Raw genomic sequence first — 72,089 nt, forward strand, 5'->3', positions numbered from 1 at the left:
AACCATCTCTACACAATGTAACAACAGGAATAAATTCCTTTCTGTCTGCCAGTGGGTGCCCCTTAATGAAATTTTGCCCAGCTGGTACCTTAGAGCGGCCCTGTTCTTACTTTCTCTATCTATGCCTGGCTAGTGCTTAGCTCTTATACCCCTTGTTTTTAGGTTACCTACCTGTTTTAACCTACCCAAGCCTACTCCTCTTCCCTATAATTTTGCTCCCAGTACTTGCCCACTCCCTAACTCACAAAGTTAATAACATGCTTCTTTTTCCAGCTATCCCTTTGCTTAACCCATCTAACTCCCTATCTCACACCCTCTGCCTTCTTTTCTACTAGATTGTGAGCTCTTTGCATTGCTCTCTGGCCTCATATCATGGTGTGTCTCCCTTGTTCCATTGTTTGAAGCTGGATTGTTTCTATTTGTAGTACTGTTTGTATTGTCAGTCCAAGGCTAGGGGCTCTCTGATATGTTGTTCCTTTATATAAAGGATAATAATGTTACCCAACTCTTCGCCCCACTTCCTAGTTTGCTTACGCAGTCATACCCCTCACCCTTCAGCTTTCATCCCACTGCTCACCCCTCTCTCTATGCCACCCTCTTTCAATTTCACTATGTGCTCAGTTCATTTTATTATTATTTCATTTTTTTTCTCATTAGAGCACAACAGATACTTTACATTTCTATCTTTTTTTTTAGTGCTCTCGGTCTTATTTAGCGCTCCTCCCTTTCTTTCATCATCTTCCTGTGGTTTCTGTCTCTCTCTCTCTCCCTCCCTGCCGTCTGGGCCTCTCTGCCTGTTTTGCTCTGTTTCTGTGTCCCCTCCCTGTTGGCTTGGAAGGAACTTGTTTTCCTAGCTGGGCGAGATTACCTAACACTCCCCACCCCCTTTGGACTTCACCCTTTGCGATGACCTCATAACTTCAGAGGAGGGAGGGGATTTGAGCATATATATATAAACATGGTGATCATAGAGCAGCACTATAAGGGATTTGCTGTGTGACAGAAGCTTCCCTGCTGGATCAGTATGTCCTCTATCCTGGATATTCACACTCTCTATCAGGTATGGTTCCTCCTGAAGCTTTCTCAACTTTAGTTTTCTGCTTGATCAGCTTTCCTTGCCTCTTTCAATACAACAGCCTACTAACAGGTGGTTTTATTTGGATGGTTTTTAAAAGAGAGCAGAAGTGATGATGCTGGGGAGTTCCACAAAATAGAAGGATGAATTGAAAGGGTTAACTGAGAAGATGTAAAAAGAAGATATATTTCAGGAACCCGACCTTGTGCTGAAATAAAAGTATAATTTTAGTTCAGGAGCCAAAAAGTTGAAGCAGAGGGTACTGCAGAATTTTATGTGATTTCATTCTCTTTATAACACTGGTATATTATCTAAGACTTTATGTATTGTGTCCCAGATGTACTTACAGATATGGTTTTACCAATTGTAGACACACAGATAAGAGAAAATGTACACATTGGGTTATTAAGCATTTTGTCAGGTAGTGATAGAGGTTAGCTTGTAGGACTTATGCCCAAGAGACCTATTCTTCGGGTGCTGGTTAGAGTGTAAATAGATAAAAAAAAATAGCAGCAGAGTGGTATTTTTATTGTATGTTTCCTTTCCAGTTTGGTTTTAGGGTAGCGGCAGCAGAAGTACAGGTGCTTCCTGTAATGCCGACTGACTGGCAATAAGCAGGCAATAAGCAGGCTTACATATTCAGCTTCACTTGTTAGGAAAATTGTTTCTGGGTGCTGCTTTACATCATCACAGTTGAAACTGCCTCTCCCTGCTAAACCGGATTATAACCATTCCCCCACCTCCGATCTGACGAAATGCTCAGCTTCTGTGGCATTAAGTCTTACACCCTTTTCTTGTCTTCCTGTTACATATTTACTCCCATTGCACAATGTAATGTAGAAACAAAGCAGAAAACAGTATCACTTCAGTCTGCTATTTACCTTTTATTGGTGAATATCATAACATGTTTTGGGAACTTTTTCAAAAAAGGGACAAGTTCTCAAATCATGTTGTGATATGCACCAATAAAAGGTGAATTTCAGACTGAAGTACTGCTGTTTTCTGCTTTGTTTCTACATTACGTTGTGCAATTGGATGGTGCGTATTTTGAAACAGAGGAAAAATTGGTATTCACTCTTATTCCTACTAGTGACATATTTACTCCCATCCCTGGCTCCAAAATCTATCTGACCTTCTTTCTCATGTCTGTTTTTCCCTTCTCTCCAAGCCTCTGTTATACACTTTTTTGTGTTCTTCTCTCTGTCTACCAGTCTGCCCTTCTGTCTCTTACGGTGCATGCTATTCCATGTTTTTCTTCTTAAGTTCTGTCTGTTCTTTAGATTGTTGTTGTTCTTTCATTCCATTAGCAAATTAGTATGTATACCTCTTCCTTTAGCTTCACCAACCTGTATTTATCTCATTATATTTCTCTGGCACTTTCTCTTTACTCCATACTTCCTATGGTCCTTGCTGCTTCTTCCTGGGCATCTCTGACTATCGTCCATATGCCTCTGTCAGACCTTTTCTGTGTACCTTTCTTGTTCTTTGCCTTTCTTTGTCAAACACAGTGGAGTAACTAGAAGCAAATATTGGACCTGCTATATATACCTCTATCCTTAAAGCAATTATTATGGAATCATGCTTGCCTATTTTTTAGGAACCTCGCCACCCCACCAGTTGGGGCAAAATGTTTAAAACTGTCCTTCCTTTGACTCAGATAGTAATTGTCTAGACCCTGCCATTTGTGGGTCGAGCAATCAAACATGCAGCAAAACTCTGGGAATCGCCCCTTGTGCCATTGCCCTTAAACATCAAAGATGACATTGGTTTTCATTACCACAAACCTTTTTCAGGTCCCAGGGCCCGTAGTAATCATAGCCTCTGTCCCTCTCCTAATTATGGCCCTTGTCACACAGCAGCTGTGTGTTTATCATGGTGCCTTGTTCATCTCATACTTATTTTCCTTTAGCTGTCAGTCCTTCACTCCATTTATAAATTTATATTTTATTTCCCAATTTACTTCTGTATTTCCACCCCCATCCTTTTCTCTTCTGCTTGTCTTTTAACTTTACTTATTTTTTAAGTACTGCTGAAAACCACCCTCTCTAGTATAGATGTCACCCAGCCCTTTTACCCCCTATATTTGCTTAACCATCATTCATTGTATTGTTTATTCATACAACTTTAAGTTTCTTTGTGTGATCATTACTGCCTATATTTAACCCTGTCCCCTGTCTGTGCTCCTATGTATCAGTGTTGTATCCCATACCTTTGCTACACCCTGCATACACCTTTAAACCAAAATAGCACTTCTATATAATGTGATATATCTGTTGGTTGCTTTATTGCTTCTGTCCACATACCAGATTTACCTCATATTTAAATCTTGTGCTTTCTGACCATTTAAACAGAACATTTTGTAAAAAGGTACTTTACTGACAAAGAAGCATGCAGACCCTTTGTTGCCATAAACCTTGACCCCTAGGTTTGTACCCTCTAACTTTGACCTAATGTTATCCCTCAGAATTTGCGCAACCTGGATCTTTCAGAAGATCTTGATTCTCCAAGAGAAGGGAAATTACTTAGTACTCAACGGAGACATTCCTGTACCCCTGACCTCGATGATCTGTACAGGCCCTCAATTGATTCTTGGAACTTTGACCTTCCACGAGCCCCATTCCGAAGTGACCGTTCGATAAGCCTGACAGAAGGACCACGGTTGACAATTCCTGCTCCTCCACCTGGATTTCCACCCCTCAAGACTGCTCTTCCTGCATTACCTGCCCCCTCTCCTCGCTACAAAACAGAACTGTGTCGCACATTCTCTGAAACAGGCATCTGTAAATATGGAGCTAAGTGCCAGTTTGCCCATGGCAAGATAGAACTTCGAGAGCCAAACCGTCACCCAAAGTATAAGACCGAGCTATGCCACAAGTTCTACTTGTATGGAGAGTGTCCCTATGGATCACGCTGCAATTTCATCCACCACCCCAGTGAGCAAGGAACTTCCCAGCACGTGTTGCGGCAAAGCCTCAGCTATTCTGGTGTGCCAAGCAAGAGGGGTTCCCCACCCCCACCTGGATTACCAGACCCTGCTGCCTTCTCCAGAGCACCTTCAGTTTCTCCTCCACCATCCTCTGAGCTGCTCTTTTCTCCAATCCCCACTGAAGCACGAAGCCATGTGTCTTCACTGAGATCAGCCGATTCTTACTCACATTGCTGCTCATGTCGTTGCTCCAGAGCAGGAACAATCACCCAGGATCTCCTGTCTACCCACATGCTCCTGCGCTCACCTTCATGCAGCTCACTGCCAGAGACTGAATGCTACAGCAGTGGGTCAGAATCTCCAGTTTTTGAGCAGTCTTATCATTCACCTCCTCCACCTACTAAGAGGCTACCAATCTTCAACAGGTTGTCGGTGTCAGATTGAAACAGGGAAATACCCTAGCCTAGCAGCAGTTGGGGGGATACAGTTTTCTTGTTAAATCGCACTAACACAATCATGTCCTTAGATAGCAACAAGGTACTCTGAGAGTTATTTCTCCAGCAGACAAGTTGGAGGCTTCAGGGATCTTCCCAGATTACCTTGAGATGTTCTCAGGATAAGAAAAACCAGCCTAGCACCTTCTTGCCAATTCTTCGGCAGAACTGAGTTCTGTCTCTGTAGTCAATGTGTTTTTGCATATGATTGAAGGAAAACTATAGCCAAAACACTAGCTGCTTCTATATGAATAAGTATTTTGCAACATACATTTGTGGAAGTGGCTCTTCACCTCCTACTACAATTTTATTGTAAAACACAGCCAGATATTAGTCTTAGAGATCATAAAGCAAAAGAAAACTGTTCCTGCTCAACATCTTAAAAAGTTCTTAAATAATATTTGCTATATTCTTCAAAGACACCTATATATATATATATATATATATATTTATATATATATATATATATATATATATATATATATATAATCATACTTTTTCACATAGGAGCATCATGTGCCTAAGCTATAGTTTTTCCTTAACTTTTTTTTCCATAATATGCATGAAACCTTTTCAGAGGATACATCCCTGTGTCTCAGAGCTGAAAGATATTTATTATAGTTATTATGAATATTGTTTAAGGGCCTTAGTCTCTCAAATGTGCAAGTGCCCTGAATTATGTAGCAGAACAAGGTACAATGTGCAGGCCTCCAGTTGCACCCTGTGTTTTGGCTGGTTCCAAACATACAGAAGTGTCACTTGGTCTGGACCTGTAGCTGTGCCCTGGAAACTCCACCCAACCCCAGAATTCCTATCCCATTGCAGAGGGAAGTACTATAATGTGTAGCTAGCCTAATTTACCTGAGCTTCTGCCCACAGCTCACAGCTTCATGTGCCTCTCTACATATAATATCCAAGCACTTGCTGTAGATAAACTCTCATCTAAACATAGCATGGACACACACTGATGTGAATAATAGTACAGATGCACTCTGCTCTTTGTGTAATAGAGACATAACCTTCTCTGTGCAAACTAAAGATACGTGGCTCCTTTAACATAGATACTGCTCTACATAAATATAGATATATATCTATATACATAAATATCGATGTACCCTGTCTTTGTATAATGCACATATTGGTCTGTGTAAAAGATATTTCTAGTGTTGTGTGTATAAGAAACTTCAGCACATGCTGCTTTGCTTATAATACAGCACCCAGCCCATCAGACAGACTGTAGACACACACAGATCATATTCAGTGCTTGCTAGTTTTTAAACTCCATTGCATTGGACTATGCTACTGTCTTTGATGATCCATGGTGCAGGGTTAGGCACGCATTGCAGTACTTCCTAGCAGCAAAGGGTCATTCCTAACAATGTGTGTCCTACCTCACAGTTACACTGACAGGTCCTTTCTGGCAATCAAGGAGTTAAAATCAGGCACAAACAAGAAATGTAGGGAGCAGAGAAACTTTATCAGCAAAACCTGATACTAATTCATACCTTGATCTTTAACCTTAAAGTGTGCTTCTTCTAACGTGTATTAATCTATTTATATCATATTTATTTTTAAAAATGAAAAATATATTTATCATTTTTTATTATTTTGTAAATAATATCTATTTGTCAGCATTTGCAATGAGTTTATAATCTGAAATAAAGAGATTTGCATACAAAGGTTATTGTGTTTAGATTAAAATGGGGTCTCTAATGCTCATTTGCTAGCAAGGCCATTTTATTCTAATGCCATAAAGCAGGCTTATGGCACATATGACACTTTCAGATGACCGTAAAATCACCTCAAAGCACCTCCTGACACATCCTACTGAAAACGGAAACAACTGACAGTGAGTTTACTTTAAAGCAGACCTGGCCACCTGAAGGTCTCCAGTATGGAGAATGGCCCTTCAATGTATTTTTACTACCCATTGCCTTCTTGTGGGCTCCAAATACAGGACATCATGCTGTTAATATAATCCAGTCTATATACATAGAGTATATCTGCTTACTGCCTCTCGACTTGGAAAGCGTTGAACAATGTTGCTCTAGTGCAATGCGAAAATGTGCTGCCATAATATTCTTCCAGGGCAGTTCTTTACAACATGTACACCATATTTGCTTTAGGTAAAGCCTATAGCTGAAGGTGAATTTTGGCAATAGTAGTTTTATGCGGATGCAACATTCTTAAAAGTTCTATTACATTTTCCTCTTTGCAAACCATGCAACACACACTATGGAGTTAGTGGGAGAGACTGGGAACCAACAACTCTATGTACTACAGTTCCACCCACTTGCTAGGGTCCTGCAGCAAATACACATACAGTACAAATATATACAAACATATTTTCTGTAAAAATATTGGAAGCATTCTTATTTTATTCCTACACCCCCTGAGATACCTAGTTAAAGGTATCTTTCAAAACACATAAGTTAATTGAGCTTCTCCAGCACAATCCTCCATTGAAATCTGTTTTTCAAAAACGCAAATTTTACAGAGAGTGTCCTGGCCCTTTAGCAGGCCCGGATTTGTGGCAAAGCCACAAAGGCCCTGGCCTAGGGTGGCACAAATTTAGGGACGGAGAAATGGGGACCTCTTCCCACAACTCCGTATGTGAGTTTAAATGACCGCGAATGCGCATGCTCGCGGTGGGGGGCAGGCGGCTACTAATGGGGGTGGCTTTGGGGAGTCCTGATAAGAAATCCAGCACTGCCCTTCAGTAGAATAAATCAAATTAGGGACTTTTTGGGTTTACAGTCTAAAATTTAGTCAGACCTTTCTTTTAGTTTATGTCTCAGATATATGAAAACAAGGCTGCAACTGTTCCTCTGTTTACAGGGAAATCTAATTAACCTAACCGGTCTTCAAGTTGGCTGGGCCCGCTGCTCCAGTGTTTTTTGGGCAACAATAAAGTCATTGACCTAGGTGCGTACGTGATATTGTCACAGATGGAGCTGTATGCCAAACTCTGCCTCTGAGCTCTGCATGTGGAGCCTCCTTACCTCTGGATCAGTTTTAAGCTATCTAATTATTAGGCCATGGCACACACAGCATTTTTATGACCACATATATTCTGTGTGCGCAGTGAAAGGAATGAATGTCAGTGCGCACACAGGGCAGATGGGAACAGGATCAGCCCAGATGTAGAAGACGCCATATATGCCATAGGCCTAGCATTTAACTTACCCCACCATTAGTTTGCTGCCAATCTTTTTAAAAAAGATTCATTAGCGGATGTAGTCCAACACCATCTACAGGGTTTAGGCAACCTTACTCAATTAATTTGATATAAACAATAATATATAGATAGATAGATAGATAGATAGATAGATAGATAGATAGATAGATAGAGGCATGCTTAGGATCTTTTGATTAACAAATATAAAACAGCCTGGAATGGATTATCTCTCTTCCATGATGAGAAAGCTGTGGCCCTGCAGGCAGGCTGGGCGGGAAGCTAGAAGGTACCTTTATGTGTGTCAGCAGTGAGTCAGAGTGAGTCTGACAAAGCAGAAAAACAACCTTATGGCATCACGTGCACCTCTCTCATCTGCTCGACTGGCTTTACAAAAATAAAGTTATTACTCACCGTGACAACGATGTACGTGGCCCCTGTCAGAAAGGGGAATCCTTTATAACACCCCAAGTAAGAAAAGAATGACACATTTGCACACACACAGGAATAAAGCACTATATGCCGCAATACAAGGAAATATTTCTGTTAATAATGTGAGTAAATATTATTGCAAACTGGAAAATGAAATGAATCAGACTATTTGATTCTTCTGTTTCTAATAATATAATATAATTTAAAATGAAGCCAACAAATATTTTCCAAACTTTGTGACTTCTGTTCTTGTAATAAAATAATATCCACAACAGATGACCTAAGGGTGGTGAGAAAATAAGCTTGTGGCCAGCATTAATCAGTGACCAGAATTATACCAGTGCCATTTCTGCCATTTAAGTTAAGAAACTTGCCTTGCCTTGGGAACTCTTTATCAACCGTTGGTAACTTTTAAACCTAAACCAAATATTTGGCTTTTTTAAGGTATAAAGAACTACTGTGAATTTTGCCCCCCATGTGGGCTGATTGGTGCACTGGAAGTGAGCGTGGGGGAAAAGGATTGGATTTGCTGCCTGAGGTGTCACTTGACCTAGATGTACCCCTGGCCAGTGTTAAGGTGGCCATACACGCACCGATATTATCGTACGAAACCTCGTTTCGTACGATAATCGGTGCGTGTATGGCATGTCGGCGAGTCGACCGATATCGCAGGAAGCTGCTGATATCGGACGACTCGCCGATCGGACCAGTTTGAAAATTTTGATCGGGCGCCATAGAAGGCGCCTGACCAAAATTCTCCCTTCAGAGCTGAATCGGCAGAAGGAGGTAGAAATCCTATTGTTTCTACCTCCTTACCTGCCGATTCAGCCCTGAATGGTGTGTGGCGGATCTTACGATGTTTCGTGCGACCGATGGTCGTACGAAACATCGTCAGATCGCCACGTGTATGGCCACCTTTAACCTGTTTTTGTGGATCGCATATAATAGTAATAGCTGTTCTGAAAGGTGATTTACATACGTTTGTAACTGTGGTTCTGTATGTTATACAGCATGTAAATATTGATAAACCATTGCACTAAACAGAACACACAATAATTTATTCGGTTTGGGACAAAAGACTTAAGTACAACAAATCCACCATTGATTCTATTTTTATAAGGTAAGGCAAGCACTTAATGTCCCCTTAAAAGTAGTAAGCTTGATTTTAAGGGCCAGTGTTCGGAATAAATCCACAGATGCCAACTTGGTCTGTGTGTATACAGCTCCACAGGAAGCACGCCATATTGAATACTGATGGAACACATAGGCTAGGCATTGTATACTTAAAACATGCACTTGAGAATTCAGGCTACAATCACTTGAAATGCACCAATGTTGGCACATACTGTAAGGTAAGTGATCTAGAAAATCTGGCCACCACTGACAAACATGGCTGGCAAAACCCCTAAAAACTGTACCCTGGGAGACAACCTTAAGGTAGGAAGGTAGGATAAAAACACAATTCTATACAATGTAACATAATGTGGCATGGTAGGGAGTTAGTCATATACAATAAATATATGAAATGCCCATAATTTTATGTCCATCATTCAATGAGAAATGAAATACAACATTAAATTAGTTAAAGACTTAATTATACAAGCCAGTAGCTAGAGCCTATCAAATAAAAAAGGTTGGAGTGTGCCCCTTGTTCAACACCCTGAATAATCAGTGGCAGAATTTTGCACTGATTCATAGCTGGTCATTGTAGTGAATGGTTTGAACTCCCTGACTTATGCCACTTTAAATGTTAAGGTGCCCATACACCTTCAGATCCGCTCACTTGGCAATCGAATTATAACGACGGGTATAGGCAAAGTCGATCCGACTAGATTTTTTTAACCTGCCCGATCAATATCTGGCCGATTTCAGGCCAGATATCAGTCGGGCAGGCCCGTCGGTAGTGCCCATACACGGGCTGATTTGCTGCCGAATCGGTCTAAGGGACCGATATCGGCAGCTAGAATTGGCCTGTATATGGGGACCTTTACTGCCCACTGTAGAGATGGGATGGGGGTCAGGAGGAAAGAGAGCATAGGTGCCTGAGAGTACAAGCTGTGTCAAGTAACACCAGTGTACAGTACTTCTTATTTTTGCTTACTAGAATGAGGGTGACAAAAAATGACAAGAACCAAAAAATCTATCTAAAGAAACAGGCATGGCAAAACTGGCATTTATATGTTATGTATATGTTCTGTTATTATTTAATTAAAGCAGGGTTTATGACTTTAAATACTGTGCAGATGTGTGGATGGCTCAGTGGTGTGACTGGTGTTTGCACACTATGCAGCAGTGTGGAAGTATATGGCATAGTTCATAGATAAGATACAGAGAAGCACAGCAAAGTGCAGGGGCAAGCAGTGACAGGTACGTACTGTAAATGTCTGTCTCTCCATTTAGTACATAGAATCTGGCTTTTATTTGGCTCCATAGCCCAGAATTGCCTGGCATACTTTCAGCAGGGATTTGTAGTTTATCCGTTTGAAGATAGCTTTTTAATTTTATTAATGCAATGTTTTGTTTGCTTCTTTTAAGGAGAAAACTATGGAAGTGGGATTTATAAAGAACATTTATGAGTAAGGTTTCCTTACCCAGCTTTGGAGAGAGTGGGTTGGAATTTGAAGTGTTTTGTATGTGACACGCATGCTCCTACATGTCTGAGTACACAGCCTGAGGCTAGTGGGCAGGAAATGATCATTTAAATGAATTCTTCTCATAGTTCTCTGTTCCTCCCTTAGTTCATTACAAGATTTGTTCTGAAGTAGAAAGAATAGCCTTATTAACATGTATAAAGCAAAAATGTATTTCAGTACAAAAGTTTATTCTATTGGTTTGACATTATTCCCTCTCAAGCTACACTAAGCCTGATTTCAGCAATTACTAATAATTATCCTCATAACCAGAAAATACCACAGCAGAAATATGAATATGATTTATTACAGTGCTAGAGATGAAGAGCAGGGTTGCTGTTGTCTGGCACTATCTTGATGAACTTTCATGCAGATCTGGATTTTCCATAGAGCTTCAGGTGAGGTGTGTACTTGTTCACCCTCTCTTTAACTGATTATATTTAGAAAGCATATATTAAATGTTTCCAATATTTCCCAATAGCTTTTCTAACTGCAACAGCATCTTTTTCAGTTAACATTAGGGCTAATTTTATTTAGCTTTGTGTATATTATCCCACATTGCTATACTGTGCTCTTTGCAGACCAGAGTAATGTTGCTGGTGATACAAGGGGAAATTGCAGGCTAACACCACATTATGCCTTATCACCATTTCACTATATTTCTCCCCATAGAATTATGTATGACTTGTTCGTTTGTGCAGTCATTTGTGATTCTTGGATTGGAAATTCCCATTCTCCTCTATGAACCCCTATGTGGTCTGGTACAGGAACCCTGCTCGTTACTGGTTTCCAGCACTTACTGGGTTTTTTTGGCCCTGTCAAAAGAGATCAGTTCCTTTCTATCTTCCTCATTGCAAAATGATCTTGTATTAACTTAAATATTCTTATGCCACATAATTTCACATGACTTTATGTTGTATTTATCAGGAGTAAACAAGCCCCATTTAAACATCAGTTTGTATATTGCACCCATATACTGAAATGGTTCATTATCTGGGTCCCAGCTGGCAGCCCACTATATTCCTCTCCTCTCAGCAGATGCTGGCTTTGCTTTCTCTCTTGTTACCATTCTGTGCTTAAGAAGGCTTAGTTTACATTTTACCTAAGCTTATTGTGTACACAGAAAATTGCTTCTTTGTATTGAGAGTAGGAGTTTTCATGATTTACTTAAGGCATTCCCAGCAGACAACAGGACAATGTAATTTATTATGACCACAAAATATTCTGTTTGGATGAGATCTAAAGAAATGGTTCTGCTGAGGAAGACAGTATGGTAGCTTAAATACAGGAACACACAAAATAGTCTGCATATAGATAATACACCCCTAAAACTAAGGGGCAGATTTATCAAAATGTGAGTTTAGAGCTTAATACATAAAAACTCACTCACATTCTATTCATTCCTATGGGATTTAATAATGCCAACATATTCCACAGCACTATACTATAAATGGGTGTATACACTGAGCATACAAGTATGCATAAAAAAAAAAAAACAATAAGTGATACAATGTGGTTTTAGCAGTGGAATTTATTATTTTAGTGCTGCCACTTTCTGAGGTATATTAACATTAAGCCCCATGTAGCCAGCTGAGTCATTTTCTATTTTCCAGTTGGCTGCTACTTACTTTAAATTTGCTGTTACTTTGAACCAATTAAACTTATTGATTTTAGGGTTTATGTTAGCAAATTGTTTACTTTTAACAGAACAAGATTCAGCAATGTACACATTATTGCCTGAGGGACCCCAAATCAGCAAAAATTATGTGCGGATGTGGACGTCTATGTCTGTTGAGATCCATAAAAAAAAAGTTTTTTTTAAAAATCACTTGAAACTTCACTGTTTATTCATTCCTTTAAGATCCATAGTTTCAAGTGTCCTAATCCATTTTGTTTCTTTTAACAGAAACATTTGTTGCCATTCCCCATATATTTGGCTTTAATACTGTTTCTAACAGATTGCAATTGAATTGAGATACATTGTGCTTAGCTAGTGAAAACCACAGATGTGTCAGTGCTTTTATTTGGAATAAAATTCCTTCTTTAACTGGTCTAGTTGTTTGCACTACATGCAGCAGTCCACAAAGGAATTCCAAGCAGTATGCCACATGCAGTCAAGTCTCACTTCAGTTCCCTTACTAAGGTATGCAATGTTGAGGCTAGCTATAATTGCACTGCAACATCTGTAATTTAGAGAAACATAATGATCTGTCTTTTTAGGGCACCCAAATTTTTCTGTAGGCCTGTTGTATAAGTGTCTGCAAAATGCATTTTATCCTTTACCATGAGACCCCTTGGGTTGGTACACTTTGATAAATCTGCCCTTATTAGAGAGGCCTTGTTCAATCAGTATTTGTCAGCAGATGTGATGCATCGAGTACCAAGGGGTGGTAATAGTCAGAATAGGTTTATATAGACTTCTGTGATGCTGCATAGTGATTTCCTTGTTACACATTTCTGCACACCTGTTATATGATATACAACAGCTATTTTGGTGCACTTTTTAAATGCTTTTTAATACTGTATGCAGTACATACTACTATCAGGGTGGACTGGGAAAAATCTTGTGGGCCATGCCAACCCAGGCCTGCTCCCCACTAGGAACTTTGGGCACTCCCCCCCCCCCCCCCAGTTGTGAGCACATGTAAAAGGAATGCAACACAGCATGTGCTCGGGGGTGGTATAGGCTGGCGGCAGGTGAGGAGTTTGTGACTGGGGTCAGGTGGCAGTACCAGTGGGCCCCAGACACACCAATCTGACACTGCTTCTTATGCTACATATCAGCAAGCATCTTGCAAGTATCAATAGAGAAAGGGAAGGTCAATGGTTTTATGATGCTAGCTTTAATATAATCTCAAGTTCCTGCTAAAGTTTTAAGGTGTTGAGGGCACAGAGCATTTTCCACAGAGAAAATGACAGCAATAAAAACTTTGTGTCCAGAGTACAAACAACAGATTCAAGTTGAAAAGGTATACTAATGCACACAAACACACACTATAACTTATGATTTTTCATGAGAATTGTGCTTAGCACTAACTTATGATATCTCTTTGTACAGTCTTTATCTGACTCTGTTAAGGCTTTAACAAAAGCCAGGTTGTTGTTCTGGGCACAGAAAGCACCATTTACAACCCTGCCTGTCTAGCCATGTCCGAATGATGTCATAAAATGCCCCCTCCTCGCTTCTTAGAATGTTGTTATAAGCACAATAATGATGCTGATAAGGGGGTTGAAACCAGCATGCAGTCAGGCAGTGGCTGTTTAAACAAAGCATGGTAGTTCAGTTGGTTAGCACTGCTGCCTTGTACTGCTGGGTCCTCAGTTAGATGTCATCTATGGAACTATTATTAAGCAGTTTGTATGTTCTTCCCCCCATGTCTGCATGGGTTTTCTCCAAGTACTCCAGTTTTCTTCCACACTCCAAAACATGCAGGCAAGTTAATTAAAGGAGAATGAAAGGTAAAACTCAGTAAGCTTTAACAGAAAGGTCTATGTAAAAACAGCCATAAGCATTCACAGAAATGCTGCACTGAGTCCTCTATCAAAAGAAACAGGATTTGTTAACACCCCCTTAGGAATTTGTGATCTGAGCCAATCAGCAGGAAGCTTTCTCATAGTCTTACTAACTGAGCATGTACACTGGTCTTGGTCTTGGTGCAGGAACAAGTCATTATCGGAATTTTCTTTACAGAGTTCAGCGTTTTTTTTTTTTCCTATGAGGCTTCTGATCATCTGAACGGGAGAAATATGTGGAGACTTAAGGGCACTATTGAGAGAACTGAAGGTATGCCTGCAGCTTGAGATTAACTCTTTATTAGCCTTTCCTTCTCCTTTAACTCCTGATAAAATTGCATGCAGTGTAGGGAGTGAAATTAATAGGCTAGGGACTGCTGTGGATGAGGAAGAACCTATGTAATGTGCTGGACAACATATCAGAGCTGAAAGATTAGTTGATTGTGATAAATCTTTTCTACCATGGGCAACTAACCTGCAAATACTTTCCACCAGCTAACATTGAAATTGCCAGTGGCAACGTGTGCAGCGTGTGTAAGGGCAGTGGCAGACGGGGAGATTAGTCGCCCCACAGCAAATCTTTGTTGCCGCAGGCGACTAATCAATGCCATCCCACCGGCAAGAATGCAAATCGCCAGTGGGATGGCATACGTGTCACGGAGCGGGGATATTAATCAACCACTGCAACAAAGATTTGTTGCGGGGCGACTAATCTCCCCGTCTGCCACTGCCCTAAGAGGTTTCAATTTAAGCTGGTAGGAAGGAAACAAGGGAAGTTTTGTCACCCAAGGTGGTGAAGATTTATCACTGGCATATGTGTCATACCTGTATGTGCCATCACCTTAAAAATAATAATAATAAGGCTAACTGCAAGCTGAGCCAGTAGTACTTTCACATAATCTAAAGCAAATGTAACATACAGCGCTGCATTTACAAGTACAGGTATGGTACCTATTATTCAGAATGCTCGGGACCTGGGGTTTTTCAGATAAGGGATCTTTCTGTAATTTAGATCTCCATTACTTAAATCTGCTAAAAAATAATTTTAACATTAAATAAACCCAATAGGATTGTTGGTCTCCAAAAATAATTAATTATATCATAGTTAGGATTAAGTACAAGGTACTGTTTTACTATTACAGAGAAAAGGGAAATTATTTTTAAAATTAGAGTTATTTGCTGATAATGGAGTCCATGGGAGATGGATTACCTCTATTTTGGATCTGTCTGGATAATAGGTTTCCGAATTATGGATCCCATAACTGTACAGGTGTACAGGACCTGTTATCTATAATGCTTGGGCCTGGGGCTTTCTGGATAAGGAATCTTTGTGTAATTTGGATCTACATACCTTAACTCCACCGATAAATTATTTAAAGATCAATTAAACCCAATTGGATTGTTTTGTCTCCAATAGAAATTAATTATGTCATAGTCAGGATCAAGTACAAGGTACTGTTTTATTATTACAGGAAATAATTTTCACATTTAAAATGATTTGTGGGAGATGGCCTTTCCACAATTTTAGACTTTCTGGATAATGAGTTTCCGGATAGTGAATCCCATACCTGTTGTGATTTATAATTAAAACATTCATGCAATTGGAATTTGTCTTTTATTAGGCAAACCTATAGGAAAATAAAAAAGGAGCTTTGTTTTAAATGGATGTTTAGTTCTAAAGTGCTTAGTTTATTTCAATATTATTAGGAGCACATCACATCACTGGTGGTCCAAGTGAGTGCTAGCTGCAGATGACAAGAACATATTCTGCACTTTAATACTTACCAGTTATTATAATCAGGGAAACATAAACAGATACATATGCTTTTAGCAATATGAAACTGCTTACTAATAGTGAGAAATGCTGTAATGTCTCACAATTTGTAATGTTTTGCAGCCAGTAAGGGTAAATATTTAAACACCTCTTACTTAATTTTGCATACATTGGTAGTAGACTTTTTTTTTTTTTTTTTTTTTAAATGAAAGGTTATTTAAAAATATGCTGATGTGATACTTCTGTAAAATGAATACTAAAGAGTGACTACATAAGATAATAGGCTAAAGAGAAGTTCTTATCTACAATGAGCGCTTATGCTTGTACGTGCATAGTCTCACATACACTGTGGTGTGGGTGGTGCTATGATATGTGTATGGTTCCTGAGCCTGCCTTCATAGAACTATGCAGTTTAGGTAAGTTAAGTAAGGCTGTTAAGTTTGTGGGAAGTAATAATTATGGGGGGATTTTAAACACCCTAATATTGCCTGGAGCCATAGTACTGATGGGACATTAAATGGGAACAAGTTTATAAACTTGTTGCATGACAACTTTTTGTCACAGGTTGTTGAGGAGCCAACCAGGAACCATGCTATATTGGATCTAGTGTTCTCTAATGACCCATAACGTATAGTAAATGTGCAAGTGGTTGAACCCCTGGGTAATAGTGACCATATACCATATGTTATTTTGTTTGATGTTTGGTGCAAAAAACAAATATAAACTGGAGTAACAAAGACCCTGAATTATCAGAAAGCTAATTTTAACTAGTTAAGGGATGAGCTTCAAAGCACAGATTGGGGCATTAGGTTTTCTGCTATCATTTAAAATTATACTGTCTTCTTCTGGATTAACTAGAAAAGAAGGTTATATAGACATAAAAGGTTGAACTTAATGGACGTGTGTCTTTTTACAACCAAACTTACTATGTTAAAAATTATTTTTAAATAGTGTATATGTATAGCTATATACATGTATAACACATATTACACATCAAGATTTAGAGGTAATCTAAGATGGAACAAACAAGTTTGCGCTTGGTTATAATCTTGGATAATTATTATCTACCTTGTGATTCATTTCATTTATTGGCTTTGGACTTTTACCCATTACACATTTATGCTATCTCTATGTATGACTAAAGGTCCCCATACACGGGCCGATTATAGCTGCCGATATTGGTCCCTTGGACCAATTTGGCAGCTTATCAGCCCGTGTAGGGGCAGAACCGAGGGGCCTGGCCAACCAAAATCTGGCCTGAAACTGGCCAGATATCAATCGGCCAGGTTAGAAAATCCAGTCGGATCGGGGACCACATCGGCTCGTTGATGCGGTCCCCGAACTGACTGCCCCATTGCTGCATGTAGAATTCGATCGTTTGGCGACATCGCCAAGCGAGCGGATCTGCCCGTGTATGGCCATCTTAAGGTAAAAATGTAGAAAATGCAAAAAATAAATATTCAGCCCAAACCCCCACTCTAATTTACCATACCATATCCACTGTTTGGAAACCACTCACTTAGAATTGTCCCCAGCAAAAGCCCATGGTAAATTTTAGACTGAATCCTAAAACAAAAGTCCACTAATAGGCACACTATAGCACTCAATTATGAGTTTTGGAGTGTAAAGGGTGCGAAATTGAGCTCTTATGGGGCCAAATGCTTTTATATGCACCCATACCTATAGCAAGGTGCAAACTGCACTCAGGGTCAGACTGGGCCCCGCACCCCCCAAAGGTGCCCACATCAGCCGCATCCCCGGCACCCTCCGCAGGGGCCCTGCCATGCCCCCCTAACCCTCCACAGGGACCCCTGCCCAACGCCCTCCCTTGAAACGCGTCAGGGGAGTGCCAAAAGGGATTGAGTCTGGGTCACCATGGCCCACCGGGTTTTTTTCCGGTGTCCCTGTGGCCCAGTCTGACCCTGATCCTCTGCCTTTTGCCAGACTGAAAATCCAGCAGAAAAATGTCCAAGAATACAGCTGATGTTAACAACTGAATTAAGGCAATAACGATGGTATATGTTTACTGCAGCTACTGTACAAGATTAAGAAAACAAAATGAACGTTTAAAAAACAATCCAGCACAAGACTCAAAGTGCAGTACTAATGGGCAAAAAGAAGCCCTTTAATCTGCAATTGTGCTGAGCAGGTGTTAAGCACAGTGCTTCAGAGGGCCTTCACCTGCTTATTTTATCTGCCAGTACAAAGCGACAACACTAAGGGCAAGGGAACACAGAACATTGTTTATGATGTTCTCAGCCTGCCTTTTTTATGCAGGCAGAGAGAAGCGGATCCAATCTCTTCCACAGCCATGTGAATCTGCACTGACAGCTTCTGCCTAAATGCAGGTGCATGGAGCGTTTTGCCTGTTATCGCATTTTTTGAGCCAATCTTGGCTTCACTCTGTGTACATGCACTCAGATGAAAACTGTACATGTCAGTGCAGGTATATGAAGCTGTGGAACAGAGCGGATCCGCTTCTCTCTGCCTGCCTAAAAACCACAGGCTGAAAGCAGCGAAGCCAATGCTCTGTGTGCCCTTGCCGTAATATCCCAAGAACACACACAATTTTTTTTTTATAATTTTATGTTATTCTTCTTTTTAACTAAAGATCACTTTAATAATGAATATAGAAATCAATGCTAAGTTTAAATAGCATAAAGCCAACTATTTTCTTTGGCCACTGGAGGGCACTATGGATAAAGGCTTATCAGAACACTAATTCTGTGTGAGTAAATTAGGCATAGTAACCAATTTTATTATAAAAATATACGTTTTGCTATATATGTGCACCGCCGTAGGGTGTCAGCATCCCTTTAAATTATTAGTAAGCTTCTTGTTCTTACAAGTACAAAGCCACACAAACAACTGTTATTCAAAGAATACTGAATGATTGGTTAGGAGAAGAATTCACTATAAAAGTCCAATCGATTGCTGCCTTTTGCCCAGTCAGGGGCTTACTTTAATATAAAATGTATAAACAATTTAATCAAAATTAGATTCAAACTTCTTCTCACTTGCCTCTAAGTGGAAGGAGATCATAATGTATGACTGCCACCTTTGGCCTCTGCAAAAACCAGGCAAGCAGGTGGGTCGATTAAATTAGGGGTGAAGCAATGATTTATTGAGGCAAGGTCATTTGGGAGCATGTTTGTGCAATATTGGAGTAGGGCTGCAACATCAGAGGTGGATATTGAGCAGATTTTTGTTTGGGTCCCAGGAAAATCCAAACTGTTTGGTTTAAAACCGGACAGGTGACAACCCTAGTGTAATGTTAAGTCACTCAATTTTCCCTTGGACAAAGATTATTCTCCAGATTCATACAAATTGTGGGAATAAAGGGTAGAATAAAAAGTATCTTATGTGTATATAACTTTATTTATCTAGTGCTACTAGACTACACAGCCCTATATAATTTTACAATGTACAAAAGTACACACTTGGAGGACAAGCGTTATATTAAATAATTATAAATAATCTGAGCTTAAGTGCCATCTGGTGAAAGACACAGTAGGAAGGTAGTCCCTACCCTGTAGAGCTGTCAATCTATACACAGACACTCCATCTATACATAGACAGGCTATAGCTGTTAAGTCTAAGCACAACACCCTGGGAGGTTGCAGAGGTCAGCAAATGTATAAAAGTCTTGCATTAAGGCCTAATGAGTCAATTAAGTATTGAAAGCTCACAAAAACAATGGACAAATTATGCTTTTGTTCACCTTCCCATTTTGTTTCTGTTTTTTCTTCCTCATTAATTGTAAATCTTCGGGGCAGGGACCTTATTCCAACTGTGTATTGAAACTCCTAGCATGTATATATTTATTCTTACTGTTAAATTTATTTCTATTTAGTTTATTACTGTTTTAACATTTCTAATAACTGTACTCCTATTTGTGTTTACGTCTTGTAAAGCACTACATACAGCTGTAATACTGTTGAGAAACAATACAATGCAATTCACTAGTAGTAACTGGTAGGACACCCAAACTTTTATTTGTAGTTGAAAAGATTATAACTTGTAATCATATAATATGGATAATCATTTAAAAAAAAAAATCTCCAGATCTTCATAATATTAGTATAGATTACTATGGTATCATTACTATGAATGTTTCTCTGGTATCACAGATCTGAATCCTGGATTCGGTGCCTCCCTACAGAGAACATGTTTAAAATACTGTTTTCATTTGATCACTGGGTGCCTGGTGTGCCTATTGATACAGCTTGCTGTGGGAACACTGGATCTATCACCAGGTCCTGGGTGGCAGTAGCTGCAGGGTTCCCCAAGTATCAATAGGCGCATATGGGCACCAGTCATCAGGAGAGTCAGGATAGGGAAAGCCATATATAAGTGCAGGAGCATGTTTTGATGCAAGAGACTTACTGTATTGTGTCAATATGGACTCTCTATTGCATTTGTTTTGGAGCTGTGGGTGCATTTGTAAATTACCCCTTTTAAATTCTTATTTATTTTATTAAACTGGTCCTTCCATAATTCAGGCAATGACAAGACCCACAGATATCCCTATACATTCTATTCTGTTCCATTCTGTCTACATGAGCTTTATTATTGGTATATAATTGCCTCTAAAAGTTTTCAACACTTCCTTTTGTGTTCTGAAATATCTCCCATCTGCTGCCCTTATGACTTTTACTGCTGTCATCCACCTCTTCTCTCCTAACTTCAGAGCAAAACAATGTGCTTGGTCAGTTATCAGAACAATGTCATTTGGAGGCTAACCAGTGCATTATTAATCCTCTATTAACTGCAGCCCTGGCCATTCTTTGCAATCCTAAATATCCTGTGCTTTGGCCAATACTGGGCTCCCTGAGAGCTCTTTGTAATGCACATTATGCATACTATATAGCCACTAAAGTAACAGCTTCTCTTTGTCTCCTGTGATGGACTGAAGTGCCTTCTAATGATAACCCTAGCAACTAGTTTCTCATTAATCAGGGAAGTGTTATTTAGTATCATTTACCAAGAAGCCCAAGCATAATTCTGGCTTACTACATCATATTTTTGGTACAGTTTTTTAAAAAATATTTCTCCCTGTTTGTTTTACCAACCATGACACTTAAAGGGTCATAATGAATTGTGTACTAAGTTTGCATTTCCCCCAGTTTGCCATGTCTATAACTAGAATTCCACAGTCTTGTCATGCTGGTAGAGTTGCTGATGGAGTTCTGTAGGGGTAGTTCACATTAAAAATAACTTTTAGCGTGCTGCTGACATCAGTATTTGTCTTAATATGTTTTTTATGTTTTTTAAAATATTTTCTGCAACTATCAGTTTCAACAGCTATCTAGTTGCCAGTGCTTGATTTCTTAAGCAAAAACACAGCATTTTGGAAGTCACAAGGCTTGAAAAGAAAGATAAGAAATTAAAAAAACAATAGAATGGACATCTGTTTTTGGTTGTTATAGCCTTTTCAGTGGGAGCCTGGAAATAGGCAGAGCAGAGCTAATAATTCATAAGGTAATAATTCACCCACTGTGACCTACAGCACTAATATTTGCCTATTTGTGTCTGTTAGTTACCCTCCCATATAGATTGTAAGCTCTACGGGGCAGGGACCTCCTTCCTCTTGTGTCCTCGACTCTTAACTTATTGCTGCTGTATTTATCTGTATTTATTATTATACTTTGTATTTATCTATTATCTTATTAACACCCTGTTTGTATTAATGTATTCTACTGTACAGCGCTGCATACATAAGTAGCGCTTTATAAATAAAGATATACATACATACATACATAAGGACATACAAATTAAGACCAACTGAAAAGATGCTTAGGATAGGTCCATGATTAACATCCCTGCTTTACAGTAGGTGAGCTATGTCGCTTAGTAGTTAGTGGTGTAGGACCAAAGAAAAGCAGCAAAAATTACTTAGGGGTAGATTTATCAATGTTTGAGTTCGATTTATTTTCATGATTTTCATGACGTTTTTTAATGCTAAAATTCAGACAATTCAAATTATGGTTCAAAAACTCAAATGTCTGGTATTTATTAAAGGGGTTGTTCACCTTTGAGTTAACTTTTAGTATGATGTAGAGTAATATTCTGAGACAATTTGTAATTGGACTTCCTTTTTTATTATTTGTAGTTTTTTAATTATTTCAATAATTGTTTAGCAACTTTTCCAGTTTGGAACAGCTATCTGGTTGCTAGGGTCTAGATTACTTTAGCAACCAGGGAGTGGATTAAATGAGAGATTGATATATGAATAGGAGAGGGAATGAATAGAAAGTTATAAAAGTAACAATAACAATAAAACTTTAGCCTCACAGAGCAATAATTTTTTGGCTGCCGGGGTCAGTGACCCCCATTTAAAAGCTACAAAGAGTGCTTTGGATAACAGTTTCACAGCAAATAGTGTGGCCATAGCCTAAAGTTGATAGTCCACGGGGAGATTAGTCATTCGCAGTTATATCTCTGCTGCTGCGAATGACTCATCTCCCCGAAATGCCTTTTGACCAGCAATAAAGGGAATTTTTGGTGAAAAGGCATACAGAACTCTTCATTTTCCAAGGTCACATGAAGTTGCCTGCAGGAGGAAACCACGTGGCTTCCGAAAATGAAGGAACATGTGTGCCTTTCCACTGGCGATTCACTTTATTGCCAGTGGAAAGGTATTTTGGGGAAATTAATAGCCCACGGCAGCCAAGATTAACCACGGGTGACTAATATCCCTGTGGGCCTACTTGGAGATATTAGATAATCTAATCAGCTATTACACTGTAGGATTTCAGAAATAGGGATTACAGATGAGCTGCTGTTAATTTTGTGATTTTACTTTACTAACCCTACAACCCCGACTGACCAGAAACTGACAAAATCAGGGAGAGTATAGTCTACTACTTAAGTGGGGTGCAGACCCCATATGTCTCATTATTAGGGGTTGGACACACAACTGATTTTCAGCAGCAACAATTACAGGCAGAGAGTACAATACTAAGAGCCTTAGAGTTCAGTAAGTGCTTTAGCTGCACAAACATTAGAAAGAGAAGGGTCTGCCTAGTACAGCTGTTTGTCATTGCTGTTGAATGCAAATACCAAAAGTTGCTATGTGCTGTGCCTGACCTCCATCTCCTCGTAGCAGGGAGAGGAAATATTACATAAGACTAGAGAAGAGAACATTGCATACTTTCTTTTTTTGGCAGTAAACTTCCCGTTCTGTCCCTCCCTGTGTCTACCTCCCACCCCTTACTTCCTTTTTCTGATTTCTCCTTTTATGAGCAAAGTATTTTGACATAAACCAGCGATCAGAGGAATGTCAGGCATGGAATGTTTACACAGTGTGATCCACGCAGAGCCATGACGTGTACCGTGGTATACTTTACACTGTGTGTTCTATGCAGATCTGTGACGTGTACCATCCTGTGTTTTATACTGTGTATGTTTTACACAAAGAAAAAATCTGCAGCTTTATATTATACGATCTGTGTATGCAGAGCTGTGTCTCACACAAATTTATACTCCATGCTGTGTATAGTCTATGCAGAGCTGTTATCTGTTACATGTCATACTTTATACTGTATGTACTGAGTTGAAAAATCTACTTATGGTTGCCACCTTTCCTTGAAAACAAACCACCCTTTCTATATTTTAATCTTTTAACTCTATTAATAACTTTGGCATCATCAAAACCAACTGATATCAATGTCAATTCTTGAAGCAAATGAAAATAGACACAGCAACAAACAAGGTGGGGGAGTTGGTATTTTACTCTCTGAGCAATGTCTATTTCTCAGCTTTATTTCTACCCTTCCTTTCCTAAGATACTCCTGCAATTATCATTGATGAATTTAATATACCCACTTTCATTTATTGATGGGTCACCTGCCTCCAGGCTTCTCAATCTTACCGCCTCCTATTATTATTATCATGTATTTATAAAGGAGCAAACATATTTCACAGCCCTGTACAATAAATGGGTGTATACAGTGAACACACAGACTACATGCTAAAGCCCCCCCCACCAAGATGATAACATCCTTGTCCTTGTCTATACTAACCTCTGCTCGGTGCCTAACCTCTCCTTTCCTGTTGTCTGATCGCCATATAGTAGCATATAGTGCTGCTCTGCCCTTGGCCGCTTATGTTCCTCCTCTGATGCATCCGAAGGTAACTATATTGTACATGCATGTGGGGGCCTCTAGGGCAGTATCCCTGGTGGGCCCTGCACCCCCCAGTCCAACCCTGCTGCCCGCAACAGGAGCTCCTTCCCACATAGAACTCCAGTGGGGGAAAACAAGGTCTCTGTCATAGGTGCTCTTTAATGGGAAAAATACAAACCGGATTCCAAAAAAGTTGGGACACTAAACAAATTGTGAATAAAAACTGAATACAATGATGTGGAGGTGCCAACTTCTAATATTTTATTCAGAATAGAACATAAATCACAGAACAAAAGTTTAAACTGAGAAAATGTACCATTTTAAGGGAAAAATATGTTGATTCAGAATTTCATGGTGTCAACAAATCCCCAAAAAGTTGGGACAAGTAGCAATAAGAGGCTGGAAAAAATTAATTTGAGCATAACGAAGAGCTGGAAGACCAAATAACACTAATTAGGTCAATTGGCAACATGATTGGGTATAAAAAGAGCTTCTCAGAGTTGCAGTGTCTCTCAGAAGCCAAGATGGGTAGAGGATCACCAATTCCCACAATGTTGCGCAGAAAGATAGTGGAGCAATATCAGAAAGGTGTTACCCAGCGAAAAATTGCAAAGATTTTGCATCTATCATCATCAACTGTGCATAACATCATCCGAAGATTCAGAGAATCTGGAACAATCTCTGTGCGTAAGGGTCAAGGCCGTAAAACCATACTGGATGCCCGTGATCTCCGGGCCCTTAAACGACACTGCACCACAAACAGGAATGCTACTGTAAAGGAAATCACAGAATGGGCTCAGGAATACTTCCAGAAACCATTGTGCCATCCGCCGTTGCCAGCTGGAACTCTACAGTGCAAAGAAGAAGCCATTTCTAAGCAAGATCCACAAGCTCAGGTGTTTTCACTGGGCCAGGGATCATTTAAAATGGAGTGTGGCAAAATGGAAGACTGTTCTGTGGTCAGACGAGTCACAATTCGAAGTTCTTTTTGGAAATCTGGGACGCCATGTCATCCGGACCAAAGAGGACAAGGACAGGTTGTTATCAATGCTCAGTTCAGAAGCCTGCATCTCTGATGGTATGGGGTTGCATGAGTGCATGTGGCATGGGCAGCTTGCATGTCTGGAAACATTATATATATAACAGTACATTATATTTTAATTATTTTAAAACATTTTTTTTATTTTTTAGTGTTACTGTTCCTTTAAAGGAACAGTGACACCAAAAAATGAAAGAGCTTTAAAGTAATAAAAATATAATGCACTGTTGCCCTGCACTGGTAAAACTGGTGTGTTTGCTACAGTAACACTACTATAATTTATATAATAAGCTGCTGTGTAGCCACGGGGGCAGCCATTCAAGCTGGAAAAAAGGAGAAAAGGCACAGGTTACATAGCAGATAACAGATAAGTTCTGTAGAATACAATAGTGTTTTATCTGTTATCTGCTATGTGCCTGTGCCTTTTCTCCTTTGAATGGCTGCCCCCATGGCTACATAGCAGCTTATTTATATAAATTATGGTAGTCTTTCTGAAGTAAACACACAACTTTTACCAGTGCAGGGCTGCAGCACATTATATTTTAGTTACTTTTATATACTTTAATTTTTTGGTGTTACTGTTCCTTTAAAGAGAGACATATTTCTTAATAAATATTAACAAAAAGTCAAGCAATTTCCAGGAAGGAAGATGGAGATAAATTTACTTTAATTCTTGAATCATGCAACAAGGAAACAAACATTCTTTCTTCCCTAGCAATGCTTGACGTTAACAAGTCAAAGAATTATTGCACTACGCCATCTAGTGATCTGAGAGAGAGAATCATTCTTCATTATAACACAAACTGTAATGCCAGAAGTGCGGTATATTTTTTATCAGTTTAGACCTACTTATTAGATTGAAAACTAATAGGTTATACAATAAAAATGATTTTAAAGCAGTTATTGTCATTTCCACTACTTGAGTGACAGGAAAAGAGTACCACATTATTTTTCGTTGGCCCTCACCAGCAGGTATTTTACCGGCCTGTCAAGTAAAAATGATACTTGATGCAAATCTTGATAGGCATACCGGTATAGGAAGACCGGTATATTTTCCTAGAAAAGTTGGCAATCCTACACATAGTTAATGGTGCCTTCCCGTGACCTACCAGATACCACTTTGAGCATCTTTGGCCAAATTAACTGTTTTTAAAGTAGGTCCAGCCAATTCACTACAACCAGCTTCACATTTGCACACGACATGCCCCCAAGATAGTGACCCCCGGAATAAAATTTATGCGAGTAGTTTTTAAGTAAAGATGCACCTTGGCAGCAATAAAATTTCCAGTAATTTCTTTAGGGAATGTGTTAACAGGAACATCCTACACACTACTGATAAGTACTATTTACCCCAAAAAATAAATGCTGTTCCTAAGGGGAAAAATTTGGAAAAAGTGCACATAAAACTATATTACTGTGTGATACTTTGTTCCTTTTTTATCTAAAATTCTGATTTTAGCAGTTCCAATGCAAAGTATTTGTAGTGTTATATGTCCTGTACTTTCATGGACACATAAAATATTTTTGGTAGTAAAGAAACATATCTGCTGTGTGCTCTTAATAGGACAGCAAACATCAAACAAGACAGCAAACAAGATTTTAAACTCTTAGGGGCTCATTTATCAAAGTGCAAATTTTCGCCAATTAAAAGCACGATTGGAAAAAATTCGGACTAACCACGATAATTTCTGATGTGCGTTAATTGCGAGAAAATTTGCATTTTGGTCGTACCAAAATATCATGGTACGATCCGAAATTTTCGTATCTGACGATCGTAAACGGCGTGAAAAACTTTCTGACTCAATGGCACTCCGTAGCTCCAACCTGGGCAAAGGAAAGTCACGATAACAAAGCTTGAATGAATACAAACCTTTCATACTCGTTGCGACAAATACGATTTTGTTGCGCAAACTGTCGCAAAGTACGAAAAAGTCGCACAAATTCTCGAAAATATCACAGAAAATATGCAAAATATGCAAAAAACGTATTTGGACCTGTTGTACTTTAATGAATGTGCCCCTTAGTCGCATATTTATCAAAATTTGAGATCACCAACGATCGTAAACGGCGTGAAAACCTGATCCTTCTGTGCATGATTTTGGAAGCCTCCCATAGGACTCAATGGCACTATGCAGCTCCATCCTGGCCCATGGAAAGTCACGATACCGAAGCTTGAATGAATCTGAAACTTTCTTACTCGGCGCAACAATACGATTTTGTCACACAGATTTTGTTGCAAAGTACAAAAAAGTCATGCTAAGGTATGAAAAAGATGCAGAAAATACGAAAAAATATGAATTAGTTGTATTCAGAGCGATTGTACTTTAATTAATAGGCCCCTAGAAGTAACAGCTCTAGAATATAGGTATTCACTCCAGAACCCCCTTTGCAACCTTTACTTTGCGCTTTGCAAAATTCATAAGGCTGGAGAATAAAACCCCCATCCCTAAGTTTTTAGTTGTTTGCCCCCTGCCTACCTGAACTGCATTAGTGTGCACCCTGAACATCCATCAGTGGAAAACACCACAAAGCAAAGATGAATTTGTTTTTTTTAAAAAATCCAGGACTGTATGACCATCCCAATGATATAGAGCTGGTTAAGTGATCAGCCTTTGCTGTGGGATCTCATGCTAGAGATCCTTTTTAATTGCCCTGTAGCAATTCCTTGTGACCCTGAACAAGTACCCAAAAAGGCACAAAGTTTGCCCAGTAGCAGTAATCTGTTCCCTTTTAAACAGGTGACCAGTTAATACTACCTGTTGTTTGGTTGTTATGGATTACTTCACCTGGACAAATGTATTGCCTTTTATATATGATATCAGACGTGGAATATTCTCGGCAAGCCGAAAAACGATTGCAGAGATTACACCAATTGTGGAGGATTTTGCATTTGCTCTAACCCAAAAATAATGATTTAGTAAATCTTAATTATGTTACTATTCAGTAGTCAGTTCAATACTATTTACACTTTTAGCCATATCCTATGTTTTCTACACATAAGACAGATTTAACACATCTGCTCCCATTCCATCAGTTTGTTACTTGCCTGGCTTTCTCACACAGCAGCAATCAAACAACTCAGACATTTGTAATTAGTAGTGCACATCTTAGCTTACTTGACTCTGTTCCATCTGTCAGAATAGGCCTGCTGGAGACACTTGATTAACAAGCCCAGCAGGAGTCCTGGTTGATGCACAACCAGGCTAATTTATGAACATAGTGCATGGCACAAATTGCACTTTTATTCTAACAGGATATTGTTTTTCCACATAATGCAGCATTTTCCATACAATTCCAGAGCAGCAATGCATCCAGCACAATTAGCACACAGTGAACCAAAATGCGCAATAACTGACTAAAGTATTTCCTTGCAGAGGGGGTGTACCATCACTTCAGCACTCAGTATTACTAATTGCTTTAGGTTAGTGCCACACTGGGTGAATTTTTAGCCTGCGGATATACGTACCCTCTACACTTGAACATTAGAATAGTTGTGGCTGCACCATGAGTCACTGGGTCAGCCTGGGTGCAGCCACACTAAGCGGAATGCTGCATATCTGAGCAGTTTTGTGCCAAATTCCACTTAGCGTGGCTGCACCCAGGCCGATGCAATGGCTCCAGGTGCAGCCACAACTATTAGACTTTTCGAATGTAGGGGCAAATTCTCAGCCTGCGGATAATCGCAGTGTTACCTTAGTGCAACAAAAGCTCATTAGTGGAACCCTGTCTCTACTGTCACCTCTAAGTTGTTGGTAATTTCAAAGATCCTTAGTGTCAGTGCATGCACTGTATTTATCAGAGGAGGCAGCGTGGGTGCATTGGCGCTCCCTGCAAGTACTTACAAGTGCAAGTAACATGTATGGATGAATGTACTTTTTGTGAATGGTGCTTATGCACACAATATTTTGCAGCAATTTTAGCAGACCATGCTTGCACTTGTATTTGTATATGAGCCTTTCCATCTTATAATGCAAGAGGGGAAATGGCATTGCTGTACTCAGAGACTTCAATCCAGCCCTGGCCGAGGTGGGAGGTGACATCATGGGCGTGGGAAATAGAGAAGACTGATGATGTCATGGGGCAGGAAATGGGCAGGTCTATGATGTCAGGGAGCAGGAAATAGGGGGACCATAAGAATGTATATTGTTGGAGAGGAATAGGATGGTTTAAAAGGCAGGGTTTAGCAGCAAAAAAGATTTAGGGATGGGAAGAAAAGATGACCAGGTACAAATTTACCACCAGCTACGTTGCTGGTAAATATGTTATACCGGCTCCAGCTCTAGATGGTAATTTACTAGCTAGGCTAGTTAAATACCAGCCAGGTGACAACTAGGGTTTCCACCTTTCTGAAAAAATAATCCTTGACCATCCAATATTTTTGTGCATATATTTATATATAATATTGGCATCAAGCAATATTTTTACCATCCAGGCCAGTAAAGTACTACCCAGGTGGCAACCCTAGTAACACGATGCCTAATTTACATAGGTTTACACAAGTATATGGCATGTAGAGGCCCCTAAATGAAAAAAAAAAGTAATGCATTTGAACTTTCATGGTTAAAATTTTGCCAGCTGCAGAACAAGCTCTGTATGTATTTAATGTCTCATAAGCTTTCATGAGTATTTGGAACCCTGAAAACACTATATTTTTGGACACATTCCGCACAAATTCAAAATGGTAACTGTGATTTTTCGCCAAACTACCAAACTGCAGGGCTATGCTAAATGCAGCATTTTTTATAATATTTCTGAATATTTCCTGAAAATATTGCAGTTGGTTGTATTTTATCTCGCACATTCCTTACATACAAGCATAGTACATCCTAAGTACAAATGCCAGGGGAATGCTCAAAAGTACCCTCGGCAGGTGCAGTTTTCTGGTAAAAGGAGCACCAGGTGCTTAGGTACTTTACCATTAGCTCATCTAAAAGTGCCTGTGTAATGTAAGCCTAAAGGTCCTTAAGAAAAATTAATTTTATGGTATATAACTTGAAATCTTATGAGTTTCAATTGTTGCAATTGAAAGTTGGAAGTTTCAATTTGAGGACAAAAATGTTTCTTCTAATTATGTTGGGTTGAAAACCCCAACATACTGTTCTTCGACTTTGGCTTATTCTTCCGCTTCTTCCGCTTCTTCTTCTTCTTCTTATTCTTAGCGCCCCCCATTTTCTAAACGCTACTCCTCCTACAGTTTTAGGGGTACAACACCCAAACTCCCCACACTTCTTTGCCCTATAGCGGAGCAGGTTGCTTGTGCTTTTCTAAGCAATCCGGCCCCCCGTCTTTTTGTGGCGCCGCTCCGAACCCCCCAATTTTCCCATTGACTTTGACAGGGAAGATTTTCAAACTGCTGCAACACTTACAGCTTTGAAGCTACACCCCCCAAACTTGAATAACATAATCATGGGGTCACCCCGAATGAAGCAGCAACATTTGTTGGATGACCCCAAAGTGGGAGGGGCCAACAACAGCCAATCGAATTTTAATCATTGACTTTAATGGGGAAATTGAAACTGCTGCCAATCTTACAGCTTTGAGGCTACACTCCCCAAACTTGAATCACATAGTTATGGGGTCAGCCTGAATGAAAATATGATGATTATTGAATGCCCCAAAGTGGGCGGAGCTGTGAACCGCCAATCAGATTTTACCTATTGACTTGGCAGAAATCCAACCTGCTGCCATTCTCACAGTAATAACACCAGGGTCCCCAAACTTTGCAGAGTTAGGCACCAGGTAACTGTGTTTCAAGGTAAGAAAAAGTGGGCGGAGCCACCAACAGCCAATCAGAGTTTACCTATTGACTTTCAATGGGGAAATTCAACCTGCTGCCATTCTCACAGTATTAGCACCAGGGTCCCCAAACTTTTCACAGTTGGTCACTAGGGGACTGCAATTTTAGTTTTGAAAAGTGGGTGGAGCCACCAACAACCAATCAGATTTCACCTATTGATTTTTATTGGTTTGTTGCCAGGCTTCCTAAACTTTGCATAGTCAGACACTGGGTGACTACGCATTTAAGGTTTTTTGTATTTTTGTAAGTGGGTGGAGCCACAAACAGCCAATCAGATTTTACCTATTGACTCTAAATGGGGAAATTCAACCTGCTGCCATTCTCACAGTCTAAACACCAGGGTCCCCAAACTTCTCACAGTTGGTCACTAGAGGACTACAGTTTTAGTTTTGAAAAAGTGGGCGGGGCCACCAGCAGCCAATCAGATTTCACCTATTGAATTTTATTGGTTTGATGCCAGAGTTCGCAAACTTTGCACAGTTAGTCACTGCGTGACTTTGTACTCAAGGTTAGAAAAAGTGGGCGGAGCCACCAAAAGTCAATCACATTTCTTTCATTGTTTTCAGTGGGAAAATATTAACTGCTGCCATTCTCACATGTTTAATGTCAGGGTCCCCAAACTTTGCACAGTTTGTCACTAGGTGACTATGTTCCAAGTTTAGAAAAGTGGGTGGGGCCAACAACAACCAATTAGATATCACCTGTAGACTTCATATGTTTAAATTTAAACTGCGGCCATTCTTTAAATATTAATACTAAGGTCTCTAAACTTTGCAGAGCTAGTCACCTGGTAACTGCAGTTCAAAGTTAGAAAAAGTGGGTGGAGCCAACAACAGCCAATCAGTTTTTACATATTGATTTTCAATGGGAAATGCAACCTGCTGCCATTCTCACAGTATTAACACCAGGGTCACTAGGGAACTGCATTTTTAGGTTTTAAAAAGTGGGTGGAGCCACCAACAGCCAATCAGACTTCACCTATTGAATTTTTTTGGTTTATATTTAAAATGTTGCTTTGCTCACACTATTTATGTCAGGGTTCCCAAACAAGTGGGAGGAGCCACCAACAGCCAATCCATTTCCACCCATTAGATTTCATTGGTTTATATTTAAACTGATGCCATTATTTAAATATTAATTCCAGGGTTGTTAAAGTTTCCAGAGTTAGTCACTGGGTATTTGCCATTCAAAGTTTAAAAAAAGTGGGCGGAGCCACCAACAGCCAATAACATTTCACCTATTTACTTTTAATGGTGAAGTGTAAAATGCTGTCAGCCTCACAATGAATGCCTGAGTCCCCAAAATTTGCAAAGTTGGTCACTGGGGGACTGCAGTTCAAAAATAGGAAAAGTAGGTTGGGCCACTAACAGCCAATCAGATTTCATCCATTGAATTTTATTGGTTTAAATTTAAAATGCTGTCATTCTCACACTATTTATGCCAGGGTGCCCCCTGTTTGCCACTGGGTGACTTCGACTCAAGGTTAGAAAAAGTGGGCAGAACCACCAATCACAATTCACCTATTGACTTTTATTGGTTTAAATTTTAATTGCTGCCGTTCTTTAACTATTAATCCTAGGGTCCCTAAACTTTGCAGAGTTAGTCACTGGGTAACTGCAGTTCCAGGTTAGAAAAAGGGGGTAGAGCCACCAACCACCAATCAGATGTCATTGACTTTTAGTGGGGAAATTTAAGTTGCTGCCATTCAGACACTATTAAAACCAGGGTCCCCAAACTTTGCACAGTGGTTTTTACTGTATAACTGTGGTCCAAGGTTAGAGAAAGTGGACAGAGCCCATTCAGTGACTTCATGTTTTTCAACCCAACATGAAGTTTGTTCTCAAACTTCCCTTTCTAGTTCAAGTCTGTTTTTTCTCATAGACTTCAATAGAGTTTTCATGTGATAAACAGTGAGATCAAGTTTGTAATTGAATTGCAATTGAATTTTGCGCCGCACTCAATGACGTAAAAATAGAAGGTCGCACATGCTAGAACTTGTTGCGGTGGAGGCAAGATGCGGGCCTCCCGGTCGTCCCACTAGACTACCAGGTACTGTTAGACACTGCGATTATTTTCCTTATTGACATCACATGTGCAGGAAATTGTGGGATTTAGATGATGCAGGCTGAAGGCAGGCTGAGGACAGTAGACTATTTTCTTTGAGTCCCATTTTCTTAGAGTTTCAAAGTAGTCAACCAGATCAGCAGGAGAACTAGGCTTAGGTTACTGTTCCAAAACATATTATTACATAAAAAATAAAAAAATATAATTTTTAATTGATGTATATTGCAAAGTTGCAATCATGTTTACTTTTCAAAAAGTTGTGTTTGGGTGGAGTTCCCCTTTAATTAAACCCAATAGGATAGTTTTGCCTCCAATAAGGATTCATTATATTAGGATCAAGTACATGTTACTGTTTTATTATTACAGAGAAAAAGGAAATCAATTTCAAAAATCTGAATTATTTGATTAAAATGGAGTCTATGGGAGGCAGCCTTCCCGTAATTTGGAGCTTTCTGGATAACGGGTTTCCGAATAACGAATCACAAGTTGCTGGACTGCAGTGATTTGCATAATATACAATATTTTGTACTGAAATACAACCAAGACCAACCAAACCTCCTAAGTTTATTGTACAAGTACTTTCATTTCACTGTATTTACTTCAACCTCACTTTACTATACTGTACAAGTACTTCAATTTTACTATATTTATTTTAACTTCACTGTACTTATTTTAACTTCACTGTACATTGTGCTATATTTTATATTTATTGTATTATTGCATTGTTGTCTTTTGCATTTCTGATTAGATGCTAAATCTCATTTCGTTACCCTGTATTTATACATGTGTATTGACAATAAAGTTGAATCTAATCTAATCTAAATTTAATCTAATTTTTCTATCAGTGTCCCAATTTTTCATTTTATCAGGAACCTTACTAAAACTTTCCCACACATATAACTTATAGGTGATATTTTTCTTACACAATATTCTGTCCTTTTTTTTTTAAAAAAAAAAAGAAAAGATCTGTTTATATCCCATTGTTACAAAGAGAAAAATCCTGAAGCATCCTGGGAGTTTTGTAATCGTTATTGCCCCCCCTATATTTGCATAAAATGCACTTTCTCTAGCGATACACAACAGTATCCTGCAGTGGCTTCAGAGAAAATAAAGCATTCAGAGTCTCAGCTGAAGAAAACAAAACAGAAAAGGATGATAAAGCTGTTAAATGTGGGATTATTTTGTGCCACTGGCTGAATGTCTTGTATGAAGTAATTATTAGACAGAGGGGGACTACAGGGTTTATTGCTTTCACTCAGGGATGGGTCAAGCTGGTCACTGGACACTGCTCTGAGGGCGGGAATGTCAGGGTTAGTAGGGGGCAGTTTATCTAGTGAATGGGCCATCTGCTGCTTTTACATTCCTATGATTTACTGGCCTGGGAGAAGCAGAGAAGCAAAGTGGCTTTATCATGAAGTATAAAACAAAAAAGCACCCAAAAGAATAATTGTTTACATCCTACATCTCAGTTACACACAGACAGAAAATAAAATGTGTAAAATTGTGTAAAGACTGGGGAAAAAAATGTAAGTCCAGTGAACACTGAGCAGACTGTCAGCTTTCCTTTTATACACAGGTGGAAGAAAGCAGGTCCTCTTTCGAGTGTCCTTCATGTAGCTTTGTTGACAGACACAGCATCAATCTGAGCAGATATTGCATGGATCACCATGTGGATCACCATGTTTTTCCCCACAATGCAGTATTTTTTCCCAAAATTCAAGTGTCATTGCAGTCACAAGGGGGCAGTGCACTTGGCGCAATTCCACAGTGCCTTACACAAATGCACCCTATTAGCCAAAATTAGCACAACTCATAAATAAGTACTATGCACTCACGCAAGATGATGCAGAAAATGCCTGAGAAGTGGGAACAATATTACTGAATGGCACTTAAAGAAAAAGTAACCCGGACTGAGCATTTTTTGAAGAAGAGGTTATTTTTTAATAATAAAAAAATAACAACCAGAAATTTTATATGTCATAGTAATAAATTTTGATATGAATTTATATCATAGCTGTTAGGTGTAGGATACATAATTTTATACTGCTACATCAGTATTATCCTTACTTATTAGGTTTAGGCTTATCATTTGACCAGAGCCTTCTTAAATGCCTGTACTCACAAGTGTTCCTTCCTATGTTCCCCTGTGGTGCACTCTCCTTCATTCCACCACAGGGTAGTGCAGGAAGGAACATACTCCATTCTTGGTTATGCAGCATGTTGTGTTCCACCTGTGTTCAGTGCTTACAGACACCTGTGTCAGTACAGGCACATAACGAAGAATGTAATGTGTTCCTTCCTGTGCTCCCCTGCCGTGGAACACAGGAGAACACACTGCAGGGGAGTGCAGGAAGGAACGCTCATGAGGATGAGCCCTAAACGTGACCATATACTGGCAGATTTAAGCTACCGATTTGACCCATTCAAACCAAGTTGGCAGCTTATCTGCCTGTTTATGGGGCCCTCTGACAGGCTTATCTAACCGATATCTGGAGAAAAATTGGGCAGATGTCGATCGGGCAGGTTTAAAAATCACGTTAAGATGAAGATTGTGTTATAGTTATCATAGTTATCATAACTTACTAAAGGTGGCCATACATGCACTGATAATATCGTACAAAACCTCGTTTCGTACGATATTCGGTGCGTGTATGGTATGTCGGCGAGTCGACCGATATCGCAGGAAGCTGCTGATATCGGCCAACTCGCCGATCGGACCAGTTTGAAAATTTTGATCGGGCGCCATAGAAGGCGCCTGACCAAAATCTCCCTTCAGCGCTGAATCGGCAGAAGAAGGTAGAAATCCTATTGTTTCTACCTCCTTACCTGCCGATTCAGCCCTGAATGGTGTGTGGCGGATCTGACGATGTTTTATGCAACCGATGGTCGCACGAAACATCGTCAGATCGCCACGTGTATGGCCAGCTTAAAAGGTACAGTTCCAGCATTAAAGATAAAAAGGAAATCAGTCAAAAAAAGTGTAGGAAACGTGAACTAGATTAATCAGGAGATAAGAATTTTAGGAAATGTAACTTTAACAGAAATATGGAAAAGGAAGCAACTAGTAAGGGATAAAAAGTGACGGTAGTGAGGCTAGGGTTTGTCATTTTACCTGAACAGATTAGGGGACAGCAGATATGAACTATGGATCGGCCCACAGTGGATGGGTTCATAGAAGACAGGAAGGTCATGGCAGCTCAGGAGACTGATGTTCTCTGCAGGATGGAGATCGGTTGCATTAACTGCAATGCAAGAAGGCCTTAGAACCAGGCCACCCAGCAGGCTAAGCTCAGTGGGACCATCGGTCATTAATAAGGAGGCAAGCCCTTCAGTAATAGCAGTAAAGCAGGAGGCCCTAGGTTGAAGTAAAGAAGCAGTAAGGCAAGTCAGGAAGAAGTGACTGAAGCACACATGGGGGAAAGGTTTGGGAAACTTAGCCATTATGCATTTGGGGGAGAAGGGGGGAGCAAGACTAACTAGGGGGTAAGAAAGGTGTCTGGGGTATGTTAGAAGGGTCAGGTGGAAAGCAGTGCAACCCAGCCTGAGGCACAGGGGACTAGGCAGGAGAAGGGACAAACAGCACAAGTGTGGAGAGGAGAGCAGATCTTTAAGTTTTAGGTAAAGTGGAACACTAAAGAGGTCTGTCAATTGGCTGGGGGAGATCACGAGGCAGGGCACTTAAAGAAAGGTGAGATGAGGCAAGCAGATGGTGTGAGTGAAGACACAGGAGCATCCTATGTTAGCCAGAACTGGGTCAATGTCAAGGACACAGCAGTCCTTATAGAATACAGTAGAGAAGGAAGATGCCTAGACAGATCAATTTTTAAGAGATGCCACCATTTTCTTTGTTTGCATACAGTATTGCAGTATCCTACTGACACATAAAGAGGCAGTGAGCTCATTTGAATTAAAATATGTTGCAAATGTTTGAAATTAGTGGGATGCCTACATTTACAAAATATAGGTTGTGAGGCATATCTTGGAATTTATCATGTTTTGGCCTTAAAATTCTTAGTATGCTTTTTTGTACTTTTATGGGTTATTGATCTGTACAAGTGAGGAATCCACGGTGACTCAGTGGGTAGCACTTCTGCCTTGTAGCACTGGGGTCCTGAATAAAATGTTGGCTTGGGTTCCGTATGCAAGGGGTATGTATATTCTCCATGTACTTTAGTTTCCTCCCACACCCTTAAAACATACAGGCTAGTAAATTGGTCCTGATAAAATTAACTATAGGGTGAAAGTGATAGGGAACTTAGACTGTTAGCTCCACTGAGGCAGGAGCTAATATAAATGTAATCTTTATAAAAGTGCTACAGAAATGTGTCAGTGCTGTATAAATAGCAAGAAAATAAATAAATCCTCTGTTCCCTAATCCACAGATAAGTTAAACTCCTGTAAATACATGAGCTATTAGCGCTACCTTGTTTTTATACAATGTTTTTGTGTGTTCTCAAGGCCTTTGAGCTAAATGTGCATGAGTTGTTGTCTCCACTGGCATAAATACATCAAAGGAGACAGCCCAGGTAGGACATCGGCCTGTTGTTGGTGCAAAAATGCATACTTTATCCATTCTGCACCAAATTCCACTCTGTGTGCCTGTCAGTGCACCCACAAACAGGGAGAGATAAGGCAGCAGATTGGGTTTTCTCCACTGACTTATTTACACCAGTGGGAAAGCAACCTGTGTAGTCTAAATTTGTCAGGACTACCATACATTTTATTTTATAAAATAATTACTGACTCCAAACTCATTCATATGTTGTAAAGCATGTAAATGCCTTGAATGATGGGAGACCGGGGGATGGAGTCCAAAAACTGGTAGCTATTGGAAAATTCTGGAGGAGTTGACAGGTCTGCATTCTAGCTCTCGCATCTATTAGACAGTAAAAGAATTTTAAATACCTTGGGCATTTCAGTGAACATAAATACAGCATGAAGCCCATGCTTATAATGATAGGAAAAATACAATATAATAGTGATAAAACATGCCTATATAACTTCGAACTTTTGTGCAAGCACATCTGCAATGTATAATTTTAGGAACATTTCTTCTGTGGCACAGAGATGCGGTGCTTGTTTGATTGAGAAGAAAAGGTGCAGGCTGAATAGGATCAGCTAGGGGAAGGATGAATTTGCTTAATGAGATAAGTCAGGAATTCCACCTCCAGGAATATTCTTCTGTAAAGATGCCCCCTGGGTGTCTGTATGCAATGAATGAGAATACTGAAAACAGATGTTCTGTATACTCACTGGTACCAGGGTTAGTCCAGAACTGACAAGAAAGGGAACAAATACTTTTTCCAGAGGCACCCCTGATGTGCCTGAAGCAACGAGTTGGGTGTCAGATTGAATTCAAGATAAATTACTTTCTGTCTTGAAGACTATTAGGATTTGTGGGGGTGCTATGTTACAATGCTTTGTCTCTTTCATTATATTATTAAAACAGTAACACTAAATGCCAGGGAAAAGCTGGACATACATACCTAAATTAAGTATGTCAGTTTGGATGATTTGACAATACTACCTGACCATTTACACATGTATGAAATGTCGGGGGCAGGGAAGCATTTTTAAAGACCCACCAAAGCATTGTGTTGGAGGGTGCATAATGAGTTGAGTAAAGCTGGCCATATACATACAGGTATGGGATCCCTTATATGGAAACCCGTAAACTAGGAAGCTCTAAATTATGGTATGGACTTCTCCAGTAGACTGCATTATAAGCAAATAATTCTAATTTTTAAAATTATTTGATTTTTCTCTGTAACAATAAACCAGTACCTTATGTGACCCTAAATAAAATGAATGAATCCACACTGGTTGCAAAACAATACTATTGGGTTTTTTACTTATTTATTTATATTTTAATTATTTTTAGCAGCCTTAAAGTATGGGTGATCCAAATGGAAAAATACCTTCTCCAGAAAACCCCAGGTCCCAAGCATTCTGTATAATTGATCCTATACCTGCACCAATAATATTTGTTTTGTATGATTATTGATATGAGTATGGAGGCCCATACCAGAGGACTGATATTCAGGTACTATAGGTATGGAAACTATAAGTAAAGAGGAGCCACAGTTGCAATTTACCAAACTGTCAAAACAATAGTAAGCCCTGGGCCCACTGCTTGGATTAGAAAATGTATGGCCACATACTCTTTCATGTACCAGTGTTTTGCAGCAAAATAGACCAAGTGTCACCAGAAACACACATGAAAATATACTGCATGCACTACAGAAAATATATTTATGGTCCCCATAATGCAGAGAAGATGACTTGTATAACAAATTGCACTCCACTGCATTTCCTGGATGGGCCCTCTAGCAGTTGCTCTCCCCCTTCTTGTATGTCCCTATCTGCAAGCAGTATTCCCATATAACTTATGTATGTGTCCTGATATACAGAATTGGCTTATGGACAGATAGGCACTGGAATAAACTGCAATCCTTGGTGACAGAGGTAATCAATGGTAACAAGCAGACAGGGGTGTTTTGTCATTTAGTGGACAAAATGATGTGTGTGTCATAGCTCTTAGCCTTAATGAGACATCAGCAACAATTTTGCAACTTATTCCAAACATGACTACACAACTAATTGTACATGTATGAGATCAGGGTTGGACTGGGCCCCCGGGAAAATACCCGGTGGGCCCCAGAGACCCAGACCCGGCCCTATTGCTGCTTCCTCTGGCCTCAGATGTCCTCCCCTGACACGTTTCACATACACCTTCAGGGGAGGACAGGGGCCCCTGTGGGGGTTGCTTAGGGGTGCGCAGCGGGGGCCCCTGCAGGGAACGCTGCCAGAGGAGGCACCTTGAGGGGTGTGGGGCCCCGGTGGGCCCTGCACCCCTCAGTCCGACCCTGTATGAGATCTATTATCCAGAATGCTCAGGAACTGGGGTTTTCCAGATAAGAGATCTTTCTATAATTTGGATCACCTTACCTTGTGCCATAGCCCTAAGTCTGTATTTCCCTAGCCTGAGGCTGAACTATTAAGCAAACAGACCCTGTCAGCTATGGACCCAAGGAGGTATTGGGGCGGCATCAAACTGATATGTAGTTTCAATATAATTTTATAAAAAATAGGTCATTATAAAAATAAATAAAAATTATACCCAAAGTCAAGGGCCCTAAAATGATTTGTCTTTTGGTTTCAGGCCCTTTAACACAAATAGCATTAAATGCTGCAACCAGATGTAGGTGAAGAGATTTCATCCAACTAAGAGATACATTTATAGGTTGACCAGATCACTTATAAATTCAGGGACATGTCTAAAGAAAAATCCTGCTAGCAGGGCTGAACTGATTGCAGTTTATTTTAAAGGCATTCCGTGCTGCCCTGCAATATGTAATTATTAAACGTGTCCCTGAAAACGACCCATTAGACGTGACCCTACTAATTTGTTTTGTGGTTCTTTTGTGAAGAAGCAGGAGACTTTAAACAATATCCGACTGTATCATTTTTTTAGCTGTAATGCAGCACAGAAGAGTTTGCTGGTCAGTTTAGAAGGGCCCACCTTTTGGAAGGAGCAAATAATCATGCTAATGAAGACGAGAGTAATGAGATTAACTAGCTCTTTTCAGGGCCCGAATAATAGAGCATCTGGAACAAGCATCCTTCCAATGGAAAGGACAATTGGTCGAGTGGGAGGAGCCTGCTCCAACCAAATAGAATAGTGGCTCCTTGTATAGGGTGTGCACTCTAGAACTATACTTTTCTCAACCGGGTGCTGCGGGTGGTAGGGGGAGACTGATCACAGAAAAACAGCAGTGCTTCTTATACCCCCCCCTTAGCTAGAGTCGAGCAGCAAATGCCCAGCACCATGCTCTCCAGCCTGCTCAGCCCATTCCAGGAGCTGGATATGGATACCAACTTATCCAAGGTAATAAAACTCTGCCTACTACTTTTGTGCACTGCATCATGCCGCTTAAACCTATGTGTTAGGCGTTACACCTACTATTGTAAAGACTAATCGCTCCTCGCTTTCGTCTCTGGTGTAGGACTGCAAAGTGCGCACTTCCTGCTAAGAGCGGTCCGGTGGCGTAGGACCGTGTTGCTTGCAGCAATTCTCCCGGGGGGTGGTGGGAACACTTGTGAGGGAACTTGTGTAAAAGTATTATATGAAAACTGCCTGTACCAAGTTCATATTATACATATGAACAATTATAATATTGTTCTCTGCAGAAGTCAAACTTGGTTTCTTTTTTTTTTTTAATTTCACAATGCTCGGTATATTTTTCCGCCTGGAAAATACGTGCAGGTTCGCAAAAATTACATACAGCGGGAGAATGTTCACATTGCAAATATTTCTTGTACTGGTTAGAATTTTGTATACATGCAAGGAGCACATCGTGGTGTAGGTTGCCTGGCACCTTATGGCACGTAGCAACTATTTCCAACTACAGATTCGAATAATTGCTCCGCTGTCCACAGGCATTCCCAGGAGCATGATGGGAAGCGGCTTATGCTGAAAGGGCGTTCCAGCAGTCAGGGCGTCACTTGGGCTGAGTTAGAGGAGCTGGCTGAGTGAAATCGGCCTGTCTAGTTGGGGATTTGTATAGTTAGTTTTTTTGGACAAGGCGAGTTGTACATTGTAGTCCCAAAAGTAGTGACAAGTATTTGTGTGCATATATAGGTGTTTATATTGATAAGACTTTTGCTTATATTAGTTGACTAGTGTATGTGTTATAGGGTGACCAGGTAACTTGAATATTCAGTGGCTTGTCTAATCTGTACATGTTACAGGGCAGCACTGATCACATTGAAAATAAACTGCAATCAGTTCAACCTTGCTAGTTGGATTTTTTTTAGCTGCATCCCAAAATTTTCAAGTGATGTGGTCACAGTAATGTGTTAGTATGCAGGGTTTCTGAGCCTGGCCCAATGTTCTCTCTAAGCTAGTCATTCCCAAGCTGTGGGGCTTGCTCCCAAACAGGGTTTGGACCTGTAGCAGGTGTGGGTCAGAAGGCCAGCTTAGTTAAGAATTAGGGAGAATCTCTCTATACTGGAAAAACATGTTTGATATGTTACAGAAATTCTGCATATTTCTCTGCCTTTCACACAGAGAACAGCGCTGGTAAAGTTAGATATGGACAACATCAAGTGGAACAAGAAAACCCTGATCACACATTTTCTTGCAACAGCCAGACTAGTACTAGCATGGTCTTGGAAATCAACACACCCTCCAGTCTTTACAGAACTTATTAACCTGATAAATGCAACCAACAGACTGGAACATTTCTGCGCTAGAAATAATAATCTACTACATAAATATCATTCTAAATGGTCAAATTGGAATGACAGTCCCTACTCAGATGGTTTTAAGTCCACCCAGTCCCTCCTAACATAAGCTTTGTAAGTTTAGAATGTGTACAACTCTGGCCTAACTAACTAATTGGTTTCTGCTCTTTATATGCCTGTACGCCTACCTACCCAGTGATATCTCGTTCTCTTTCTATAATTTCTTTTTTTCTTTCTATTACTTTATTGGAATTATTGCTCAGGTTAATGAATAATTTGAAAATTTCTTGAGGAATCAACAGGGTTTAGACAGAATTGTTTGTTTTTTTTCTTTTCTAACTTAATACCATTTTCTGTCTTATACTTTTTTACTATTATGTAAGCAAGAACTGAAAATTGCTACAATATATATGCTTTTTGTACTTTTTCTTTTCCCTGATTTTATGATACAGTATTATTGTACTGTTGGAACCTCAAGATCAATAAAAATACTATAAAAAAAAAAGAAGAAAAAATTTAGGTAGAATGAACATTAGTTTTCCTAGACGGCCTTGTTGTGTGTAGTTACTTAGATTAACCTACCTTTTTGCGCATGGAGTTTTCTAAAGTTATACACACATGATTATTTTTGATGACCCAAAAAAAAAATAAAAAAATAGAGAACTGCTGCTTAGTAGGGGAACAAGGATGTATGGGTGTGAGATGAGGCCTCCAAGAGTAAATGACATATATGTTCAGTATGTGTGTGTGTCTGACTTGGGAACCTCCTGTACTGAGTCTACAACTTTTAAATCAGAAGTCACTGCTCAGTAGAGGTTACAATGTAAAAATGTTACAGGGACCATACATTGCTAATTTCTCTGGGACAATGACTGACCTGAGTAATGTATACCCAATGAAAAGTGCTGCAGAATTTGTTGGCAATAGATAGATATTCAATGGATTGCTACCAATTATTGTAGTTTAATACTAATGTGATCCTCCACAGATGGTGTGCTCCTGTTCGCCCTGTCTTGAATAGGCACTGACAAGAACAGGATCATTTAGTTTTCTGTGCTGGCTGATCCCGTGCCCATCAGTGCATACTTAAGACAGCATGGACAGAAATGGGTAGTCTTTCCTCCCTGCATAGATAAAAAGAAAATCAGTGGGCCATTGGCCTTAGGGGGAAGACTTTTGCACTGCAGAATAGTGTCTTCCTGGTTTAGTAGAGCCCAAAGCCCTGTTTAGAAAGAAAGTTTAGCACCATGAAAAAACATGTAACCTCTCCTGTGGGTGGCTGTTTTTCACATTGTAGGAGCCCCAGCTAAGGCAAGCACCTTATTGGATTTATTCCACAGCATTATGCTGTAGAAAACAGAACATTCTGCATGTGCATATCTAATTTAATACTTACACACAAGTTTATTTTCAACCACTGCATTTGTAGCACATTCATATCGCATAAGCATATAAAGTTATACATTTGAGAGAATTTCTCCAGCAGTAAACCTACCCTATCAAAATCTGCCAGATTTTAGGCAAGATATCCGTCAGGTAGGCCTCGCGGGGTTGCCCATACTCAGTCTGAAGGACCAGAATTGGCAGCTGAAATCTGCCTGTGTTTGGCCATCTTTACAGTACTGTGGCATCTCATCTTTTTTAACAATTTTCTCCTTATATGTTGTTTTATTTTATTTGTCACCCATGTTTTTTTCTTTTTGTAGGAATTTATGGCTCTGCTGTCTGAGAAGAGATTTAATGTTATTCCTGCTGAAGAACTGGAGAGTACCTATTCATCTTGCCCTATCAACTTAAACAAAAATGAGAAGAGTAGGGAGAAATTAACAGAATTCAGTGTTGAATCTTTGGAGAGACTATGGACCTGCAACAACCAGCTTTCTGTTCCGAATCCCTTATGTCGCATCCCTTTCCTAGCTGACCGCTCTGTTAGTATGATTGAGGAGAGCAAAAATATCTTTTCTCCACCTAAGCCACTCTCTTCCCGATACAAGACTGAGCTTTGTCGTACTTTCCATGAGATTGGCTCCTGCAAGTATGGATCAAAGTGCCAATTTGCACATGGGTCTGACGAGCTTAGAGGGCTTAACCGACACCCCAAGTACAAGACCGAACTGTGCCGAACTTACCACACTATTGGCTTCTGCCCATATGGATCTCGCTGCCACTTTATCCACAATGCAGAAGAGCAAAGGTTCATTAAGAGTACAAAGGGACAGCGCCCTCCACTTCTGAGGCACAGTATAAGCTGCTCAGGGATCCCTTCTTCCACTTCTTTAGATTCCCTCTTCTCTTCCTCACTCTCCTCCTTTTCTCCAGCTTCTCCCAGCTTTTCCCCATCTGCTTCCATTTTCAGCTCTGGCCCTCCCTCTCCTACACTTAATTTGACGCCTTTCTTTCACCCGGCATCGCCCCCTTCCCCAGGAATACGAAGCCCTATGCCTGTAAGAGAGTTGGCCCAGTTTCCACCTTACAAGAAGTCCGAACCAAGCACTCGGGACTGCTTTTTAGATAAGGAGATCAGTGCTTTGAAGGACTGCTTTTTAGATAAGGAGATCAGTGCTTTGAAAGACTGCAAGGAGAACTGTAGCAATTCCACTGAAGCCAAGCGTCTCCCAATTTTCAGCCGCTTGTCTGATTAATGGGCAAGCTTTATTCAACTTTAAAATATGCACAGAAAATTTAGTTCTGGGCTTCCTTGCAATGCTAAGTGCTCAGTAAACATGCACACAATTATGATATCCCAGTAGGAATGTAATAGGTATCAAGAACAATGTTTTAAAGAAGAGAAAAACTTACTAACGCTGGAAATTGTGTCATAATTCTATGCCAATACAGGACTATGGTATAAGGCTGTATGTTTCTGAGTAAAAGCATCCAATCAAAATGTCATCCTTACAAGCTATGCTATTTGATCTGTGCTAGTGACAAGCAAGGCACCAGGATCACAGACTGTGGCTATAAATGTTTGACATTATTAACCAAGCAAAAATTGATGTTGGGAACAAATACTTAGCAATCTGGATATCTTGACTTTGGGAGTGAAAAGATCTGTACACTGTAACTTGGTAGTAATTTTCTAGGCTTTGTTTGGTACAAAGCAGGACTAATTCACTGAAGTGTATTTTGCCAGTGTTAAGCCCTGTATTTAGTTTTCATGGCTTTTATGTGTCAATTAATGCAACCTCAAAATATGGTTGCATTTATTTAAAACATATTGTTTTAATGTTCTATGAGCAAGGCACAATAATTGGGGGAATTGTTAAAGAGAAATACCTTTCCCTGCTGCCGAAGTACAGTATGCAGTTTTACAGCCTTTATCACCTTTGTGTGCTCTCATAGGTAGAGCTCTAGAAATGTGCAAACGCATACAGCTCTTTCACTGATAGAGCCTAAGGATAGTAGCAATCCCCATGTATTTTGTCTATCACATTTTTCCAAACTCAAAATCCCCATTGCTGCTTATGGGGATTGAGTTAGCACCAATTATTTGCAGTTTTCACTTAATTTTCATTACAATTGGTGATATTAGGAATGATAACACCAAATTTTGAGTGTAGTAAGTATTGTGGTCAGGTATAATTTTCAGTCACTACATGTGGCTGTTTTAGGCCAATGACACACTGCATGATTTGATCACTGCTGTTCTCTAGGGCAGAACTGTAGAAGTCATGCCTTTCTCTGTGAAATTTGCTGCCCATTCCAAAGTTTTTTACCACCATAATTTTCTCTGAGGGGATAATGACAATTAAAATGATTGGTGTACCTTGGGACCTATGGAATAAGATTGAAGGTTGATAACTTCTTTTTTTATTTCTTAATTGGATCATGGCTGCAAAAGATTAAGTGATAGGATCAAGTAATCCAATTTCCTTGCAAGATGCCTTGAGCCACTATGCACCCCCCTTGCTAATATATCTGTTACCACAAAATCAGACCAGCGAGCAGCAATACAGTAATGACAAGGACAGACGGGGCGATTAGTCACATGTTTAAGAACGAAGGTAGCATTGCTGCAATTAGTCGGCGTGACTAATCACCCTGTCTGTCTTCGCACTAAGTTGTCTTAATATGTAGAAACTCGTAAATTCCTAAAGACTTGCATTTTCCATTTTTAAAAAAAGACCTAGTTTTCCTAACTGAACTTTGACCAAATGTTGACAGCAGTTCATCAATCCAGTATCTGGAAGAGTAAATTGGCTTTTATACTGCAACATAAATTGTTGGGTCACTTTTATTTTTTTTCTCGCTACGCCCCAAACAAATTCACATCTTATTTAAGTCTATATTAATTAAAGCTGTTGTGTGGCATTTATCTACTTTTTGACAGAGTTCTGCCTCTATTGTTCTTTTGGTGCTAAAAATGTTTGACACTGCTACCTCCCTCTGCATAGTAAGGGTGAAGACACATGGAGCTACTAGTAGCAGCTACTTTTTCACGGCTACTAAACGCCAAAAAATCCCCTGCCATAGACAATACTGAGAACTGCCTCTGCTAAAACGCATATTGAGACTGTTATCAGTAATTCATCAGCATTGTCTATTTTAGTAGCTGCTACTAGTAGCTCCATGTGTCTTCACCCTTAGGGTAAAGACACACACAGCTACTTGTAGCAGCTACTTGTCACGGCTACTAAAAGACAATGCTGATCATTTACTGATAATTGTCCCTACGTGTGTTTAGCAGAGGCAATTCTCAGTATCTGTGTCTTCACCCTTAGGGACATAGTGCAGATCTGCCAAATCTTAACAATTATTTGGTGCACAAATTCAGATTTATTTATTTTTGTAATACATGTTTTGTAAGCATTTTCTGCTGAAAGCCTCCTGAATAGAAAAGTGGTGCTCCAGGAGTGGTCGCGAGGATGCTTCTACTGGTGATAAATGAAGATGATTTGTATGGTAGCTAAATTGGTCAGTGGTGAATTTTATTGTAGAAGCCTTGTGATTGGCCACATAAAGTGCCTATGTTGATAAGGAGTCCTGGGTAGGTCGGTAAGCGTTATACTCTGTGATGATGCACAGAAGTAAAATACTATGCATAGTTTTATCTCACTCTGCCTTTTTGTTCTTAGGGGATTTTGGGGTCTATCAAGTAAGAGGGATTTTCTTAATCAAAAGATTATTTGGCTATAAATGCTATATATTATCTAATAGTAAAACTGTTCTACAGTTTAAGAAATGTTGGTTGTAGTTTTAGTAAATTTGTATCACTGTTCAGACTGTACCAGTTGAATGAATGTTTTATGTGTTACAACCCTTGTGTGTTTGGTTTATATTTGTATGTCTATCTGCATTTTTCTGGGTACAGGTATAATATACAGCAAATACTTATATGGGAGTTATATGGGAGAGTTGGAAGCGGAGCAGACCAGTCAGTAGATCCACTACAGAATTATACTGCCCGTTCACTCTTTTTGTCATTGTAGTGGCATTTGTACATTTAAAGTTTATTGTTGTTCTGGGATATTAACAGGAAAACTATGGAAATTCCGAGCATATTGAAGTATCACTCCAGTAACTGGCAATTAGTAGTGTTGTCCTAAAGGCTCATCTTAAGGCCTCACTTCCTAATTGGTCAACAAACAATATGATGCTAACTTTTCAGATATTAACTCTTGTGTAGCTTTACTGGGTATCTGGTAGATTTTTTGTTTTTAAAAGTGCATAATACCAAAGGCTCTTCCCATGCACTTTCACATTATCAACTTGTGTCCCTGGTTTAATGTTAACATTGAAACATCAGTACTGTACTTGTATGAGTAGTTACTGATTTGCATTTGTTTAGGCAAAATTTTCTTGCTAAATGGGTCAACTGAGTGTTCTGCAGTTATATTACAGAGCCCAAGGTTAGTAAAGTGGATGCGTGGGATATAAGCAAGCTATAAACTTAACTGTTATGGGATATTCTAGTTTTAGGCCTGTAGTCATGTTGTCTGTTCATTACAAAAATCAAATATATAGGCACAAATAATATTCAGACAAGTGTATTATTGCTTTATCCTTTTTTGTTGGGAATATTTTTTACATCTAGAACTTTTATTTATTTTGTGCATTTTTTTTTTTTAAATTGAAGTGCTTTATGTTTTGCAGTTTTGTTTTGTTTTTTTAATTAGAACCATAATTTATTTTTTACCATTCTTGTGGTTGTTTGCACCTGTTAATTATTTGATTTAATTTAAAAATGTTAATGCAAATGTTTTTGTTCTCATTAAATTTGCCTTTGATTGACCAAGAACTCAGCCTCTTTTCTCTTGTGTTTTCCCACCTTTGAACAAAGGGACTTCAAACGTGCAGAATCAATTTGTGATGCAAATATCATCTTAAATAAATGTGTTGATTCAGAGAATCAGGAAAGTGCTGTTAAAGGAGAACTAAATCCTAAAAAGAAAGATGACTAGAAATGCCTTAATAAACTGAACTTACTACACCAGCCTAAAGGTTCAACATCTCTATAACAACAACTATACAGGTTTTCAAAGTCAAAAGGAACCATTCAATACAGAAGTAAAATGCCTGGGTGCTTTTTTAGTGGCAATAGTGAGTAAATAAAAACACAGCACGGTTCTTGCATATAACGGCAAGTATTGCCTTGTTCACTGTTACCATTGATCACAAAATGTGGCCTTGCGCAGGGATTGGCCGTTATAAAATGGTAATTTATTTCTAAAAAATATTTACTTTATTTTTTTTACAGCTGCCCCCCCCCCCCCCCATCCTATTTTTACTCTGAAACCTGTTTGTTAAATTATTGAATTTTTCTGGTTCTTCTAAATAATTGTAAAGTGCTGCATAACTTGGTGGCACTATATAAATAAGCTAAGATGTTGCACTGATCACAGCAGAAAGAAGTGCCCACATATGTACTTGTTGGCTGTTTTGTCAATTCATCCAAAATCAGGTTTATTTAAGGCCATCACTTTCAGCTTTCCTTCATTTTCATTCAAATAGATATTGAAAGTATGCTTAGGATCATTATACTGTTGCATCATGAAGGGCTGTCCAATTATTTGCACACCAGACACACGTGGGCTTAATTATTGACACTGGCCAAATTTTCCCATGGGCAGTAACCCATAGCAACCAATCAGTGGTTGGGTTTTTCCAGTCAGCTGCAGGCAGAACAATGAATGAAACAATTTGGTTGCCATGAGTTACTGCCCACGGGCATATTTGTCCAGTGTTGATAAATGACACCCACTACTATCATGCAGAACTCCAGTCACTATATGTAGAGAGTCCGGTTAACAGAGGTTTTCAGACTGCTAAATGACCCTTCAGTCCTGCTTCTTGAAGTTTTTTCTGCACTGTTTAAAGGGGCCACTTTCTTAGTTTGCATTCATGCAGCTGTGCATTGAGCATCAAGCTAGTGGCCCTTGTGTTACCCGACCTTATTGTTAATATACATTAAAGGGATTCTGTCATGATGTTATAAATTACACCGTTTACATAGCAAATTCACTCTACCATTTAAATTTTTTATTCCTGAGCCAACAAATGTACACATTAAAACTGCTGATAACCTGTTGTTTCTCCTACTCCCGTGTATCTGGAGGAGTCCCAAGCGGGGCTTGGATTTCTTACTATTGAGTGCTATTCTGGTATCTACTGGGAGCTGCTATCTTGCTACCTTACCTGGGAGGGGGTGATATAACTTGCAGCACAGCAGAAGTTTAACTGAGGTTTATCAGAGTACATGTCACATGGCTGTGGCACCCTGGGAAATGAAAAATATGACTAGCCCCATGTGAAATTTCAAAACTAAATTTTCAAAAATGTGTTTTTGAAAAACAGATTTTGATGTAGGATTCTGCTGGAGAAGCTCTATTAACTGATAACTGTTAGCATGTTTTCCCATGACAGTTTTCCCTTTAACAATTGGAATTCTTCCCTGGTTTATGATGCTGTTCTATAGTGTAAGCCACATTGTTAACATGTATTTATAAAGCACCAACATGTTCTGCAGTGCTGTAGAATAATGGGTGTATACAATAAGCATACAGATTACATACAAAAAAAAACCCCGAATATACATGAGATGAAGAGGGCCCTGCCCACAATAATTTATGATCTAAATGGAGAAGGGGTATATGACATTTTGAATTAGATTGTTTAGTATAAAATGAATTAAAATATATATCCCAGTTGACATATACATACTCCTTATGTTGAAATGTTTTGGCTGGTATTGTACCGGAGCTGATGGCAGTTTCATCTGTATAATTAAAATAATCCCAATCTAGACTGCCTTTGGTTCCCTACTATTTAGTGACAGGCTGGCTAAGTTTTCAAATGATTGAGTAAGCCAAGTCTAAAACATAGATATTTAGCAATAACATGGATATTAACACCCAATCAATGCTCTTTAGAATCTAAGAATATTTCCATGTGAGAAAGATGGTACTTGTGGCAAGGTGTTACAAATAGTAGTGGAAGCAGTGCAGAATTCTTTATAAATCATACAAGAATTCTGTTAGGTTTTCCACATGAACTTGAAGGTTCCCATTTTTTTATGTATTCATGGTCCAAAGTGCTTAGGGTACCACCAGGTCTGGACTGAGATTTAAAATAGACCCTGGCTTAAACAGCCCTCCCCTAAAAGCCCAATAAATAGGGTCTGCTTACAGCAGCCTCTACAGATCGCCAGTCCAGGCCTGGGTACCACAGATATCTTTTGTTACATGTCCCCTATAGGAGTGCTTAAAACAATGGATGTCTAAATCCGCATTGTATAGAGCGTTGAATTTTCAGTACTTTTTGTGTGGCAAATAAGGATACAAATTTTTTAGTTTTTAAATTAATTTCAATTTTGTTATCGTCTTTCCACCTTCAAATAAAAATGCTATACTGTATATTTGAGGGAAATAGTTGGTTCAAACAAATATTTAAAGCAATTTATGAGGCAAGCTCTTATTTATTTGCAGTGCAGTGTATTAAATGAATAAATCCTACAGATTTTATACTTTAGTACACTTGCGAGCTAAGGGGAAAACACAATTGGCAACTTCCAGCTTAAACTACTTGAATAAAACTAATAGGATGTCTGATTAAGTTTATAGCCAAGAGATTCATTTGTTCAAAATGTGGCAATATCACCCAAACACAGTGATATCTTCAAATACATGCACCACTAAATTATGTTATCCATCAGTAGCCAAGTGGTCCAAAACCTCGTGCACCTCTTTTCATTACCTATACTTTACTGAATTGGCACTGAGAATGTATTTCTGCCATGTGGCTATTATAAATATTCATCCTTGCATGTTGTAAAAACCACAGTCAGCAGTTGAGTACTCAGGTACTCGGATTTACTTCCATTCTCTGGAGAAGCAGGTTAGCAGGCTTCTAATTGAATTAACCCTACTGTTTGTGTATGTATTAAGGACCTTAGACTTTAATTATAACAATTAAAAGAAAGTTGCCATTTTTTCCCCATTAATAATATATCCTGGTCCCATAACTTATGGGTATCACAATGCTAAATGAGCCTGTGTCCCGGGAAACTTGCAATCTAATGGAATGCAGACAAGCAGCTGAGAAACTGTATGGTGTACGTCCCCATAACTGCACATCACTGTGAGTTTAGTTGGTGATGGATCACCCAGAGGGGAGGTGCCAGGTTATTGTTTAAACTTTATGCCCAGTTTTTTCCAAGAAGGTTATTGTCCTCATTACTCCTCACACTAAGACACATGCAAACATCTGTGCCTTCTAGTGGTCAGTTTCACACCCCCAACCCATCTGCCCTCTGTCCAACATCTATATAGACTCTAACAAGGGGACTGCCCTCCCACAACATCTCTTAATCATTCCTTTTGAGAAGGATGCATAGAATCAGATTAGCATTGAGAGGGGTGAGGGGACATATTGTCCACCAAACAGGGCAATGGGGGTGAGTAAGGGAGTGGCTGATTATTTACATGTAAGGCTGCATTTACCCAACACCCACCGACCCTGTTTATCACTCTTCTAACTTGATACTTTATTGCTTGCAGGGGATCCCAGTGAAAGGCCATTGTTTTCTGTTTATACAAACTTCTCAAGGCTTGTTCATATGGAAATTAGAAGCTGTGAGAAATCTGAAATTACTGTCCCCTGCTGAGAATTTAAATAAACAGAAGAAAGACTTGAAATGCCCTGTGGCAATTTGAAAGAGATCTCCACCTGCTGGTCAGAGAACTAATATTTTGTGCTCTGGTCTGAGTTGTACTGATATGCACTGTCCTTTAAAATAGTGGCATAAATAGAAGATATTAGGCCCCTGAAGAAAATATGTTAATGGCCCCTCAAGCATTAGAAAACTGTCTTCTTTTGCAACCATATAGTGATATTTTCAGGAGCTACTTTACTCTGAGCAACTTTTACTTTTACCTCTGAGCAACTGGCCATAACAATCTAAAATTAGTGGTTGGTATATGACCATTTGTAGGCTTCAGCTATCCTGAAACTTCAGGTCTCAGCATCCCATCTGTCTTTTGGAGGGAGTTAAAGTTTTGTTTCAGTTCTGTATACATATGTACAAGTCAAATCCTTATTTTCATACAACACCCAGAAGAATCATTATGAACCTTTTTAATATAGTGCCAAATTATTCTGCAGCACCTTACAGAGATTACATACAATTCACATCATTTCCTGCCCCCAGTGGAATTTACCATCAAAGGTGCCTATCCCATTCATACAAGCTGTGGTAATTCCTCTAAGGAGCCAATTAACGTTCCTATATGATTTTGGAGTGCAGTAGGAAACTGTAGTGCTAAGAATAAATATACATGCTTATTTTGCCCTTCCTGTGGTTAAGGTTTTGTTTTGCAAATAATGCCTATTATGCCATTGCCATATTTAGTAGACCTTTTAACTAAATCTTGTTGTTAGTAAGCTGCTCCTCTAATGATGGTACTATACTGTAAATAATTTGTCATGATCATTTAGTAACAAATCTAATGTTTTAAATATATGTACCTGCAGAGAATCAAAGATAAACAGGGGGCATGGAATGTGCTTTATTCTATTGAATATTCATTTGCTTCCTTCTTGGTTGGATCAGCATTAAGCTGGCATACACGCACCGATAATATCGTATGAAACCTCACGCACGTGAGTGCGTGTATGGCAAGTCGTCAAGTCGACCGATATCGCAGGAGGCTGCTGATATCGGTCGACTCGCCTATCAGCCAGGTTAAAAGATTTTGATCGGGTGCCATAGAAGGCGCCTGAGCAAAATCTGCTGTCAGGGCTGAATCGGCAGAAGGAGGTAGAAATCCTATTGTTTCTACCTCCTTATCTGCTGTTTCAGCCCTGAAGGTTAGTGGCGGATTTAACGATCTTTTGTGTGACCGATGGTTGCACAAACGATCGCAAATCGCCACGTGTGTGGCCACCTTTACTTCCTTAACATTTAAATTAGATTTACTTTACAGCCCACTTGGTACGCAAAACAGGGACAAGTTTGTGATCAGGCAGTGTACCTGTCTGTGTGTCAAGTTATTTTTTTATTGGCATAAAACTCAAGCAAACCCGAGTCAGGTCAGAAACAGGCGCACTAGCCAGATTTATCATTTATGATACTGTATATACATGTTTCATTTGGTTCAGTAATTTGTGTATTATTAGTGTTCTTATTATTGTTTGCTTTAATAACATTTTCAATAGCATTGTTTAATCTGGTTGAAACACAATCTGTTATAAATTAAACATTTGCAAAATCTTTTAATCAGTTCTGACCTGCAGTATTTGACCCAACGAGCAACTTTGTCTCTCCATTTAAATACAGTGAGATAGATACTGACAACTAATTGTGCTGGCTATGGTCCTATGTGCAGATGACCTCATGTCATCATGCCACCTACTCATTCACCTATTGCTTTGACATTGCTGCGCAAATGCTGCAATAATAATAATTGTATTAATAATAATTATTATTATAAGTTAAATGCCAACATATTCTGCCATGCTGTACAATATATAGGTGAGTAGGTTGAACACACAGATTTAAATACAAATAAAACAAAATACAAAATAAAAGTGATAAAAGAGCTAAAGAGGACCCTGGCTAAATTAGTTTACAGTCTAAAAGGACATAATGTACAGTAGCACTCAACTGACTGCAGTTATTTTTGTCAAGGCCATAAAAAGCATTTGCAAAGTTTGCAGGGGGGACCTGGGCGCCCAAAGTTACACCACTGATTACCTGTAAGAACCAGCAACCTAATAGCCTCATGTAGTGTCACCTGTTTGTATATCAGAATGTACAGGGCTGTCTGGCAAATGTATTACTGGAACAGGTGAGCTAAGGATTGCCTTGCTTCAATTTCTTCAGGGCATAACAACCCAGCCATTGTATCACCTGCAGCTCTATAATTAATGTGTCAGTTTTGTTCTCCTTGGTTTGTTATATTAGGAACACAGGGCTCCCGTTGGCAAACTATGTATTGTTCACATTGTCAGTGTGGCTTTTGCTACGGGTAATAAAGTATCTCAAAAGAAAGTCTGTGGGGGTTTAGGGTTGTGTTAAAATTTGTTTTGCAAGTAATGCTACTTATAAGATAAAAAACAGCCCTGGTAGCTTTGCATGTTATAGGGAAGCCTGTCTGGTAATCTCTTGAGTGCAGGCCCTTTTATAAGGTTGCGCCCCGTGCGTAATGACGACACACGTACGCACGGGCGCAACCTTATAAAAGGGCCTGTCGCACTGCGCAAGGAGAGGCATAACAAGCAAAGCAGCAGAAGCACATCACGCTGTGCTGGATAGTTAAATGAATGTCCCGCATTTCCATAATCTATTACGGAAATGTGGGACATTCATGGAACTATCCGGGACAGCGGGATGCGCTATAAAAACCGGGACAGTTGGGGGGTATGCATGTGGATACTTGTATATATATATATACAACTTTGATAAAGGCTACAGGAGTAGCCGAAACGTCAGTTCTTCACTATTTCTTCAATAAATGACTGAATTTTGTGATAAGTCCTGTGTGGAGCGGCCCATCTTTTGATTGATTGTCTACGTATTGAGGACTGCACCCAGGCGTTCATTTTTGCATTTTTCGTGAGTGCCGACCTACTCTACATTTTATATATATATATATGTATGTCTGCGTGTACAACATACAAAAGTACACACAGAAAGGACATGTATTATAATAAATACAATAAATAAGTATAAATACTCATAGATTAAGTGCCATGCAGTATGAGACACAGTAGGAAGGAGGTACCTCCCTATAGAGCTTTCTGCCTGTGGGTGGATAACATACAGGCACTACTTGTTGTGACTCCCGCTCTAGCAAACAGGAAGTGCTCTGACTGTAATTTTGGACACAGGTAAAGCTGCAAACTAGAGGCTGAAATATCCCAGAATCGTGTTTTCACATTAAAAGTATTCTAACTGAAATACCTGTACTCCTTGACTGTTGTGTCTCATTAGGGTGAAGACACACAGAGCTACTAGCAGTAGCTACTTGTCACGTCTACTAAGATAGACAATTCTGATCATTTACTGATAATTGTCTCTACGTGTGTTTTAACAGAGTTAATTCTCAGTATTGTTAATGGCAGGGTATTTTCTGGCATTTAGTAGCTGTGACAAGGAGCTGCGTATGTCCGTGTGTCTTCGCCCTTACTTGTGTCCTAGCTTCTCCTAAGGGCAGCGGTTCTCAACCTTCCTAATGCCGCAACCCTTTAATACAGTTCCTCATGTAGTGGTGATCCCCAACCATAAAATTATTTCTTAGACCATCGGAAATATGTGTTTTCCGATGGTCTTAGGCAACCCCTGTGAAAGGGTCATTCGACCCCCAAAGGGGGCCCGACCCACAGGTTGAGAACTGCTGTGTTATGGTCATAAATGCTAGTTGTTTTAGCAGTATAGCTCAGAGCATATGGGCAAAACTTGTTGAATTTTCTTATCTGAAATCTGTGGGTTTTTGCCAGGGTTCACTTCAAAACTTCTCCTACTGTGGTCACAGGTCTGATTCAAAAACAAAGAATACCATGCTAATTCCCCTTATAGAGAGTGCGGTATATGGGATCATCTTGAAGATACTGTCTTAATACCTCTTCAGTTTGTATTTATATGCTACATATTCATCAGGATTAAACACCAGAAAGCTACACTAAGGGGCTGATTTACTAACCCACGAATCCGACCCGAATTGGAAAAGTTCCGACTTGAAAACGAACATTTTGCGACTTTTTCGTATGTTTTGCGATTTTTTCGGATTCTGTACGAATTTTTCGTTACCAATACGATTTTTGCGTAAAAACGCGAGTTTTTCGTATCCATTACGAAAGTTACGCGAAAAGTTGCGCATTTTGCGTAGCGTTAAAACTTAACGCTACGAAAAATGCGCAACTTTTCGCGTAAGTTTTAACGCTACGCAAAATGCGCAACTTTTTACGCAACTTTCGTAAAGGATAGGAAAACTCGCGTTTTTACGCAAAAATCGTATTGGATCCGAAAAAATCGCAAAACATACGAAAAAATCGCAAAGTACCGATCATTACGAAAAAAACGCAATCGGACTCCATTCGACCCGTTCATGGGTAAGTAAATCAGCCCCTAAACGTCCATTTTCTGTTTCTGCCTTCTCTTTTGCTTGAATATGTACTAAAAAGAAAATGGCTACATGTGAAGGGAAATCTTATTACAGGAAAGCACTGACACTTATGCAAACCAACAACAGTGCAAATATTTAAAGAATGCAAAAACAGTGACATCATACATGTAAATGAGACTGTGATGAAACGCTAATGAAAATGCCTTTGGCATCACTAAAGCAACTAAGCAACAAATCTTGTCTATTCTTAGACATAAATACATTGGCAGGTTAGTCGGCATTGAAATTGAAATTCTAGCCCCAGCTGGCAGTTGTATGACAAACCCAACTGGAAATCATTTTCAGATTGGCAATCAAATGCTGGAAACTGCTTTGTCTTTTCAGCTTCAGCTTTTTCCACTTGACATGAGAAAGATATTAATTATACTATACTTTGCTATGTAAAATAATCAAGACTTTTATATTACCCCCAAATTTTTCTGTCCTGGTTATCTATTAAACTCCAGTTATGAGGTCCATTAACCCTTGTTTAACATGAATGCAATGAGTGCTTTTGCTACACATACTTTTTGCCTGATGTTATAATGACAAATCTATAGTTTATGTTATTTCCTGAGCTGAACAACACAAACAAGGAGATTGAAGCTACTCCATGTTTGTTCCTTGTGAGGTAGATAATAGATTGAAGCTAGATAATACCCCTGTTTATATTAATGTATTCTACTGTACAGCGCTGCGTACATAAGTAGAGCTTTATAAATAAAGTTATACATACATACATATACATACATAATAGATTGCCAGAGCAAAGATATTCTCTCTGCATAATGGACTTCTGTTACCAAAACTCTTTGCGAGACGGGTGGAATTTGTATACTGGTTATCTAATGATCTACCTTACAAAGACTAAGCATAAAGTAGCTTCAGTCTCCTTGTTTGTCCTGTGAAGCTCAAGAAATAAAAAAAAACATAGATTTTTCATTAAAGCAATAGGCAAAAAGTATGTTCATCAAAAGTCCTATTCATGGGGTGGGGTATACTGCCAAGTTACAGCTGAAGTTATACTAGAAGTGTTATTGTAACAGCAGATAGAGCAGCGGTTCTCAACCTGTGGGTCGGGACCCCTTTGGGGGTCGAACGACCCTTTCACAGGGGTCGCCTAAGACCATCGGGAAACACATATATCCGATGGTCTTAGGAATAATTTTATGGCTGGGGGTCACCACAACATGAGGAACTGTATTAAAGGGTCCCGGCATTAGGAAGGTTGAGAACCACTAAGATGGAGGTTTCAAATTTTCTAATTAGAGTTTGCATTCCAACATTGTCTGGCTCTTTATCTAGCAGCCAAGATTTTCCTAAAGAAATGTCTCAGTATTTTATCTAGAACAGTGTTCCTCAAACTGAAAAGCTAGCCTTTCTTGACTCACTTGTAGTTTCGGGGAGGTCTGAATGCACTAGAGGCCTCTCATACTTCTCTATGGAACCTAAAGTGCCAGTTTTCTCTTCCACGTCACATTTTTTTGGGTCCAAATAACAGTCAAAAGCATCTAAATAAATAATTGTTTCTATAAATTTAAGCATCATTACTTTTTTATGGCTGGAGCAGTATTAGTGCTAGCAAAATATCAAAAAAATGGTGAAAAGTTAAAAGTTCTGGGCTCTCACAGTATTTGATGATAGATCAAAGTTTCCGTTTCCAAGTTAAAAGTCAAAGTTCCATTGGCTAAGCAATTACTAAAATGTCAGTATAAATATGCGCCACACTGGCGCTTTTTCCAGGACTCACTATTTTTATGTGTTTTACATTGAGTTTGACAGCATCAAGTGAAAAGGAAAGTATTAAGAGTTATTTACATCAGCTCTGTATGGAGAAATTAGTACATCTAACTGTGCATCAGCCAAATTAAGGTTTGTAAACACAGTAAGGCATTGATTCACTGTACCCAGCACTTAAACACCTAAATATGCCGTTGTTTTGGAGAAGTTGGTCAAAGTCATTCAAAAGACTCCAGTGTGTTGCCCGCCATTCCAGTCCTTCGTTGGTTGGCTTTCTCCAGCTTTCACTTTCTTCCAGAATACTCATCTTAGTTGGTCTTTCATATTTACCAGGATACATTTCTAGTCCTTTTTTTGGCTTCTTCTCTGTGGCTCCCAGGTATCATCCAGACGCAAGCGCAGTGTGTGCCAAATAAGCAATTTTTCCAATATTATGCAGCCCATGAACCAGAAAGGAGCATACTCCAAGGTTACCAGACCTTGGTAATTATAGCGAAAATGACTGTAATCCCAGGGGCAGGCACCAAGTCCCTTTAGTATAGATCCTGAGCTCAGTTCACACAGATAGGCCCACAGTGTGTAGAGGAGACAGCGAGTGACAGTACTGCAGCGGTGTTGCAGCACTAAGTACATGTGTTCAATCCCTAGCATAGCTGTGCCATAGATGAAGAGAGCCCACACACTAGTGACACCCTGAAACCTCCAGTCACCACTGGATACAAAGTCCCAGACTGCTGTGAACAGGATCTCACACACATACCCATGGATGGCATAGATGTAAAAGCGGGACAGGAGGCCAAGGGGTTCTGGTGATCTCATGATGAGGTACCTGAATGATAAACAGAAGAAGAGTAAAAGATATGGCAAGGTAATTAAGTGATTCCAGTGACCACAATGGAAGGCCGACTGAGTAATGTTCCAGTGAGCAAAGAACAGTAAAAGCCTAATGTAGCACCCTCTATTTGTACTAGTGTACTGGTGTTACCATAAATGCAAACATTTTGGAATCAGGTGACCAATTAAATTTTTAAAGGAAACATTCAACTTTAGACTCTTTTTAGTTTGATATATAAAAGCATTCTAAGATCATGGGAAATGATATTCATATGCTGTTGTCTTTTTAATAAAATACAAATCTAGCCTCATAATCAGCTCATATCCCGCATTTCAGTTTTGCCAGCAAGATATTATTTCCAGCTTTAGGATAAAGAAAGGCCAAATAGAAAAGCAAATTTAAATAAATAACATTTAGAATTCATGATATATTGCTTCCCCCCTGAGCATTTAGATTGCTGCATGGTTTTAAAAGAAAACAAAAGTAAAAAATGAGGAGTCTCAGAGTACTTTCCTACAGAACTGCAATGTTTTCCCTGCTCCCGGGGGTTCCTTGCTGCACCATGGTTTGGGCCCATGTGCAGTACAGTGCTTTTTTGTAGCAAAGTTAAGTCAGTGAAAGAGAGCAGAGAAAATGGGGCTTTGCTGAAAAGTACCCCAAGCTGGTTTGTTTTGTAAGCAAGAGACATGCCAGAGCTACAGCTCCTCTTCACCCCCTGTGGTCCTAGTGATTGCACTTGAGACATTAACGTCTGAAATACAAATATATAGCTAATGGAGCCCTGCAAAGTCTGTTTGGACCCACTACAAGTATAGACCTCCATGTCTAGAATTCCAGTTCACAAAATGTGGCATGGCAGTGGGTGAGGGGGTCTATCCTGAGGTTCAGATGTGGGCATATTACTAATTTGTAGTCTAAATGTCTAAATGCCTTTCTAAAGATCAAATATATGAATTGAGAGGCACTAAAGGGACTAGTTCCAGTGCAGATAACAGCAGGGTAGATTAGGGATGCAGTTCCTTTCCCCCCTTTCCCCTTTGGTGGGCGCAGTTGGTTACGTCTAATGCTCTCAGCTCCCATCTCCTTCCTCTAGGGCAATCCCTAGATCAGTGATCCCCAACCAGTGGTTCATGAGTAACATGTTGCTCACCAACCACTTGGATATTGCTCCCAGTGGCCTCAAAGCAGGCGCTTATTTTTAAATTACTGGCTTGGAGGCAAGTGTTGATTGCATAAAACCAAGTGTAAAGCCAAACAGAGCCTTCTGTAGGCTGCAAATCCACATAGGGGCTATCAAATAGCCAATTATAGCTCTTATTGGCACCTCCAGGAATTTTTTCCATGCTTGTGTTGCTCCCCAACACTTTTTCCATTTGAATGTGGCTCACGGGTATAAAAGGTTGGGGATCCCTGCCCTAGATTGTAAAACGTCACCCGGGTTACAGTACTCCTCTGCCCTCCCACCACAAACTTGAAATGTTTGATCTTCTTAACTGGGTTTCTTTCGTGGCTAGGTGCTTGTTTGATCCTTGACTGGCTCTTTGGCTTTATCTCAGTGAGACCACACATGCATGCAGTAGCTGGCATTGCTTATTGTAAAACAAGTACATAAGCTACGTTTATTATTAAAAATAAATTTGCTGATGGATTTGTAAAAAATTTATAAAACCTTCTACCACACTCCTGTGGCAGTGTCCAGTTATTTAGAAGTGTCATTTGGCCATGGTTCCAAGGGGAATTACTATAGGTCTTACTTCGGGGAAGGGGGTTGAATTATCCATCTCTGCAATCCCACAGGGAATCGCACAAGTGACAACCAAACTAAATAAGTGGTGTGATCGAATACCTATGCATCAAATAAGCATGACTATATATTACAATCAAGATTTTGAAGAAAGGGATTACCCTATTAAAACTGGCCATTCCCCTTTAAAATACACAATTTCTCTGATAACGATAAACAAATTACTGCTAGTTAAAGGGGCTGATTCACTAAAGGCCGAAAAAACGAGTGTTATTTATAGCATGCGTTAAAAATATTATCACTTCTTATATTTTGCGAGTTAGCGATCGGTTCACTAAAAAGACACTTGTCTGAATTAAGAAGCGATGTTATTGATGTTATTTATGTTGCAGTTACATATTTTTAAGCATTATTTTAAACTATGCAATATATTTATGCATTATTTTGTAGCACGCAATATTAGTGCACGCTATTACGCACGTAACCATTACTTTCTGAAAGCTGGAGGATGCATCACTCTAGGGCAATCACATACATGAAAAAATCAGACTGCAGACTCCATCTTGTCACCACAGACAATCACCAGCTGCAATGTTGTTTAGTAACGCCTACTCCTGGGAGGCGTTAAGTTTCTCAGTAATTATCGCCACATTTTATGCTTTTAACGTTTGAAATATCTTTGTAAATTATGTGTTAGTATTATTCTATTCGATAATTACCTCAATGCGATGGAAATAACGCTTTGCGATAATCAGGATTTTTGCGCATGCCATATGAGAAGTAACGCATGCAAAATGACTTTGATGAATCGGTACTTAATTATCAAACACTTTTTAACGCATAAAACTATGCGTTAAGCGTTTATGACCTTTAGTGAATCGGCCCCTAAATATCTTACAAAAGTTCATGAATTTAAAAAATACTCACACTATAGTGTTCTTTGGGAGGGGGAAAAACAGAGATTTATACACAGCCAGTCTATCCACTTTGAGAAACAAAACATAGAGAGTCTTTAGAGAGCAGTTTTAGCACACAGTCCTAGCACATGTTCTCCAGAGGGATCCTTTCCTTTGAATTTTGATGTAATAAATTGATTTATACTTATACTCATTTGATGTCAAGGTATTTTATTAAAATGCTTTTTTGGATTTAGGACAAATGTATTTATTTATTTATGGAACAAAAGGGAGGCTGATAAAGTTTTCATTTATCTGTAAAATTATTATGAGGTAAGGGTTGGACCATAATCAGATGATGGACAAACAAAGCCATTTTAAGAAATATTTATCTGCTTTGTTTCTGCTTTGACTTGGCCTTATCATTTCCTATGTTATAGGAGAAAATAGCCACCTGTTGAGGAAGTACAGATTGCATAGACAAATGATTGACTACAGTGCAATGCATAGTTAAATCGTATAGGAATACACATGCAGAAAATATATTTACAAATCAATGTATCTTAAAGGTAAACTATGCCCATAACTAAACTTAGTATTCATTTACACTTTCTCAAAAAAAACCAAACATATTTACCAGAAAGGTTTGCTTTCACAGAAAGCTATCTATCTGCAGAGCCTCAGTTACCTACATATATCTGTTTATTATTATGAACATTTTTTTTAACTTACCGTATTGGTGTCTATGATGTCACTATATAAAGCTATTACTAACTGTGTGGTTAGAGCCTTCCTTCTCTGACTATTTGCGCTTATTCATTTGCCATGGTCCCATGTTGCTTGCCTTTGCTGAAGTAAATGTAACTATTCTCCATATAAAACCATAGTATCTTCAGCACCTATATATTCACAATAATGGTGTGCTTTAGGTGATGGGTGATTTTTAAGCTTACTCTTGTAGAACCAAAACTGTTTCAGCTCCTATTTTTATTTATGAATGCACATATACAGAATATGAATTTATGCATGTCATAACCTAAACCACAGTTGCCCAACTTCGTGGCCCATGGGACAGAGAAGCTCCTTCAAAGCTTTTTTATTTTTTGTTAATTAATTTCCTCTTTCCTGTGATCCCCATTGATTTCTTTATTATATTAGAAATCTATCCCACAGACATGCTGGGGATCATTTATAAACACCGGGCAAGACTGATTAGTCTTTAGTGCCCATACACGGGCCGATAAGCTGCCGAATCGGTCTAAGGGACCGATATCGGCAGCTAGAATCGACCCGTGTATGGCAGCCTTTACACAGAACTGTGATACATATTCAGTTTCTAGAATCTCACAGATTTCCTCATGATCACTGCATTTGATTATTAGGATTCTGCAAAATGTTGCTGTACACTGGCCATCATTAAAAAGTGGGTATGGGGTAAAAGGGCCCAATCTGAGAAAAATGGATATGGACAGAGGCCCATGTCTGTGCAGACAAGAAACTAGTCAAAGCAGCCACAGCTGTAGCTAGCAGGCCCGTACTGGCAATCTGTGGGTTCTGGCAAATGCTGCTGTAAGATATCACAGTCACTATTTATTGGGCTGGTGGGTTGGCTCTTTGGCCCTCTGTGCACTTGAATTGCCAGGGGCTATTTTGAATCCCAGTCTGAACCTGGTAGCTAGACTGCAGTACTGTGCAGATGGAAAATGAGTAAACCTAGGGTTGTATGAACCACATAAGAGAGGCAAAGCTCTTGTAACTGTAATAAAGGCTTAATGCTATAACTGGTCTTTTGAGGGGGAGAGCTTGGATGGCTTTGCATGGCTGAGAATGCTTTGTACTCTCTGCATCCTTTACATAAAGGCTTAGGTACACTGAACTCAGATATTGTTCAATGGTGTCTATTACAGTGTAAAGTTCATTACTGTTTGTATTTAGTATATTGTTTTAGTTATTTTTTAAATACTGCCTTGCCTATAGAAGACAGATGAAAACTAATAACACTAAGGAGAAGCTTTGGTTGGCTAATATGCAAGCAGGTGAAGGCCACATTTCTCATTGGGTCAAGGTTATTATGGTCCTCCCCAGTTTACAAGATCTAGAGATGTGAGGTATTCTGTCTCTTAAACAGATACTGAGACCAGAAATGAAAACATTTTTTTCTATCACAACAATGTCTTTGCATGAGCTTTAAAATGTTGCCATAAAATGATCTGGCCAATGCATTTACATTACCTATACATTGCCAATATTCCTGTGAGAGGGGGTTGCCATATTTCTACTTCAACTGTTAGTATTAGACATTCTACCCAACAGACTGAAAAGGGACAGTCAGGTTTAGGGACTTCAAGTAACAATAACTTACAAAAGCAGCCCTATCAGAGAAAAAATTATCAACATGACCCATAGGTAACTTTTCATATACATTAATATTGGTGTCAGCATCACTTTAAGGGGATTCTGTCACAGGAAAACATATTTTTTTTTACAAAACGCATGAGTTAATAGCGCTTCCCAATATAACCCTGCATTGAAATTTGTTTGTTTTTTTAAAGAGCCAACAGGTTTTTTTTAATTTAATTTTGCAATGTGACATGGGGCTATTCACATTCTTAGTTTCCTAGGTGCCCTCAATCAGGGTACTGATAGGGCTACATTCACTTAAAAGTTAACTTTTACTGTGTAACAGAATGTTCTACTTTTAACACATTTTAAACTGGTCTTCATTTGTTTTTTAACTGACCTTAGCAGCAACAAACTAGTGCTTTGTGAGGCTGCAATTTCTAATTACTTCTTATTAATTAACTTTCTATACTAAATTAAAGAACCTTCATTGCACCAATCAAATTAGAGTCTTAGCACATACACTCAGAATGCTATTTAAAATGTGAATATAAGGGTGACACATGCATTGAGAACTGGCTTGCAATTCAGTCTCCTTACTCATCACTATCAAACCGCATCATATTGGTGAGCAAAGTGTTTATTATGCTGTTACTTGCAGTTAATCAGAAGAGATAAAGAAAATAATTGTAGTGTTGGTAAAACATTTTGGTGGCAGTTTACCAGACAAATCATGGGTAGGGATGGGGGAACTCAACAATGTGCTTCATAAAGCAATATCAACAGGGTCATGTCACTAACCTGATCTGTCATTAAGATGTTCAAATATTATTATACTTTTTTTCAATACCTGAATTTTTAATTAAACAAGAAAAAAGCTTGTACCAATTGTGAATTTGAGAAGAAAGGACACTAGATATTATTTTTATTTTTATTATTCTATTTTTTTTATTCTATTGTTATTTTTTTTGCTACTCGGGTCGGGTCTGTGTCACCAGGGATTGGGTCTGGGCCGCCAGGGCCCACCAGGTTTTTTCCGTGATCTGATCATTGTATCCATTGATTTAAATTACCTAAGCTTATTAAGCCAACTGCTGACTGGTTGTCACGGGTTACTCCACAAGGAGGTATTTTTGTGTTAATAGTTCATCTAACTATATGAATACGCATATACGCATAGCCTTAATTTACACAGCACAGTGTTTCTCTGCCACAGTATTTTTGGTGGTGACTGAAGCAAACATAGGAGTGAAAAGTGAACCTCCAATCTAACACACTCACTTGAGATTTTCTAAACAGAGGTCCCCCTCCACTATGTTTGCTTCAAGGAATGGTTTTCCACATAGATTACTAAAGATAGTAGTGACAGGAAGACAGGAATGTTTGATCTGTTGTTGTTTTCTACCTTATGGCAGTTGCTTATTTCCATGTACTAATGAATATTTTTTCACTTTTTCAATTACTGCATCAGTCTATTAAATGAGGCATTCAGACAATAAATTAGATTGATGGCAATGGCAAATACACATGGAGCTCAACACAAAGTAGTACTGCACACAATAATATATTTACTCACACAGATGCATATCTTGGTATAAAAAGTATACAGTACCTATTGAAACGAATCATTACATCAAACTAATATAAACTTATTTATACTCACATCTATATAGAGTAAGTACCAGAAAAGCAATGGGTCTGTTTTTCCATAGTTAGATATATATCTGTACTCACAGTAGAACACACACACATATACATAGTATGGCATATCTACACATTAGGGTTGCCATAAAACCCTTATCAGTTGTAGGTCAAACCACGTATCAATGTCTCTATACTCACATCTATAGATGTTAGCAGTTCTAGTACATTTAGAATAATGAAAGCAGACTTCTTATTGGTGGCTATTGGTTATAGAAGCAAACCTGCACATGCTTCTACATAACCAGTTTTAAATATCTGTCCACACATTTGACTTCCTCTCACACCCACCTATGTACACACACAAACTGTTATACATGTACCTACAGACGTTTACATTTATGCTACCACTTAACACAGTTGAACACCCCAGACTAATTCACAAACCTATCTCAATATCCCTTTACTTTAATCCCGTGTATGGGGAAGTCTGAGGAGAGAATGAAGTTGTTAATTACCTTATATATCCCAGATGTTCAGCTGTTGGCTATACGCAGAAAATGTTTTCAGGCACAAACGTGTCTCTTATTTATTTGTTCTGTCTAATGGGCTGTCCTGTGTATCTGCAAATCTCATCTCTCCCTGCCCTGTGTACCTACACCTGTCTCCTCCCAGGATCTTCTCATTCAGGTGTATTAACCACCTCCCTTACATAATGGCTGGCACGGTAGCTGACAGAACGGACAGAAGGCACAGTGTCTTAGTCATGTAATGTGTGAACACAAAATCTCTCCTCACACTTTAGATCCAGACAGCCCAGTGCCATGCTACAAACTATAACTCCTTTCTCTCTGTATTTTTTCACTAGCTGAAGAATCTGCGCTGCTTGTCTCAGGGCTTCAGAAAGAGGGAACGGCTAAAACAGTATGATAAAGTTCTCAGAGATCTCCAAAGACCCCCTTAAGGCAGTGAGAGTTTAGTGGATAACCTACAGGCAAAAGTGAATAAAAATAGGGGAAATTTCCTGCCTCTCCATTTTGTTTACTATAGAGTTAAACAGTAGAGCAGTACATATTGTGTCCTTACTGAATTTAAGCCAAACAGTGCATATGCATTCCAATTTTCTTACAGGATATTCAAGGCAAGAAAAAAAATGAATAAATGTATTATAATATTCTATGTATATACTTACATGCATATTTTCATTTTATATTATAATTATAAATAATTTTATAATAATATTAACCTTGCCTATCAGGTCAAGTTAGCCTAGATGCTGATTGGTTCCTATCCTATAGTGCAGTGTGCTGAGTGCCGCTGGCCCCCCTGCACGATCTGGGAAAGGAGGCTTTTGGAGAAATTTTCAATAAACCAGCCTGAAACCAGGCCCGGATATGTGGCAAGGCCACAAAGGCCCAAGCCTAGGGCGGCACAAATTAAGGGGCAGCATGCCGCCCAGCCACAGTAGAAATTGAATCACACCAGAGCACTGTGCTCTAGGCAAGCGCATACCCCCCAACTGTCCCGCTTTGCGCGGGACAGTCCCGCTTTTTATAGTGCGTCCCGCTGTCCCAGATCGTTCCATGAATGTCCCGCATTTCCGTAACATTCATGGAACGATCCATGATAGAGGGATCCGCCTGCTGAGCGCTCCTGCTCTTTGCGCGGCTTCTCTCCTTATGTGGCTTCTTCTCTGGCGGTGCCAGGCCCTTTTTATAAGGTTGCGCTCCGTGCGTACTGACGTCACACATACACATGGGGCGCAACCTTATAAAAGGGCCTGGCACCGCTGCGCAAGGAGCCGCATAAGGAGAGGGAGCGCAAAAGAAGTAGGAGCATATATTGGGGGGGGCTCTGTGTATGAAGGGTAATGTGTATGGGGGGCTCTGTGTATTGGGGGGCACTGTGTATTGGTACTTTGTATGAAGGGCACTGTGTATTGGGGGCATTGTGTATTGGGGGGGCTCTGTGTATGGGGGGCTCTGTGTATTGGGGGTACTGTGTATTGGGTGGCACTGTGTATTGGGGGCACTGTGTATGGGGGGCACTGTGTATGGGGGGCACTGTGTATTGGGGGGCACTGTGTATTGGGGCACTGTGTATTGGGGGCACTTTATGAAGGGTACTGTGTATTGGGGGGCACTGTGTGTTGGGGGGCACTGTATGATGAGGTAAGTAAGAAGCTGGACAGTGGGGATTCAGTAGATATAATCTATTTGGATTTTGCCAAAGCATTTGATACCGTTCCCCACAAACGACTGCTTTCTAAGCTAAGGTCTATTGGTCTTAGTGAAGTCGTTTGCACATGGATAGAAAACTGGCTACAGGATCGGGTACAGAGGGTGGTTGTTAATGGCACATTCTCTACTTGGAGTAAGGTTCTCAGTGGGGTCCCTCAGGGTTCTGTACTGGGTCCACTTTTGTTTAATTTGTTCATAAATGACTTAGGGGAGGGTATTATGAGTAATGTATCAGTGTTTGCAGATGACACAAAACTCTGCAGACCAGTCAATTCTATCCAGGATGTGACATCCCTGCAGCAGGATCTTGACCAACTGGCAACCTGGGCAGCTAAGTGGCAGATGAGATTTAATGTGGATAAATGTAAGGTCATGCACCTGGGATGTAAAAATATGCAAGCCCCGTATACCCTTAATGGGACTGCACTAGGCAAATCCATAATGGAGAAGGACCTTGGAGTCCTTGTAGATAATAAGCAATGCCAGGCAGCAGCTGCAAGGGCAAACAAGGTTTTGAGCTGTATTAAAAGGGGTATAGATTCACGGGAGGAGGGGGTTATTCTTCCCCTTTACAGAGCACTGGTAAGGCCCCATCTAGAATATGCTGTTCAGTTTTGGTCTCCAGTGCTCAAACGGGACATTATTGAGTTAGAGAGGGTCCAGAGAAGGGCAACTAAGCTGGTAAAGGGTATGGAAAGTCTCAGTTATGAAGAAAGACTGGCCAAGTTGGGTCTGTTTACACTGGAGAAGAGGCGCTTAAGAGGTGACATGATAACTATGTATAAATATATAAGGGGATCATATAATAACCTCTCTAATGTTTTATTTACCAGTAGGTCCTTCCAACGGACACGAGGGCACCCACTCCGTTTAGAAGAAGGGAGGTTCCATTTAAATATTCGGAAAGGATTTTTTACAGTGAGAGCTGTGAAGTTGTGGAATTCCCTCCCCGAATCAGTCGTACTGGCTGATACATTATATAGCTTTAAGAAGGGGCTGGATGGATTCTTAGCAAGTGAGGGAATACACGGTTATGGGAGATAGCTCTTAGTACAAGTTGATCCAGGGACTGGTCCGATTGCCATCTTGGAGTCAGGAAGGAATTTTTTCCCCTCTGAGGCAAATTAGAGAGGTTTCAGATGGGGTTTTTTGCCTTCCTCTGGATCAACTTGTAGTTAGGCAGGTTAGGTATAGGCATTATGGTTGAACTTGATGGACGTATGTCTTTTTTCAACCCAACTTACTATGTTACTATGTTACTATGTAAGGGTACTGTGTATTGGGGGCACTGTGTATGAAGGGTACTGTGTATTGGGGGGCACTGTGTATGAAGGGAACTGTATGAAGGGTACTGTGTATTGGGGGGCGCTGTGTATGAAGGGCACTGTGTATGAAGGGTACTGTGTATTGGGGGGCACTGTGTATTGGGGTACTGTCTATTGGGCCATTGGGGGCACTGTGTATGGGGGGAAAATCTGGTACATAGTTATAACTCACTTATAACTGACTGCCTTATCTCTATATTTGTATTTCATATGTAGGAGTTGCTATATTGTTTTCCTTAGGTAGTACAGTATGAGGGTATAGCACATTTGCGTCTGATCTCATCATTTCAACTATATAAAAGGAGTATTTTTAGAAAAAAATGGGGTGTGTTAATTGGGGAGTGGCCACAAAGGTGGGCGTGGTCCAACAAAATTGCTGCGCGCCGAATCTTTTTGTCCCTCTTTTCATTTTTCAAATGTTGGGAGGTATGCAAGTGTAAGAACGAAGGATGCTCTTATGCACAATCCTAGAGGGGACAAGGATCAGTGCTGGAGGATGCCAGCCTTGGGTTGGCCAGAGACTAAATCAGGCCCTGCCTGAAACACCACTTTTTAAATCACATTCCTTCTATATTTAGATTAATACAATTCAATGGCACAATATTATTTTTTACATAATATGTCCCTTTTAAATTTGCAGTGCACATGCTAAGATTTTTCATGTTTATGTAAATATACAAACCAAATGGTATAGTAGCCTGCCATGCCATAGATCTCATATGTTCCTGAAGACATAGCCAGGGTTCATAACCACAGGCAAGTGTACACTGAAACCATGAATAAATAATTAGATGCTTAATTTTAATGCTGCACTTGACTGATAATAAACATGCTTATTGATCACTATGGATTACACTTTTGTGTTTTAAATGGCCTCTCCTGTTTGTTGTCAATTATGTGCCAAGCTAAGGGGCACCCTAACATTAGTCAGCAGCCGATAAGCAGAACAATGGGAAGGTAGTAAGATAGCAGCACCCAGTAGATGTCAGAATAGCACTCAATAATAACAAATCCAAGTCCAACTTGGCACTCCTCCATTTACATAGGAGCAGGAGAAACAATAGGTTACCTGAAAGCAGTTCTGATGTGTAGCACTGGCTCCTTCTGAAAGCTCAGGCACAATGCACTGGCATGGCTGCCTACACACCAATATTACAACTAAAAAAATACATTTGTTGGTTCAAGAATAACATTTTAAATAATAGATTGAATTATTTTCTATGTTAAACAGTGTGATTTAGAAATGAAATGTACACCATAAAAATCATGACCCCCTTTCTTTAAAGGGGAACATTGATTTAAAGTAACAGTTCAGTCTAGAAAATAGAAATGGGATAGACTGACCAAAATGAAAATGGTTTTCAATATAGTTAGTTAGCCAAAAATGTAATTTATAAAGGCTGGAGTGGCAAAATGTCTAACATAATAGCCAGAACACTACTTCCTTCTTTACAACTCTAAGCTGTTAGCAGTCAGTAACCAATCCGTGACTTGAGGGGGGCCATATGGGACATAACTGCTCAGTTAGTTTGCTTTTCAATCTGACCTGCATGCTCACAAACTAACTGAACAGTTATGTCCCATGTGCCCCCCCTCTAGGCGCTGACTAACTTAGAAGTTAGAGAGCTGAAAGCAGAAAGTAGTGTTCTGTCTATTATGTTAGACATTTGGCCACTCCAGCCTTTATAGATTACATTTTTGCCTAACTAACTATATTGGAAATATTTTTGATTTTGTGCAGTCTATCTATTTTATCCAGTTTAATTTTTACACTGAACTGTTCCTGTAACAGTTACTCTTTTATATAGTTCCAGGAATGTTCAGGCAACAAATAAACACCACTTCAAATCTCACCTTAACTGGCCTTTAAGATGGGTTCCCTTAGCTCAAAACAAGAATACATATAAGAATTATATAATAGCCATTGCAATAATGTAGTTCCAATCATAAAATTTTACTCCATAAATGATGATTCAAGAATTAGAAACATTATAATAATATGTTATTGGTTTAAATATGCAGGAAGTGACATACCATATTAAGTAGAATTACAGGTTTATTATGATTCTTCTGCTCCTTATTTGCTTGTGAGTGCTAGTAAATAGACATATATCACATGTATAATAATCCAATGTAATATAGAATGGGTAAGCTTACCAGAGTTAATTGTGCGTCTGAATGCTCATGGCCCAGACCTTCAGCAAGAGGAGAGATAATTGACCAAATAAGAAACAGATTTTTCATTGGTCTGGACCAAATAGATAGAAGACTTACAAAGAATTTAATTTTACCTGTTTTACATTTTTTTTAAAAACCATGCTAGTAGCCTTATGCATTTTGTGCCACCCAGGCACTTGGTCATAGGCTAACTTGGGCAATATAAGAAACAGACTGGCACTGGTCCTGACCGAATAGGTAGAAGACTGGAAGCAATTAT

At 39.4% G+C, this 72,089-nt stretch overlaps 2 protein-coding genes across 3 annotated transcripts; both read left to right on the forward strand.

Annotated features, from left to right (window-relative positions):
• Positions 1 to 991: 991 nt before the first annotated feature.
• zfp36 (ZFP36 ring finger protein) lies at positions 992 to 6,175 on the forward strand. The gene is given in 2 exon segments (NM_001113071.1): positions 992 to 1,060; positions 3,540 to 6,175. Coding segments are annotated over 2 exon segments (942 nt in total). The 5' UTR covers positions 992 to 1,024; the 3' UTR covers positions 4,446 to 6,175.
• A 34,500-nt stretch (positions 6,176 to 40,675) lies between these two features.
• LOC734009 (novel zinc finger C-x8-C-x5-C-x3-H type (and similar) protein) lies at positions 40,676 to 46,536 on the forward strand. 2 transcript variants are annotated; one of them, NM_001045709.1, is made up of 3 exons: positions 40,769 to 40,933; positions 43,998 to 44,327; positions 44,442 to 45,074. In NM_001045709.1, the coding sequence occupies exons 1-3, from the start codon at positions 40,862 to 40,864 to the stop codon at positions 44,931 to 44,933; spliced, it is 894 nt and encodes a 297-aa protein (NP_001039174.1). In that variant the 5' UTR covers positions 40,769 to 40,861; the 3' UTR covers positions 44,934 to 45,074. The 2 variants fall into 2 exon arrangements, with proteins under 2 accessions (XP_012824016.2, NP_001039174.1); XM_012968562.3 differs by having other exon boundaries at positions 40,676 to 40,933; positions 43,998 to 46,536.
• The last annotated feature ends 25,553 nt before the right edge of the window (positions 46,537 to 72,089 follow it).

This window comes from Xenopus tropicalis, chromosome 8 (assembly GCF_000004195.4).
Source record: "Xenopus tropicalis strain Nigerian chromosome 8, UCB_Xtro_10.0, whole genome shotgun sequence".
Lineage (NCBI taxonomy): Eukaryota > Metazoa > Chordata > Amphibia > Anura > Pipidae > Xenopus > Xenopus tropicalis.

Excerpts from the sequence above, each read along its gene's own strand:
- LOC734009 (XM_012968562.3), top strand. The coding sequence starts at position 40,862 with ATGCCCAGCACCATGCTCTCCAGCCTGCTCAGCCCATTCCAGGAGCTG. Across the intron at positions 40,934-43,997 it reads TGGATACCAACTTATCCAAG|GAATTTATGGCTCTGCTGTC; the intron begins GTAATAAAACTC and ends TTCTTTTTGTAG.